This window comes from Elaeis guineensis, chromosome 11, assembly GCF_000442705.2.
Source record: "Elaeis guineensis isolate ETL-2024a chromosome 11, EG11, whole genome shotgun sequence".
Lineage (NCBI taxonomy): Eukaryota > Viridiplantae > Streptophyta > Magnoliopsida > Arecales > Arecaceae > Elaeis > Elaeis guineensis.
This window is the reverse complement of record NC_026003.2, coordinates 119,473,859-119,545,509: the sequence shown is the minus strand read 5'-3', so window position 1 is coordinate 119,545,509 and position 71,651 is coordinate 119,473,859. Positions and strand designations below refer to the sequence as shown.

The following is a 71,651-nucleotide window of genomic DNA, read 5'->3' as shown; positions in this document are numbered from 1 at the left end:
CCGACGGTAAGTCAGCATACAGGGGTCAATCGATATATCCCAACAAAATTCAAATACCTCCTAATATTACAAAAATTAGAAAACAACTTATATAATACATTTCGAACTTGCCTATACACGTGTTCAAGATTTTGAAGTGATACCAAAGATTAAATAGTGCATTGAAAATTTGTTTCTGCATTATTTTCAAATCCGAAACTCCACCGTATATAGCAAGTGAACCGTTTGTTAGAAAAATATAATTTTATATTTTCTAAAGTTTTTTTTTAAGAATAAGAGTTTAAGAATATTTGTTAACGAAATATTTTCGCAAGAAGAAGAAAAAATATTGGTACGAGAGGCTAGAAATTGGTTTTGACTTCTTAAATTATTTTTAAAAAAAATTAATATACACATATTTCCCAGGGCTACTTATGAAACGATTGTCCAGCTTCGGCCGGGATCACGGCCATCCATCAAGGCATCAAATACCCGCCGTCGTATCTCTGTCACGCGGTTCACAAACGATCTTTAAGCCGAACCAACTTACCGCCACGGGAGCGGAGCCGAAAACCCGAAACTGGCGATTTATATCGACGCGAGAAAAGGAGATTTCTTCACTCTCTCTCGGAGAAGAGTGGAGACGAATGGCTTCGGTGATCGGAGGCGTCTTCAAGACGGTCCGGGAGAAAGGCATCGGAAATTTCGTCAGACACCTTCGAGAAGAGGGCTATACGTAAGTCTCCTCCCCCTCTAACCACATCAATCCGGAGTCCGGGATCTTATAAATGCGATTAAAAGTAAGTTAGAAAATCCTTTTTTTCTAAAGTTTCGGTTACAAAAATTTCAACTTGATCATTTTATTCTGCTCAAAATGGCAGAATTGGAAACACGTAGGTTCTCTAAGGGGTTTGCATCGCCCCAGCTATTCCAGAGGATTTTATATGTTCAGCAAGCTGGAGGTCAAAGTTTGCTTAATGATTTCTTGTGCTTCAAAGACCATGATCATCTTTATCAATTCTATTTTTTAATAAAAAATTGTTCTTTTTGTACCATTTATGTTCTTTGCTCGGAATTTTTGTAAAGGCAGGAGTTTGGGACATTGCATTGGACTCGTATGACATATAAAGCCGTTTTCTGAATTTATGTCATGATTAGGGCGTAACTCATGATACAACAATTGATGTTTTAATTGATGTTCTAGACTTTATCATATCCAAAATCTAAGCCTATTTTTCCTGAATTGGGTTGGGTTTCTTAGTGAATTGTAATTTTTCCTCTCACTACTTTACAGGATCTCTAGACCACCAAACAATTCACTCTTGGCGAACCAGCAAGATAATGCCATGTGATGAATAAGGAAATTATTTATGACAAACGTTCTAAAATCATTTGTCTTGGACCTAATAGGTAGATCAGGTTTATTTTTGACACTTGTCAAGGAAAAGAGGCCCAACTGTGCCAGAGATCATAAATATTTTGTTCATTTACTTTATGTATGTGCATTATTTTAGTTGCATTACATTGCAGTTTATTGAAATTTATGTATAAACATATTGCAATCAACCTTGTCTTATTGATTTTTATTTTTTTTATATTACAAGTCTCTGATATTCTACGTTTGTTGCCTTTTACAGGAAATGCCTTTTGGATGGGAATCTATTGTAAGTGCCTTTATTATTATCATGGTGTTGCTATTATTAGGTTTATGCAACATATATCCAATTTCATGCTAAACTAGTTGAATTTTATCATAATCAATATGCACTACTTTAGACTTATTTTGTAAAAATTCATGTGAAAGAATGTTACTTTTTCGTAAACTTGCTATTGTCAGTTTGTTGCTCTTCTATATCATAGGAAGGCCATGATTCAATGAAACAATGTTATTTAATTATTTAAGTTAAATGGTTGTTTATAGATATTCTTTGCAAATGCTTCTCAGAATATCTGCTTGTTGAAGGTTGTGTAGATTTTTCTTAAATGAGGTATGACTATAACTTCTATATGCTAGAAATATTGTCAGTTCTATGCTTTACTAACCTGATAAGGCCTGATAAAATGAGGTTGATGTTGCATAGTGGAAAATGTGCACATATGCTTATGACTTCTTTCTCATAGTATTCTTGATTGTACTTGTGACAAATATCGTTCACGATGAGAAATTTTCTTCCATTGAGTTTATTTTTTTCACATGTATCTAATGTGTGTGTGTGTGTGTGTGTATACATAAGTACTTGCATATAAACTGAGCGGATTTCGTTCTTACAGTCACACTTTATCCATTTTTATCTTTGGATAGTCATGCAACAGATAGGCTTCTCTAAATGACCTTTCTCCCTCTCAAGTCTACCACTATGACCGGTTAGTAGATAATATTGACAGTGAGTTGCTCAAGTTATGTTATTCATTGGGTCATGATGAAGATAACTGAATTTATTTAATTTGATTCCTTCTTAATAAGATATTGTTTTGCAGTTTGCAAATTAATTTATTCTTCAAAGGATCTCGGATTGCTCCTTTATAAAAAGCATACAATGAAAAATCATGCGGTCTTTTATCTGACCTTACTTCTGCTTGACTACCAGCCATAACACAAGGACGGGTCATGAGTCTAGTTTGGAGGATCCCAGGAGGTATCAAAGTAATGAGATAAGAATCTGGAATGAGGAAATAGGTTGCAAACTATATCTCTGTCTTCCTTGCAAACAACCAAGTAATTAGCAAAATGCCAAACGGGGATTTTAAAATTTAAGGTGATCATTTGAGATCTGCATTACTTATAAGAAGCCAACCAAATTCTTAGAGGGAAGGAGCTTTACATTCCAAAGCTTATGTTTTAACAATGGATCTTGCAAGACACCAGGTTACCATAGGCAGGCATTTATCTTGATGTGTTTGACTAATTAGACCAAATGTATACAGCACTTTTAATCAATTGCATATTTTTCATATAAGATACAGATTGATGACTCTACTTTGATGCACAGAAAAATATGATGGTTCCCTGGCCCTTTCTGAGGCATGTCACTATATTATATCTACATCTTCATCTGTAATAACCCATATCTTCGAGTTACAAAAAGCAATAAAACCTTGTCAGGTCTGTTGAGCAAATCATCATGATTAGATCATGAGAGCATTGTAATATGTTATATAAACTGCATCTGATGAAAAATATAAACCAAGCAAGTGCTGATTTTTGAGTTTGTAGAGCTATCGCATCTTTGATTAATTTGTTGAAGTAGAGGCATGTTTTGAACATCTGTTAGGTTTCCATTAACATCAAAACTGAGCCTTCGCTCTATATTTCTAGAAAGCAGTCTTACATGGTAGATGAGCGTGAGCTTCCCAGTAAAATTGTTTTTGTTCATCAGAAACCTTATGCAGTTAAGCAAGTTTTGTTTGCAAATCTCTTCGAGTACAATGAAAACTGCAGACAATATCTTTAGTCGACGTGCATTTTCGGCTATTGCTTGGTGCCAACGGAAGTATGGCTCAAAGAAAAAGAAATGTAGGCTGATTTTATTACTCATCATTAAGACAACGGAATGCATGACATTACCATGACATTTAGTAGGTTAGGATCTTTATCTGCAATGTAACTGAAAAATGATTTCATGATCAATTTCATGTATGGATGAGGGAATGTCATCAAAGTCATTGAAGCCTTGAACTAGACTTAGAACTAGAATGAATCAGACTGCAGAAGATGAATTTGAACACCCAGGACAGTGGGTAGTTCCCTCTTAAAAGGTACATGCTGACTTTTAAAAAAAAAAAGAATATGATTCAGAGCAGCGGCATACTTTTGCTTGATTTCAATATAGAATCATGCCTAGATTTACATTTTTGGGCAACTTTTCGCATTTCAATTAAGAAGCAGAAAAAAATATATGGAGTCAAAAGTTGATCGCTATCAGGATCATTTTGATAAAAGCACACAGAAGAGAAAATAGTAGTGATATTTGGTGAAGGATGCTAAATGCCATGGAAGTGTGATATTCAAGGCCCTAAGAGAAAAAGGCAGGTGATAGCCAATGCTTTGTTACATTATGGCTTTAGTAACTATATAATTATTTTCAATTTCAGATGCAAAAATTGGATAGTTTAATTATTTCATAATTCAGATGGTAGTTGTGACATAAATGTTGGCATCTTAGATGGTTGGACTAAGCGGTATAAAGGGGAAAAAAAAAGTCTAGTGGGAATTTTTATCGACATTTTGTGGGGATCTGTATCCTATTGATCAAGTCAAGAAGTCAATGATTCTAAACTTTATCTTGTTCATGTTCACATTGTATATTCTAGAGTATTTGTTATCTTGTGCCATTGCTGGCCATGTGGTGGGGCTAGTATGGGGAATGCAGTCATGGAAATGAAATCAAATATAGGTTCCAATTTGTTAGATTGGATTGTGTATGCCCTGCATGTCAGTATCAGGAATATGCACAATGTAAATTTGGCTACGCCAATAGCTTGGTGATTTGGAAACTGCAAAATACTTGGTACTAAATTTTGGATTTAAAATGCAAAAGTGGTAATAGCATGGTTCATAGTTTTTCCGAAAAAAAAAAGTTCAAAACATTTTGGTTTGACCTACTGCAACAATGGATTGATATGAATCTATTGCATACCAATTTTGGTGTTTTGTCCTATTTCAAAATTTTTAGGTTTTTAGCTCCTTTGTTGTTTTTAATTGGCAATTATTTTTACATTTGTGTGTATCTATCTTTATTCATTTGCAGAATTTTTTTTTTTACTGATTTAGATATAAAATGGTTGTGTTATATTCAATTAATGCTATCTTGTCTCTATAAACTCTTGATATATTTCCATTATTTTCAATATTTCAATATTCTTTAAATTCACATGACAGAGTTTTCTCATTTAATTTGAAAACTATTTCTATTTTGGTGCGGATGATTCCTGACTAGTTGAAATGTTTCATAAAGCTAGGTTGTAGTGTATTCTAAAACTCTGTTGTTTGATGTTGGGCAATGGGTGGGATTTCGGCAAATGGAATGCTAATTTCTGTTTGGGTATTTTGAAACTTAGATATGTGAATACCTTTGCAACTTGAAATATTCATATTGAACAAGTTTGGCTTAATTATGATTATTGGGTATTGTTAGACGCCACATAAATAATTGTAAACATATCACTTTTTATTATTTTTATTTCCTCATGGAGAGTTAATGCATTTGCAGTTTTCACCAACATGGATACATAACCAATTTTAAGAAGGCCATACTTGACGAATATCCAATTTGGTCATCTACAAATGAATGATACATTAGCTGTGTCATGTCTTCTACATATTTTGAATGAAAGCATGTTTATGCAATTAATTCAAAACTTCTGTACATAAAGTGGGTGCTCATATCTAGTCTATGGAATCTGGAAATTGCTGAATTGCATATTTAATCCTGTTTTTGCTTCCTTATCCATGTAAGGTGATATACATTTTGAGAAAATGAACGATGATTCAGTAGAAAAAAGAAATAATTGAAATGTGTAAAAATGTGATCCTTTATCTGGTTCGGTTGAATTGTCAAATTTATTATAATTACCTAATTTAGACCAAAAAAAAAAAAACCAATGCAACAAAGACCATGGGGGAGTAAGCCTGATCCACTTGCTTGTTGTTCTTCTCTCTCTAAATCACCACCTAAAAGGAAGGATATGTTTAGGCCTCTTAGAGTGAAATTTAATTCTTAAAATCATGTAACTGTTCTTGATAAATTTTCTTTTCATGACCAAAATCTGGAAATAAAAAAGCTTCACCAACTTTCTCCTTTCTCACTTTTCAACAACTAAATGGAGCCTTATTACCCATGCTAACACTAAAGCTGGATGTAATGACCAAATTGAAATTTTGAAGAGATTCATCATATTGGTAGATGGCTTGGTATTCCATTTTTTTTTTCCTTCAGTACTAGCATTGTTATTCGATATGTTGAATATCAATGCTGTGGAAATAGTAGCCATGCATGCTTAAAATGTATAACCTATTCAGATTCACATTGATGGACGGAGAAAGAAAAGATGATATAACATGATTCACCTACGTCTGAAATTAAATATTTTTTCCCTCTCATTTTTTTATTTGAATTTTTAAACAACTTGTAAGTATTTGTTCCATTACCTATGTCTATATTCTTAGTGCAACTATGTAGAGCTCTGATGAGCCAATTTTCTGACTAATTAGTTTTTTTTTCTTTTTTTTATTTATTTATTAAGATCCTCATGTTCCTCTATTCAGCTTATTCAAGTTATCCTTGTTCTTAACCTCCTTTCTCCTATGTTAAGCCATTCAACTAGTATATGCCTATGACTATTAACTTTTATCTTTGTTTGGAGAGTTCAATATATAATACTTTTAACTTTTTTTTTGCAGGCAAACAAAAATTCACAGCATAGGTGCAACCCTTGTTGGAGTTGATAAATTTGGAAACAAGTATTATGAAAAATTGCAGGACACCCAGCATGGTTAGTAGACTTATCCCTAGCTGCATGCTTACTCTACATGTTGCCTCTTTTTAACACTATTTATTTCTGTCATATGGAGATCAACTGAACAACAATTGTCTTGTCCTTTCACCAAAATCATCTGCTGTTTGTGACTCAAATTGTTTGGTTTGGATGATACTGCAGTTTGAGAACTCAATGGAAATGGCAACATAGTTTAAGTTTAATTTGGATGGTACTGCAGTGATAAGAATCAATGGAAATCGTTAGTTAAATATATGGGAGGTGATTGCTTAAGTGGTTGAAAATGGACTACCAGTTTCAGACACAGTTGTCTCAGACTCCCAGTTCACAACTGACCAAGCTTATCTCTGCTATCTTAGGTTGCTTTGTGTATCCTTGTTTGCTATCATTCCTTTTAAGGGCTACCTTTTGGGTCATGGCAAACTTCCCAAATACTTTTTCACAAAACCTCTGCTCGTCTTCCGGGACTTTTTGCCATGCAGTCGTACCTTGGTACTCCCATCTTCGTTGCATGTGCTCATAGAATTATCTCATCTTATAAGGCAACGTGGAGAAACAAAAGGAAGGGGCCAAAAAAATCCTTTTCCATGATTTCCTTCCATGCAGTCTTGGGTCTCCTCACCTCTCTGGACCCTTCCAAGTCATATTGAAGTCCCTTTTTTTACTAGAAACCTACACATCTTCATTGTATCTACCTGTAGATTTCTCATCTTGAAAGGCGAAAAGGGAGACAAAAAGTTGGAGAGAAAAATAACTGTTCTTCCTTTGCTTCAACTAGCATGTGTTACCATCCTGAGTTGGCTGATCATATACTAAAAGTAAGACATTATTCATAGTAGAATATTTTTCCATTCAACGGGATAAAAAGCACAGTCTAAGCAGAAGCTGTCAATCACCAGAAATTTCTTATCTTTTTCTAGTCATAGGAAGTATTGGGGTATCTTTATGCTGAGAACTTTCTGCATAAGCAGTCGAACTTGGTTTTTTCTGTGAAGCTATTATTCATTGCATTCAACACTAAAAATCTTGTCTCAAAAGTGATGAGAGTTCGAAATCAATGAATGTGCAGGACGGCACAGATGGGTGGAGTATGCACAGAAGGACCGTTATAATGCATCCCAAGTGCCACCTGAGTGGCATGGTTGGCGGCACCACATCACGGACCATACGGGGGATGAAGTAAGTCATCTGAGACATGTCCACTGATTCTTTCTACTGAAATCCTAACTATGTTTATCATCCTAAAATTCACGAGCTTTTAGTATTTTTTTGCGTTGTTTATATGATTCAACTCTAAGCTATTTAGGTTGTCAACTGGATATTATAACACAATATCATCTCTATCAGAAGGCTAGCACAAATGGACAGATATGTGCAGACTTTGAAAATGTTGGTAGATAGGCTTTAATCTTTTAGAATATGCTTAAAAAATCAGAATCATGTCTGTTGTGGATCTGAAAATATGTAAGAAAATTAGAAAAGGATCTTTTATGCTGAAAATACACTGTAATTATTGTGATACAAAAAGAATGCTGAGCAGTTTATGTTATATTTCTTGGCAGCTTTTGATGCTCAAACCTGAAAGATATGGAGTGGAGCACAAAGAGAACTTCTCAGGAGAGGGAGATGAGTACATCTACCATTCCAAGGGTCATGCTCTCAACCCTGGACAGAGAGACTGGACCTGGTACCAGCCATGGCAACCCACCAAAATCTGAAAAAATATCCTTTCCCTCGTAGCCAGAAGGATTGGAAAAAAAAAAATTCAGTGCATTGCTTTTCTTGCTGTGCGATCATCCTCTAGCCATGTCCACCAGACATTTGGACTGAAATTTTAGTGCAGGCTGGATGACTTTTGTGCTAATAAATGTAATGGACCTTTTTACCTTTTGAAACAGCACCTTGTGATTATTGAACTTCATCTTTGGATTATGATTTTCTGCAACATTAAAGAAGCTTTTCAGAATGAGGTGGTTGCATTGCTCCTCCGTGGCCATTGGTCTTGTGGGGTGGTCAAATGGAGCCTTCAGGACAGGGCCTTTTTTTTTATTGGGTAAGGCAAACTTTCATACAAAATAAGCATGGATACACTTCAAGAAATTAGAAAAAAAGAATGTCATGGAAGAACATCAGACCAAATGTCACCATCAAAGTGATTGGCTACATAGCTCATCATTCAATCAGCTACGCAATTCGTCTCTCGATGGATGTGTCCGACTTCGATGGACATGCACCCTGCCAAGGCTATTTATTTTAACCATGTTGTAGAATTTTTCAGGCTGGCATTGTCCTCCATTTGATATCTGTGGCTGCATGTAATTAAAGAAATTGAGTTTTAGGATTGCCTCAGGCTATCCATCTCCTTTGTACATGACATCATCAAATCATAAACCAAAGCGCAGGTTGCATGGGAAAAAACTCATGCAGGATCTGCATGGATATTTAGTGTTGCCTGCTATATTTTTCTAATTCACTTGCCATTAATCATTGGGACGTTAAGGATGTGATGTGATCTGTGGCATATGTTGGAACCTTGAGTGAAGAAGAAATTTTCACATCAGATATTAGGAGCCATTTAGAGTTGCAAATGGGAAGACAAAAAGTTGTGCATTCTTGCGGGTGTATATTTAATCTTATATTAGTTATTCGCTGAGAAGTCTTGGATATTTATATAGAATTAAAGAATTTAAATAATATTTTTCGACTAATTTTTTTGAAAAAAATTTGGATTGTTATAAATGGTATCAGAGTCAATCCAGTTGATAATCTCTATGAATTAGAGAATATTACAATATTGATTCATTGGGGTTGATCATGGATCGATTATGATGTTGATAAATTAATATATGAATTTGGATTCTAAATCTGGTAAGGATATCAAGATTTAAATAAGAGAAGTATGTAAAGATTCGTGCGGACATGTATTTATTCTTATATCGGTTATTTTTTATTCACTAAAAAGCTCTTAAGTGCTTATTGTAGCAGCCCGGTTATTTGGGCCTGTAGCCCAGACGGCCCAACATCACAAAAAAAAAAAAAAAAAAAAAAAACAGAGAAGGAGGAAGACTCCTAGCCGGAGTCTTCTTCCTTCACGATTCCGGCAAAATCGGACTCAAAGAGTCCGGCTAGGGTAGGAAACCTCCTGTATAAAGATTCTCCGTTCTCTCTTAGGAAATTACAACCAAAAATTTTGAGGAAAATCGAGGGTTTTGAGAAACTTTCTCAAAGGTTACCGTGGGGGGGTTGATCGGAAGAAAGGGGAGTCGTCGGAGCTTTCTTTGGACGGCGGAACAAGGTATTTCCTCTTCTCCTTGTTATTCTCCAGTCACCGGTGTTTTTGGAAGCCGGCGAGGTGCCAGTTCGGGCTCAACAGGGATACCCTATTTTTGTGATTTTCTTCCTTCTCTGCCGCCGGCAACAAGGAGGGTGACACTGCCGCCGACATGGTAGCATTGCCGGCGTCGGGACGTTGCCGGGGAAGGTGGCTGGGGGTGCTCTCTGGGTCGGGATGTGGGGAGAGGTTCGGATGGGGGCTCGGGTCCCTGTTTTCGAACGTGAGGAGATGTTGCCCAGCTATGCAACCCAAGAGGGGGGGTGAATTGGGTTTTAAAAATTTTAGGCTTAACTAATTACTTGTAAAAATTATATATCAAAAGCTTGATGAATGAAGAGAGAGACTTTGATTTGAGATTAATTACTTAAAACAAGAATGCAAGGATATAATGGAGAATTAAAGAGAAACAATAAGGCATGCCACAAACACAATGATTTATAGTGGTTCGGTGCCAATCTTGCACCTACGTCCACTCCCCAAGCTCCTTCTTGGGAATTCCAATCCACTAAACTTTGTATTCAACCCGAATACAACCGTCGGAAACTCCGACACTAGCTATCCCAAGCTAGTCCACTTGTTTTCCGGGTACAAGCTGACTCACACACTCCGATTTCAGGTTCGGATCAACCTTTCCTTGTTTTGGAAACCCTCCAAAACAAAAACAATTGCTCACAAGATAAAATCAGTTTAGAGCACAATTAAGTACAAGAATAGCTCCTTAAGTGAGCGAATATAACAATAAATACGCTTTACTCAAATGAAGAAGCCCTTCTTTGATTTCCTCAAAATGGATGAGAAAAGGAATAAAAGCTTGAGGAGTTGGTGAGCTTTGATTGAAGGCTTCTTGAAGGCTTTAAATGAACTCTTGAATGAGATTGAGAAGTTGGCTTGAGAAACTCTCTCTTGAATGCACTTGAATGCCCTCTTGAATGCTCTTGATTTTCTCTTTTCAAATCACTTGAATGCCTCTTGGATATTTGGATCTCTCTTGTTTTTGTTTTCCACCTTTTGAAACCTTTATAGCCTTAAGAGACAAGGGAAAACAAACTAGGCAGAAAAAGAGCCGTTAGAGCACAAAAAGTGAGCATTAAAAGCAACCAAATCTGGCCAAAAACTAGCCGTTACAGGCAAATCCCGTCATATGAGTCGACTCATGAGTCGACTCATGCCTCAGGGGTCGACTCATGAGTCGACCTCTGTTGCAAAGTCCAGAGATTGGGTTTGTGGATTTTCTTGGCCCAAAACAGTAGAGGTCGACTCATGAGTCGACTCATGCCTTGTGGGTCGACTCATGAGTCGACTCACAGGTCGTGCCAAGCCAGAAAACCAGCGTGCCATGGCTAATCTTTGCGTGCCAATCAGCTCATAGTTTCATGAGTTGACTCATGAGTCGACTCAAGAACTTCAAACCTTCATAACTCCAAAAATATAAGTCCAAAGACCATGAAACTTTCACCAATAGATTACATATCATTTGTTCTACACGATGATGCTATCAAATCAGAGTTTTGATGAAATTACGATTTTGCCCCTGTAGAGCATAAGGTCTTTTTCACATAAAAATTATTTGTATCCCTTCCAACTGTTTTGTAGTCATCAAAATCAATCTAGGAGCAACAGGAGAGAAGAAGAAGAAGCATCTTCTCTCTTCTTTAATTAAAAAAAATATATAAATAAATAATATATATATATATATATATATATATATATATATATATATATATATATATATATATATATATATATATATATAAAAGGTGGGGGAACATGGGTATGAGTCAGATGACCTCAAAATATATAGAAAATTTATTTGATTAAATCAATTTATTTTTGTTTGATAGGAGAACCGTCTAACGATCAGGGAGACAACGAGTAGGGCTTGATTTTCGGACTATAAGGTTGTGAATTTGAATTTTCAATTATCGAGGTAAGAATCCTGTACATGATCATCACTAAATTTATGTTATTTATTTGTTAGTTTTATATGTTGAATTTGCAATATCGAAATTATAATCAATGAATTTTCTATGCTTGAGACATTGAGATATGGCTTATATGAATGTTTTTTTTTAAATATGAGTATATTATGAAAGAATTTTTTTTATGATTGATGGTATGAATCTTATGGACATGATTTATCAACTTATTTATTCTGTAATTTGAAATAATTCGATAAAATCAAGAATTAAAGAAAAAACGGTTTGTTTTGGACTAATCTCGACATGTGAATCAGCCGGTCAGGAGCTAATGCCTGGGACAGCCCGCCAGGAGCTTATGCCTGGGACAGCCCCCACTGGCTTACAGGTGGATCAGCCGGCCAGGAGCTAATGCTTGGGACAGCCCGCCAGGAGCTTATGCCTGGGACAGCCTCTCACGGGCTTTCGTACGTGGGACAGCCGGTCAGGAGCTCATCCTGGGACAGCCTTGAAAGGCTTTTATGAAAGAATAATTGGATTGGAAAGAGATTGAGGTATGGTCTGGGTTAGTCCAAAGCCAAAAAGGGATGAAACATTGACAGATCAAAAATATGAGAAGATACAATATTTAATATGAAATTCAACAATGAATGAAGATTCCATCTGATGATGTATGGTGATACATATGCATATTTATGACATTATTCTAGTTATTGTATACCTAGAAGATTTCTCAATTGCATTGGTTTTAGAAATATTAATTCTATTTACTGGCTTGATGTACATGTGCAGTGATTCTTACTGAGTTGGAGAAGCTCATATTTTTTCTTCTTATTTTTTTTCAGACTCACAGGAAACTTAGATTGGATGGTTTGGGCGAGAGCAAATGAGGACTGAAGTCTTTAGTAATTTAGTTAGTTTAAATTCTCTGATGCCAAAGAACATTTGAATAATTGTATTGAACAAGTTTGCATTCGATTTGAAATTGTGACATCGGTTGATTGATTTGGTACTTAATTGGTTATTTAAAATTTTGAAGTGTTAAATTTTTAGGCCTTACATGATCCTAGGGTGCTGCTCTAGGGTTTGTGTGGCCGTGTCATGTGCCCAACTCAGGTATTGAGTTTGGGACGTGACACTTATACAAGATAAAGAATCTCTGATAATATATTTTAATTAGTTTTTTTGGATGAGGTCTTGAATTATTATATGTTGGAACATAGAATGCTGTGCCAACTGAAAATGTATAATATTTAAGGGAGAAATAAGGAATAATTTGGTTTAGTACATGCAGCTTAACTATAGATAAATATTAACATAATTATGATAGTAGTTGAACTATATGTGCTAAAGTTTTTAATTTAATCTATGCCACGTGCATTACATGTGCCGTGGACTATTTATTTTTTTAATTTTTAAAGAAGACTGTGGTATGGTTTAGAATCAGTTTTATGAGAAAACTCTCAAACTGTTTTCCATCATATTTTAGTAGACTGGTAGATAGATAGGTGCTGTAACTTGGATGTTACTCCGGGAAATTATTTCATGGACCAAGTGGTCCAGTGAATCAATCCAAATCCAGGACCATCTGTACGGTGGATGAGAGGCCCTCATCATCTAATCTTACATTGTTTAAATATAAAGGGCAATGTGGCGAGTGATCATTGTACTGGTTTATTGGATCTGATTCATCAAATAATTAAACTCTTATTATTATTATTATTATTACTTTCATCTTTTGCTTGAAATTAATCAATCCGGTCTCTGCCGCTTACCCGTCGAGCCACTACGCACGCAATCTCAGCCATCCATATGCTCTATCGACGCCTACGATCCGTGGTCGAACTCCAGCTGAACCTTGCCCCCTAAGGCCCCCGCGACCTGATCCCTGTTAGGCTGCACGTGAACGCAATTCTTTTGGAAGTTCGGTTGGCCGTCACCATCCCCCTTGTCCCAAGTTTTTCGATACATAACGAGACCCGGCAAAAACAGATCATCCGACGTTAACCCATCCGACGTGCCCCCTCTATCTTCCACACGCTGGTCCTCTTTCTTGCGGGTCCCATCTCACTATCTTTCACACCCCTTAATTGTCGAGCCTTCGAGAAAGGCTGTCGTACTGCGGCCCAGAATGCTTACACGCAACATGAACGCTACGCGGCCCCCTTTCCTCCCAGAGGACACAGATAAAGCCAATTTCTGACTCATGGGGCAACGGGCGCCGCATATGCTTACTTCTTGCAAAGCGAGCATTTTAAAACTGAGGGGTCTGATCGACGAAGTCCGCGCGCACGTTGGGTGCCCTTTCCAATCCTCCGCTCTCCATCGTCCCTCCCTGACCAATTCAAACCCCGATCAAAGTCATAATCCTAACCCTTGCTCCATTCAGAAGAAGTCGGAGTTCTTCTGTGTTGCTGTGAGTCGAATCCTTCACCTTCTCCTCTTCCGTTCTTGATCAATCTATCCATGCTAACATTCTCTCTCTCTCTCTCTCCCTCTCCCTCTCTCCAACCCTTCTGTTTCAGCTTGGAAATGGCATCGGCGACCTACGATCCAGAGCTGCCCATGGTTCATCGAAAAGACGTAAGGGTACTCTTTTGTGTGCTTGATTTTCCTGAATTCTTTCTGATTGGATTAGATTGTAGGATCTTTTTTATTTTCTTAGGGTTTCAATTGTAGGTAATATTTAGTTTGGGTTTCCTAAAGTTGTTTCTTTTACTTCTTTCCTTTTCCCTCTTTTGTCTTCCTCATTGCATGGATTAGGTAACGGAGAGGGAAATAGACAGCGCAGGGGAGCCTTTAATTAATGGTGATAGATCTTGTGAGAGCTATTCTGTACGTGCAGCAATCCTTCCGTGAGTATATCAAACTTTGTTGGTGATTATGGTTTGGCTTGATATAGTATTTCTTTTTATTGGCTCTTGGTTGGGGTTTTAATTAGTTTAGCACATCGTATGTGATTAGTACTTTGATTTAATTGATAAAGAATCAATCCTTGCACTAGGACGTTTATTCTTGCAAATGGTTGCACATTTTTTTTTTCTGAATTCTTTGAAGTGCTTAGTTTCCGTTAGATAAGTTCTTGAGTGCTTCTTTGACCAGTAATTTTTTCTTAGTCTAAAGAAGTAACGCTGTATCACCGAAGTGGAAGTGGAAAATTTGATGATTTGGGGCATTCTTGATAATAGTGGATGATTGAATGTGATGCTTTTGTTAGTGTTGCACTAATGTGCCTTCCGGCCTGTGATTTATTCATTCATCTAGCTTTTTTTTTCCTTGAGTGAAGAATTTAGTCATTATTCACTCATTATCCATTTTTGCATCAAAGTTACCAGCTTGATTATACTAGCAGATAATTTCTTTTGGATCCGTGCATCAGGTGGTCTTTTGAAGCTCCAAAAGAACAATAATTAATGCATTTTTTTCTTTTTTCGTTCTATTATTGCCATCTTAATGATACTAAGCTTTGTACAGTCAATCTTGGGACCTCAATGGATCCCAATATAAAGAATGCTCCAGGAGGATTGAGAAGACTTTATGACACAGTCAACTTGATGTTAGTTCCATTATGAAGGACACCCTAAATTCTTGGTTTGGTAGGGTTTGGGTGGGAGGTTCCTCGACACAATATCATAACCATAAGAAAAGCAGTGATCTTTGTAAATATTTACTTACGTCAGCTTTATGCATTATTTTCATATTCATCTAAACAAGGCCCGTATCCTCCTTTACTGTGAGATCCTGTCAATCTCTAGGTTATTTTATAGGTCATCCTCTCTATTTTTCTTAACCCTTCCAGTTGCCAATAAAAAAATTGCCTCTGTCACTGTGTTGGGCATTTTAAACTTTGTGGCTCATGACTTTGACATATTCTATAGTTCCAAAGTTTCTGTCTATGTACATAGTGCCAACTTCATGTTTGTGCCATCTCACCACTCAACTCCATTAATATTCTCCTTGCTGTTATGCTTATCTTATGTTTTCATGATTTGCCCCTTTCTATTAACCATCATATGCTCTCGACATTTAAATGAGGTGATCATTCATATCATGATTGAAACTTTATATTTTATTTCCAACTGAAACATCATCATCTGCCTTTCGATTATATGATGAAACCTTTTCATCATTGATGTTAAGTATAAATTTTTTTCCATGTACTTGCTCAAATTAGTGTTCCTGTTACCAGTTATGAAGTATATAATGTTGTCCACAGCAGCCTCTTGTAGCAAAAGTTGAAGCCTTGGCAGGTCTGTCTAAACATGTTAGCATCTTTTCTTTTCTTTTCTTTCTTTCTTTCTTTTTATTTTTTTGGGCAGCCTATGACTGTTTCCAGCTTTATGTGTTTTTGGGTTGTGTTTTACATTAATGCTACTATGCACATTAAACACCTCCTCTACAGTGGAAAAATAGTCTGCCACTCTTTAACTCCATCGAGCACAAAAGAGAGAAGAGCTTATGGTCATCATTCTTCATCAAATATTAGTTCAACCAAATATAGTATCGACCATGCATGGAGATCTTTGTTGAATTAAATATGAGGGAAAGGGTTGTGCTAATAAGTAAATTGATTATGGACACCCTTAGCTGGAGAGATGTTTTTAACTTATATTTTCCACTTCACCTTCTCCTCTGACAATTCATGTATAACAATAGTTATAACTACCTTGTATCAACTGTTTGGGGTTGCTCTTGAATTGCAGTAACTTGATTGTATTAGCACTTTCTAAAATAATCCCTGGATCAAATGAAGAGTTTCCTTTAAAACAACAAGCAAAGTTCTATCCAAATTATTCTGCATTCTCATTTTTCCTCGAACATGATCTGTTTTTTGGTATACCAACATAGTTCAGACTTCAGTCACAGTGTTATATAATACAATAGAGGGGACACACAAGCCCATATCTTATGACAAATCATATCACATGTTACAGCCCTGTGTCGCCACATATAGGCATGCATCAGCTAAACTCTAATAGGTCCTGTATATTTTATAGTTTTTACTAGAACTGTATCTTTAATGGTTCTAAACTATTTTAGTGTCAGAGTTCGTATTTCTTATTATTTTCGTCAATAAAGAACTCATGTCCATTCTGATAAAAGCTTTTTGTAGTTTGATTCAGTTGCAAGATTATATGTCTCTATTCTCATAGAAAATTTGTTTCTTTTTATCTTATCTTTCATGAAGGGATAATGCTTACTGATTGTAGGTGAGAATATTTATCTTTTCTCCTGTTCCTCAGTCTTGCTAAGTTTGAGCTGCACCAAAGTTGTATCTTTATCAAGAGAGTGTGACATATGCTGGTCAATAACTTTAGAATTAGAAATCCTTAAGCAATAGCATACAACAAAGGGGTGGATTTTCATTTTCAAAATATCAATAAATGGCATTTTCATTTCTTTCCAGGGGTATTAAACTTCGGACCAAATGATCAGTTTATTGATTCACTTAAAAAAGTAGCATGTCATTCTTAAAATATCTCTTTCTTAATGATTTTATAAGTGACTTCTTGAATTTTAGGTTTTTATTCCCAGCTTTAGGAGGAGCACTTTATGGTTATGACATTGGTGCCACATCTGGTGCTACAATCTCTGTGGAGGTATTGCTATGTCCTTGACATTTAAGTTTAAATTTATTAGAATGTAATAGAAAGTCAAATAGTGTGTTCTCTGGGCTTATTTAGGTAGTATTAGAATGAGAAGCTTTCCACCAGGTATGTCATGCATCTTGTATACTGTAAAAAATTTGCTTTCTATGCTGACTATTCCATATTACAGAACATATGAAGTTTACTAGAATTTTGTAATCAATATCTCTAACTTTTTATATCTAGTTAACTAGCAGTTCATATCTCACTTTTCAGCTGTACTTACTTGCACTGCAGTCCTTGTTCAAAGTGCATTTGTCCTAGTTCTTATCTTCAAATACTTTTTCCTTTCCTTTCCTTTTCTTTTCTTTTCCCCCTTTTTTTTTGTTTTTTGATGATGCTGGTGAGAGCTACACAAATTGTTTTTAAAGAAACAATAGAAAATAACCAATGCCAGACAGTTGGGTAAAACCTCCCAAGCTTCTAACTTGGAACTTCCTTTCGATGGAAAAGGGATGCTAGATCTAGTCTACGACTCTATTTGCCAAATCTCAAGTCATATTGCTTGTTGTGGTTTTCAAAATCCTGGAATTCTAAGAAACTTTTTCTGCAGTCATCCACATTAAGCGGGACAACATGGTACAACTTATCCTCATTGGAAATCGGGCTTGTGGTGAGTTGCTATCATATTATATTACATTATCATAAGACTAGTTGCAGTTTCAGTTAATTTTTTTAAAATTTTGTTATGTAATAGCCCTTTTGTTGTGAACGTTGCAGGTCAGTGGTTCACTCTATGGTGCCTTGATCGGTTCTGTTTTGGCATTTGCTATAGCTGATTTTTTAGGTTTGCCATCTCTGCTTCATTTGCTTTTGATACTTTATTACCAACATTACTATATAGTGGAATCTAATAAACTGTTAAATTTAATTGAAGGACGACGAAGGGAGTTAATTCTCTCTTCTGTTCTATATTTTGTCGGAGCTCTACTAACAGCATTGGCTCCTGACTTCCCTGTTATGATGGTTGGACGCTTTGTCTATGGTATAGGAATTGGATTGGTAATTGAGCCCATCATCCTTTAGCTTAGCTATTTATATATGCATTTTTATTTTTTGTGCAGTAAATGTTTAGGGATAATTCGAAGATGCTGATTAATTGTTGGACTTGCCTATCTTGGCTATTTGATTTCCTCCTAATTCATGCGATGGTCTGATCTGATGCTGTTAAAGATGTCTGTTATATGCTATCAAATTGTACCAGCAAGTCTCCAAAATGGCATAACTTGACACATGGTCGTTAGTTTATATGATTTTATTAGAAAGATCTAGTTAAGATTCTGGGGCTAAATTATAAAATACAGGTTAGCAAGTGACCTGAGGCTTTAGGTATCTTTTTTGGAAAAACTTAGATTCAGTTTTTATGTAATTTTGTCTGAGCCAGTATTCGATAGTTTTATGTATGTACAGTGTCGTTTCAGTATATCTAGGGTCTGCATTAGACGCCTTTATAGCTTGGTTTATTGCAAATTTTAAGCTGTCATTAAAAGACTTGCGGCGACAGGCTTGTTTTCCTGAGATTAATGTAATATTGGTTTATTATATGGTACTCCATGTATACCATTTCCTCATTCTTCTTTTCTTCTTCTTTTATTTAGAATAACTCATTGTTTTTCTTGTGCTGTTCGCTGTTCATGTTGCATCAGTTTGCTTTTTTTTGTTGTGCATGTTTTTTTCTGCGATGGCTTTTTTGTTATGCCTCTTGAGCAATCATCTGCTCTTAAGATTTGTGTTTGCCATGTGGTGGCATTTCTTGTGTTTTGGGCCCATCACGGTGTCCCATGGGACGTCCTACGAGGACTTAAATCCTTGATGTTTTTATCACCTGTGCTACTTGTGGAGCATCAATTTTTTTTTTCTTAATGCTAATTAGCACCATAATTGCAACCACTGCTCATTTGGAACATTTTCAACATCAGTTGTAGATTAAGAAACACAGACCCCATCACTAAATTCAAGATCCAGCTTAGTGTTGTCAGTTGATGTCTGGCCCTTCTTTTCATGTGAATGTAGCAGGCTAAACATTGTATGCAATTGTGCATGTTTCTCACTGGTTCACTATGTTCATTATGAAGCCTCGTGTGCATGCTCTAAATTTTCATGGAATTGGTACTTGCTCATGATTCCTTCCCTTCCTTCCTACTGGAACTCTCTGTATTTACTTGTGTTGGTTGAATGGGGACATTGATAAGTTATTTCTGTGAACGAAAAAAATTGATATCACACGCTTTAGCTTGGGCATCATCCTCATTGTCCTCATGCCCTTTAGTTGTTATCATTCTCGTGCCCTCCGTTTTACTTGTTGTGGTTTTTCTTAAAATAAAAGTGAGATTGATATCACTTATAATGTCAAAGCACTTCCTGTTCCCATCCAACTGATTAGACTTTGTTGCAGATACTGATAAAATGCTACACTTTCAGTCAATGCTTGGCAAACTCTAAATTTATTGGCTTTCATGAATTTGAGAAGGGTTGTTAGAGATATTGGATATAGACAAAATGCTGATATGTCATGCTTTGTTTGAGCTGCTGCTCCCATCAATTGATTCTTAATGCATCACTCCATTGCTTTGTTCCTCAAGTCAAAATGCTCATGTTTGATGCATGGAACTTGAAGAGCTTGAAGTTGCTTTCTGGCATAAGGTTAGTCAGAGAATTGTATTGTCTAAGTACCATAACATATTGATTTTTTAAATGATGAACAAATGGCAATATCTAAACTTGGTACTTCTATGCATTATTGTCTTGATTTGTTTCTTCAGATGATGATATCAGGTCTTCTTAAATGCAAAAAGCAAATTAGCAATATCTATTCCTGAAGCAGATATTGTCTTTAGTTCTTTTCTGGAACACCGTTTATGCATCCATTATGTTGTGAATATACCAATAACATTGTTTATTATTTGCAAATGCAAGTTAGCAATATCAACAACTAAAGCGGATATTATTCTTGCTTCTTTTTTGGAATGCTGTTCACACATCCATTATTTTGTGAATATACCAATAGCATTGGCCATTCTATAGGCTATGCATGCTGCTCCAATGTATATTGCGGAGACTGCTCCAAGTCATATTCGAGGTGTGCTTATCTCCTTGAAGGAGTTCTTTATAGTTGTTGGAATGCTTGTAAGTATAAATATACCAGAGTCATATTTTAGTTAAATTTTCCAATTTTTTTGAACTAATGAGTACTTTCCATTATGGCCTTTCATGCAGTTTGGTTACATAGCTGGCAGTCTATTTGTTGATTTGGTAGCTGGATGGCGCTATATGTATGCTACTAGTGCCCCAGTATCTTTGATAATGGGAATTGGAATCTGGTGGCTGCCACCATCACCTCGATGGCTGCTTTTGTGCGCTATACAGGGCAAAAGAAACATGTTAGATGCTAAAGAATTTGCTGTTTGCTGCTTGTGTCGTTTGAGGGGTCAAGCTATTGATAGTTCAGCTTCAGAACAAGTTGATTCAATTCTGGATGAACTTTCTTATGCTGATCAAGAGAAGCAAGTAACAATAAGTGAGATTTTTAAGGGAAAATGCCTGAAAGCCTTAATAATTGGTGCTGGATTGGTCTTCTTTCAGCAGGTCTTTACAGTTCTTACATTTCTTAATTTGATATCAACTGTTCAAGATGATCTGTCAATTCTATGCCTCCAATATTAAAACTCATTTTGTGGATTAAAGATTAGGTTCTAGGGATGGCAATCAGGTTGGATTGGATAGTATGCGGTAGATTAAAAATTCGTCAACTTGAACCTAGCCTGTTCATAAGTCAAAAATTCATATCTAAACCTCACTTGTTTATTAAACAGGTGACCCGACTTGACCCGCATGACCTGTTTATTAAACAGATCAAGTCAAGTTAAACAGGTTAACTGGGTTTTTAATGGATTAAATGGATATAAATGAGTTAAATAGATTTTAAATGGGTTAAATGGGTCTGGTTATGACTCGACCAAATTATTAAACGGATCAAAATGGGTTAACTAGATTGAAGGTCTAAATCTGAACCCGGTCCATTTAATGAATGGGTCTAGATGGGTTGAACCTTATGATCCAAACCTATTTATGTCAGACCTGAACCTGCTTAAAGTGTGTCATTTGTGGGTCAACTTAACTAGTCAGGCCAGAAATTGGCACCCCTATCAAGTTCTGATTGCCCATTATTTTCTTGCATATCAGGTCACAGGGCAACCAAGTGTCTTGTACTATGCTGCAACAATCCTTCAGGTATTCCAACCCTGTGCTAATTTATGACTTGGGAATATTGTCATTCTGTAAACTTAGAAGTTTTTCAAACTAATGCATTTTGTGTTGGCAGACTGCAGGGTTTTCTGCAGCATCTGATGCTACTCGTGTCTCAGTTTTACTTGGTTTACTGAAGGTACATACCTCTGCAATAAGAAAAATTGAATAACTGCACACTGATCCCTTCACAAAACGTGACAGTGGCAACCTAGAATGCCCAGCTTTCTTCTTCTTTGGGTTTTTTATTTTATTTTATAGCTTAAAGCACCTTTCTTGTGCATTGAATGTGTTGAGCAGTTGCTTGAATAATTATTAGATATGGTTTTGCTCTGTTTAAAAATTAACTAGCAAGTCATAAAGCAATGATTGCAATGCTGGAACTTTTTTGCTTATCTTGGCTTACTTCTCCTTATACATAGCAATATTTTCTTGTTAAAACTTGTAATATCTGTGAATTAACTTGCTGGTTTAAATTGTGACATGGATAAACATGATCTCTGAAAAAGTTAATTGAGCATTTGTGTTGTTGGTTAGTCACTAAATATGGTTATAGCATGCAATCAATTGTTTTGATGGCCTTGCATTTGGCATGAACTTAAAATATACTAGTTGTTGTCAGCATTTGCAGATTTTTTTTCAATGGGAACATGATCATGAAGTAAATGTTTTTTTGGGATATGTTGTGGGCTTCAAAGGAGTCCAACATATGCTGGACTTCCAGTTTTTTAGACATTGGACATGAAAGTAAAAATGAGGAGGTCGCTTGGACTCCCTTCCATGAGATAAGTGCAGGGATTTGGAGGCTTCCTTTCGTGAGCCTGACTTCACATGTCCAACTTTTTATATGTAGTTGATGGCTTCATATTATCTGGGGCACTACTTGCATTAAAATTTCTTGGTTTACATTTAGTCAAAAACCAGTGATATTGGTTCATTGGCCTTTTAACTGTTTTTGTCAAACTGGAGGCCATTATCTTCGTCTGTGTGTGGCTTTATTTTGTGAAAATTAAAATTCTCTTTTAGGATATTATATGTGAAATTATCTCTGCAAGTTTTGAATTTTTCCAAACACAGTTAATTTGTGCATGGTCTATTTTATTGCCAGGGACTAATAGTTCTTTTCCTTTTTGTAGCTAGTTATGACGGGGATTGCTGTTCTTGTGGTAGACAGAGTTGGCAGAAGGCCGTTACTGATTGGAGGTGTTAGTGGGATAGTAAGTTGCCTGGACTAACAGCTATATTGTAGTTGTAAAGAGTTTGTTGAGAAAGCCTCCTGAAAGTTCATTCATGTTTGAGGAATAAGGAAGAGATTCATATTGAAGCGAAATAAGAATTGATTTTGATCAAATCAAACAGCATAGTTTCGAGTTTGTTTATTGTGGGCATGTCTTGTTTAAAGATTCATTTAACGGAATTCCACTTACTTTTTTTTTTCTTTTTGTTTCGGTTCTATTTCGATATGGTGTAGACATAGGGTTCTCTTACACAAACTAAATTCTATCACTTTGTCTCGGTTTCTCGATACTTTATGTCTATACTCTATAAAATAGAGTATAAAAATACTCTATAAAAAATAAAAATAAAAAAGTACTATAATATAACAAAAGTAAAAGGTAAAAAGTCAAGTAAAAAGAAAAAGAAAATACCTGAATGTGTATAACTAGCTATTGTCATAATGTGCAGATTAATGTAAATTCATCGTATCAATGGAAAGTTGATTTTGAAATGTGCAACAAAGGCCATGGTCATTTCATCCAAGCAATTTTTATGCAAACCATTTGACTGCTAAGATGTTCAAATCATCTTACGATCTGTGTAAATTGTGGATGGAATTATGTAATCATAGTTAAGTATAAAGGACTGCTCTTCAGTTGAGTGAACATTGTTTTCTATAAGTTCAAATTTTCAAGTGAAGCAATATATCAGTGATATTTGCACCTTTTTTATATTCAGAGACAATCAATGCTTATTGGTTTGTAAGCTATATTAATACTACCTTGTTTAGAGTTGATTACCTATATGCACAAGTACATACGTGTACATGAATATTCACAATTTCAGTGTTTGTGAAAGTTCAGCTGATTAGGTAAAGCTTTGGAATTTGGGAAAGATGTGAAAAAAATATTAAAATCTAAGAAATGTTTTGGATAATGAAAGACGAAAGCAAATATGAGAGATGTGAGAACAATAAATCAAGATTTTAAATCCCGTGGGATGGGGCTGTCTCGATTTTCTCATGGAACAGGACGCACCACTATCCTGCCCAATCCTGACACTGGGGACAGAGATTGTCCTAAGATGTCCTGATCGGGACACTAGGATACTAGCGGGATGGTTCTGTCCTGACACATAGGGTGATACCCTATCCCGGTGTTCCATGGTACGTCCTGTTGGGATCTGAATTCTTACATTAAATAATTGCAAAAATAATACCCCTAGAAACAAAAGATAGCACTTATAATTGATAAAATTTTCTTCAATTAATTGTGATTAGTTTGTAAATGAGTTGTAAAATCCATGAATATACGGAGAATAAGTAAATATGAAAAAAAAATTGATCAGTTCCTTTACTGAGAATAATTTGAAGATATTTTCACTATGTGCATGCATGCACATATATACGAAGCTTTCATGTTTCATTGTATTTGAAGGAGTTGTTACACAACAGTACAAGTGGTCTGCATAAGGCTGAGACAAATCACCTGAAGCATATATTACTTTTGTGTTAGAGAACCTGGCATTTTTAATTGTTGACACATAGTGTCGCACATGCGAACGAGGATCCGGAACTATAGTAATGCTGTCTTGGTATCCTGTTCTGAGGTACTAAAACTTGTAATCTATCCAAATGACAGTAAGTATGCTATGTCCTGTATTTGCTTGGATAAATCTCTAGAGGAAAGCCTGTTATACTTTATGAGTGTCATTGGCTACACTATTTTTATCTGTTGTTAAAGATATAACTTTGTGATGTTGCAGGTAATCTCTTTGTTCTTACTATCTTCATATTACACCTTATTAAAGGATTCACCATTCGTAGCCGTAATTGCATTGCTGCTATATGTTGGTTGCTATCAGGTATTTATTTTTGCCAATTTTATTGCTTGAAAAAAATGAAAAGTTTTCTCATGGTTTACTTCATAAATGGGCTCATTGGCTCTAGCTATCTGTCTGGATATTCTTTTCCTCTATATTAAATACTGTAGGATACTTTACAAAATTACTAGCATGCCTCCCTCTGAAATTGAGGTGGATCATGCATGTAGAAATTTCCACAAGAAAGAGTGATAGTCTTAGTGAATGTAACAGATTCATAACCAAGGGATGAGGGATGGCATTTGAGAGATGTAAACTATGTAGAATGACTTGGTAGATGATGGCTTGGTGCTATAATTACAGAATGGGAGTAGATGAGGTTTAGAGGACATGACCATTGGGGAGAGGTTATGGCACTTCAAGTAGCACCAAGGTGGCAAAGCTGAAGAGGAGGCATGAAACTATCGTGCTGGTGATATCAAAAGAGTAAATAGAGCATAATAGCAGCCATAATAAAGCCACAGCGGACAGTGAATCTAATGCTCAGAATAGGTTTACTTTTAGTTGAATAATGAAGTTAACAAGTAATAAAGTAGAATAGTTAATCAGTTGGTAAAGATAAAAATTAGCAGATGGGCATGGAATGGCAATGCAAAGTTGTAATTATGCAAAGTCATGCGTATATAGTGCTAAGAATCTGAAGCAAGGCAATGCATATGTGGAACGGTCTACGTTTGTCTTTAAGACATTAAGAATTTTCTAATCTTGAAGAGTCTTGAGATGATTGTATGGCAAGTTTATGTTTATAAAAATTGTCTAATCCTGAAACAATGTGGATTTTAGGGCAGCAGATTCAGAAAAATTGCATTATTAAATACCTGGTGAATGTATGATAAATAATCATATTGCGATGAAGGGCAAAATATCTAATGTAAAATCTATTTCTCCACTTCTATTTATTTTCTCTCATATATTGTTGGGGATTAGGAAAAACTAGATTGATATGCTTTTGAAAATTATGTTCTCCACACTATTACTCCCAATTAGTGTGTGCAGGCTGCAATTTTAGTGGAGATGCTTCTGACTATGACCTTAATAAATCTGTTGGTTAAGTGCTCATCAAAAGCAATTACTTTCTACATTCTAGCACCAAAAGGAAAGGATGGTGGCATTAATGATGATAGCTTCTTTAGTAAAAATAAGATTAGACTGAATAATTAGGAAATGCTTATAGAATCTTCTTAGGTTGTGTACAAAATTGTCATATGACTAGAAATTTTTATGCAAGATGAGAAGGCTACTTTTTTAAGATGAATTTAGCAAGGACATGAAGGATGGTCTGTGAAATGTAAGAAATAGGAGAGTTTTAAATGACAGTCAGGAAAGCTTAGCCAGAGCTCTAGAAGGGGATCAAGTAACCAAACATTCAATTTAGATGTTATCTTATGTGCTACTGAAGTACACTTAACGGAATATTTTTCTGTGATAATATATGCAATATTGCATGATTTTTTTTTTGATTCCAATCTTTATGTTCTCCAATCAATTTGTTTATTTTTCTGTCCCTAAATATATGACCGGTTATCTGTTTACTTAATCTATCAAAAAGTTCCAACTCTTCACATGGCTCAAATTCAAATGTTCAGTACATTTAAGTTTTGCTGTGGTCTTTTTTTCCCTTGTCTAACTTACAATGCATTGTTCAGAGTAAAAATAATAATATAATAATCAAAGAAATAAGCAGTTGACCTGTGAAAATCATTGGTGAACCTTATAGTATCAAATTTTATTACAATAATTATGTAACTTCTATAAAGTTCTATAGAGGAAAACAGACCTCTACAATACAAAAAGTAGCTTTCGTTAAACTATCTAGAGTGGTAGATGCACATACGCGTGCACAAAGCACTGCACTTGCAACCTCATATTGCGGCATCCCAAATTTAATGTAAAAGAATATATATTATTTCATTTTAATACATTAATTATAGGATGCATAGAAGCATGAGGCTGCGAGTGTGCTGTTTCATGGACACTTGCATGTGCATTTAGTATTTTTAAAAATATGTATCAGCAAACAATAATAGCTCTGTGCAGTTCTATTTAATCAAACAAAATTAATATCTTGTATCAATAATATACCACTTTATGGATCATGATCTGTACATCTTAAGATGGTTAGATTTAAATTCAGTAGGTTTTGATGATCAAATCATAGTAAAATATATTATCATTCTATTAAATCCATCCATTTAGGGACCAAAAAAATACATGAATTTTGGTTTATACGCATTGTTGATAATTTATATCATGTGCAATGGTTTGGATCATGAATTTGGATAAACTATTGTTGACTTTGATTTGTTAACTCCTTTTTTCAAGGAGTTAATGTAAAGTATATAGTCCAACCATGCAGACGTATATATATAATCTCACGTATTATGCACCTTTTTGCCACTTTGTTCTCAACTATTCCAGTTTCAGCAACATGGAGGTAGAAAAGCCATAGCACGTGCCCTGTGGTTTTGAAGCAGGGCGAAACAACTTTAGCGAAAAGCCTTTTTAAGGTAGAGCAATAGGATTTGGTTGTGGACCTACCGCAACCAGCGACCTACCTGCAAGAAGCATCTTTGAAACAACAATAGTTCCACATGAAGGAGCACATGCACACCTGTATATATAGTGAAACTTGCTCTTCTGCAAAACCTTTAATAATGTTGATGATGTTTGTCATATGTCTGAGCATCATCAATATGCAAAATGCTTGTTTAAATTGGAGGATGTGTGCATGCAAGCTAGTGTCTTTCTATCAATGCTTGTCAGGAATTTTTAGCAGTGCAAATTTCTTATGAAACTTCATTTCTGCAGTTGTCATTTGGTCCAATCGGTTGGCTGATGATTTCAGAGGTTTTCCCTTTACGGCTAAGAGGGCGTGGATTAAGTATAGCAGTGCTTGTAAACTTTGCTTCAAATGCACTGGTGACTTTTGCTTTCTCACCATTGGAGGTACTTATGCTGTTAAACTGATTTTCCTTAACCTCACCACTTAAGAAATATTCCAGGATTACTGATCTGTGTTTAGGTTTGCATATTTAGAAAAATGTTGATGCATGTGCACATGTATAATGTCATCTGGCTGGTAGAAATTAGTTGAACATACATTGTATTCTCATCCTTCTATTGGATGGAGAACTAATGATTGTGCCTGCTAGCACTTGGTCTTATTCTAATGCATTGACCAAGTTAGACTTGGACCAGCACTTCACATGATCATGCCAAGCAAATTGTCAAGCATCAGTGAATTATTGACAATGTTAACTATTTAGAAAGGCCTTTTCTTTTTGAGGGGATTTAGGAAGGCCTTTTCATATGTAGGAAAAGTAGTTTTTGCATTGGTCAAGAAAAATGAAAGCAGCTCAAAAACAGATAAATAGAAAGGCATGCCTAAGTATAAAATTCCTTTTCATTATTTTAAGTGCCTTATCAGAAACTTTTTGTGTGTATACCATAGCTGAGATAAGACTTCATGGGGGAGCATCATTGAATATACTGCATGTAGATAATGTTTTGTATATATGGACATTACTTTTGTGCATTTCTCACTTGTGTGGTGTAAGTTCAGTATGTTCAGAGTGGTTAGCATGAAAAGGTCACTCCTCAGAATAATACATCTGCACTAGTATAATTATTTACTCATGCAAATTATTGTTTCTTCCCCTCTAATTAGCACATGTTTGTCCTTGTGGCATGAAAAAACCTAGTTACATTGTTGAGCTAGCAGTCATCCAGTATGGAGTTTGGGGAATGCTGGGATGGTACTGGCACTTGTGAACAAAGACTTACAGTAACAGTGAGCAACCAACCAAAGTTTTTGAAATCATCTGTTACGATTGACTGCCTAATTGGACCAACTTTAGCAGCCATCTTGATTTAATGGTGGTGATTTACATGCCCTACTTCTCAATATGGCTGCCTGCCACTTTTCTGACATTGCACTTGCTACAGAGCAATTGTTATATTCAAAATGTTTGCTTTGATTTGGCAATAATCATGCTGTTACTGATTGACTAGTCTGACTAATTTTAGCAGCCATCTTGACTGAAGCTAGTTATCTAGATTCCACACTATTTAATCGTGGTGTCACTCTTTGTGATGTCATATTTACCGCATGGTGATCATGTAGACTATCTGCAGAGGACTACTTGCAGGCAACTGATATCTGCTGTCCACCTTTGCTTAAAGGCGGATACTGCTCTGCAGATGTGTTGCCTTTCTCCCACTTTTAGTGTGGGAGGTAGTGTGCGATACAGGTAGCTGTTATTTACTCGAGAAAAAAAAATTGGACTCTATTGACTGCATAGATTGCCGTGCAGGAATTTTGAAATGTCATAGTTAGCTGCCACTGCCAGATCTCCGTTTGCTTTTCCCTATTTTTTTCTATCTGCAAGTCCTCGTGTATCTGGTGTCACTTGCTTCACCTTTTATTGTGACAGGCTTTGGTAGGAACTGGTATCCTCTTTGCTGGTTTTGGGGTTATTGCAGTAGCCTCTCTTCTGTTCATATTCTTTGTCGTACCAGAAACAAAAGGGCTCACTCTGGAGGAAATTGAGGCCAAGATCTTATAGAGATCTCTCATTCATGCCATCTTAATAATCTTCAACTGAGGGCTTTGGACGGACAGAATCCTATCCTCTAAAGAGTTAAATGTCTCTTTTGCAGGGTATCACATCCCTTTGCCGAGAACTTGTATGTAAAATGACTATATGTATGTATTCGGGCTACTTCTGTGTATTAATCAACAATATCTTAAGTATCATCAACTACAGCTTGGATACATCTAATCAGTACAGTCACAACTTGCATTTATATGTTCATGGTATTGTCACAAACTACAACATCTAGATGTTTTGAGTTCTTGCCTGAGTTGTCAACCAAGTATTTCTTGTGAGCAACAACAAATCTAATAATATTTGGATAATGCAAATATAGTTTTTAGCAGGGAGTATAGTATCATTTTTCATATTTGGAAGTATAATATGTTGGCTATTCAGCGGTGGTTATTGTTGGTTCTGCACACATGATTCTATTTTTCTGGCTATTAATTGCCCAATACCATTTGGATGAGAAATGGTTTAGATGATGATGATGCATGTAGGTTTTTTGTTTTTTTTTTTTTTCTGATTATTTCCAGACTGTATTGCATATTTTGATTGGCTAGTGAAACAATAAAGCAGGCGGTTGAAATGTTGACAACGAGGGCATTGGTGATGGTAGAAATGCCAAATTGATGCAGCTTTATGAATAACCAAAGAAAAAACTTATTACTTACCAGGAGATTACGGTCTTAAATTTGCATAACACAGTCCTCAAAAAACGCCATTAACCATATCTTCACAATTTCTAGAAACGTATCATGTACTAAAAACATAAATGAAGGGCGCATTTAGGCAGGGATATATTTAAACAAAATCATTCGACCCTTGCTAAGGAATATTTATTAGTATTGGCAATTGAAGAACGACCAGCAAGTAGCCCGCCACACCGCAGCATCAACGGTGATGGGTTTCCACATGACTCAAAGTTACAGAAAGTACATCGGGCACCCAAACCGAGTTGCCAAGGCACACCTACTCACACTTTGATTGAACGATATATATGCCGCACAAACAGCAAGGAAGCGCGGAAGCCAACAGTCCCCAACATGAGGAAGAACCCATAGCAGATGCAAGCCATGTAACCAAAAAAGAACGATGTCTGCATAAAACCTGACATATCCGATCTTGCATGATAGTAGTACAAGCAGTAGAAGAAGATGAATATCCCAGTGGAACCCCCACAAAGAAGAGACCTGCATACAATATTAAATGAACCATAAAAACAAAAATAGCTGCCTTGTAAGCAATTTCTTCTTAACATCTGTGTTGCAGTTCTACAATCTTCTCAGTTTGCTATTGACTCAAAAAGCTTTGAGGGCTCATTAGTCATCAAGTAATGATGTTTTGAATATAATCTTAATGATAGTGCTGCTTGACACAATGAAAATTGCTCCTGCTGCAGCATATAAACGTGATGTGTAAATGATGAAGATGACGCTCTAGAAGATATGGAAATTGACCAGTGACTGGGAAACAGAGATCTAGAACCTTGATTTTATCCTTGATTGTTCCAGACTATGCCAGGCTCTAAACTAACATGCTACTGTTACTGTTTCAGCCTAAGAATAGAATGTGGAAATAAACGATATAGGAACAGCTTGAGGAAAGCAACTTGCGAATGTTCCAAAAGCAACCTGTACAGCACACAGGGTTCCTGCTTCCCTAAAGGCAAATTTGAGGGTCAGGGATTCGTAAGCTTGAGGAAACGCTGACCGGGAGGAAATGAAGAATAATTCAGAGGAAGATCATCTCTAGGAATTCATCTCAATCTTTCAGTCATCTCTCTCATATTTTCACAATCCAAGCTGGAGTGGTTAAGAAAATGGATTGCAATATCAAGTAAATTCATGCATGAAGAATGTCAAAATGATTGCAAAGCAACCTATTCCAATTATTTGGGCTTGAGTCAGGAAAGGAATCATAGACAAATGGAGGGACTATAATGACTTTTCCTGGCAAAATGATTGTAAGACAAACTTCAGTGTTTTCACCTGAATATTTACAAAAGCCAAGTTTTATAAGGCATTCCCACTGAGAATACATAATAATAAAAAGAACTCGAGTGCTGGTCTGCTTACAATTATCTTTCATGACAGATACATGAGGCACTATTTGCACTCTCTAATACACCACTTGACACAGTCCAGTCAATCTCCCGCTGCTTCAAGTAAACCACTCGATGCTCTCTCACAATTGATTGGTCTTGCTTCATTGATTGTGACAAAGCTTTTTAGATACTTTTGCCTTTATGCACATGGGATTTTTTTCTTTTACTCAGTTGTTATGTAGTGCCAGATTTAGAGACAATGGTACAAAAGATTGACTCACTGCAGACACTAAAAAGAGGAGACAATCAGCTCTTGGACTAAAAAAATGCATGTACTTGATCTAGTAATCTTGGACAATTTTTGAGGAACTGTCACTAAGTTCAAAAAGAGAGAAGAGAAAAAACTGGGAGTTGTCATTAATCTTGGTGACGAACCCCCCTTTCTGTTCACTCTAGCCACATAGTGGATAAACCAAGAAAGGTAAGGTAGCCTAATGCCTTCCCACCAAACTTATGCATATCTTCATATTTTGCACCCACTGAAATAGTTACTACGTCTATATTCATCACATAAATGCGACTGCTTGTTCTTGAGCCTGTTACTTCAGTTTCAGTCTTACTACTATATATGCTGCTAGTCCGCCTCATACTGCTCCATTGGCTCCTCATCCAAATGCTCAATATCAGATACCAGGAACACTTAACCTGATCCTCCCAATGCAATCTTCATTGTCTGAATTTTCCTTAATCATTCTTGACAACCAGAAGAGCATACAGGGCTTAGAAAATCTTTTCAAAAATTATATTGATATACTGGGATAAAAGATTTACAGACAAGTGAATCTCCACAGCTGTTTAACAAGTGACAGTGCTTATTTGTAGTTTCCAATTGTGGATCTCAAACCTTAAAAAATGATATATGCCCAAGCTAAGCATCATATTTTTTTAATGAAGTTTTACAGCAAACGACAACACTTTTTACCCAATTTGTTTGGCTTCACCATTTCTCTCCATTAGCTCTATCTAAGGTCATGCCTTTCATCATGACATTGTTGTCTGCTTCCCACTTGCATCTGACCATTCTGGGCCTGGTGACCTACCAGACATATTTTACTACAGTAGCATCTCAAATGTTTAGAGAATCTGGAAGCACCATCTCTTGTGCACATTCTTTTCGACATTGCCTATGTTTGAGTAAGTTCATGTGTATTCTCCCTCCATATTTCTAGATATGTTTCTTATTTTCTTTAGTATTTTGAGTAGGTTTAACGACAAAAAGAATCTTGTCCTATCCTACTTTAATGAGTTTATTTTCTTTGTGTGTTTGTATCGTTTCTCTTCTACTCTTGTGTTCACAGGGGTGCAGCATGGTTAGATGTGGCACAAAGGGAAACTTTAGACCAGTATTACTTGGCCACTTCATCCAGCTACAAAAGAACTCCAACATGTACCCAAGTCGGATATATATCAGATACTTGGATACTTATCGAGTTCTTTGGTAACAATTTTTAAAGATTGGAAGAGAGTTGAACTCTTCCAACAATAAATTTAATCATCTATTTTGACATTAGAAAAGAGTAGCTGTTCCTTTTCAAGATTTGTTCAAGATTTAGGTATTGAAACAACTTTGCAAAATATTATTTTGCTAATATCCTTAAGGTAGCTTGAACAAGAAAAGTGTATATTGAAATATCTTAACAAACAAAATCTTTTTTTAACATTTTCTTTTTAATGTTTAAGATGATAATGTTGACAGGTAGAAATATATAATTTAGTTAAATTTATAATGTTATCCTACATATTGTCATATCTCTCTTGTTCCCTCTTGCTGAGTCTGATACTTGGATATGTTTCCAAATCTGATTCTCTCATAGTTGTGTCAATGCAACACTGCTTTGGACTACAGATTAGAGAGGTAGGCTCTTCCATGATACTCCTACCTTCTGCTTCCCTGAAACAAAGATGGGATTTGATCCCAAGTCTCTGAAACATAGAATTTATTCTCCTCGTTTAAGATGATAAACAGTTATTCCCAAGTGGACTAAATTCTATTTAAAGATCATGAGCTAAAATCCTAGTTAAGGTATCATACAAGCACATATAGCACATAAACTTAATTGTTTTCAGTTATTAATATGGACATGGACCTCTACAATAGTCATGAAAGAGTATACATTGATAAGCAACGACAATAGAGGGTCCTATGTGGGCACAACGATCTATATAGGGCACTGTTTTTACACTGGAAAGCATAACTACTTGAAAAAAAACAGTCACTAAAAAATGTCTGAAGAAATAAGCTAGAAAAGGTGGGAAAGAAAAAAAGGTAAGATAATCAGCAACTTTAGTTGTACAAGAATTCTACTGAATTAGGAAAGCATGCATAAATATGCAATGAATGACATGCAATGCTATATGTATGTAAGTATTCAAAAGATGAAATTGTTTAAGTTCATGGGTCTACCTCCACCACCATTCATGGTCCTCAACAGCAAGCTGGAAATAAGTTAATGCCACCGTGATAAATGCTGTAACAATGATGAGAATAATGAAAACAATGAAGAGGATGCTGTATATGGTGTAAATTTTGTGACCCCACACACTAGCAAATATGTAGTACAGCTCAATGTAGATAGCACTGAAAGGAAGAAATCCTGCCATTGCCATCTGAGGGATAGTTGCTCTGTACCATGGTTACTGAGGGATTTCTCTAGGATACTTTGTGGTGTGGCATGGAGCTTGAAATTCTGTCTTGCTGTTCTTACCAGCAATACCACCCAACAAAAGCAAAGGAGATGTTACAAGTGTCCATATGAGAAGAATCACAAGGATAGTACCAAAGGGTAAGGCTGCAGTTGCAGTGTATACAATGGCAACAGTATTAAGAAAGCAAAATGTTAAGAACAGTGGCCCACAGAACAAGCAGACTGTCAATAATAAATTCCTCACCTGCAATGTTAAAACAGATAACAATAATAAGTTATCCACAATGCCTAGCATAATTAAAGAATAAAGAAGCAACCTATTACCCAGTTGGATCCCTCTAGTTGCAAATAGAAGGAGGTAGATGTGTAACCAGCAATACCAGAGGTTAGAGCATACATGACCACTAGAGCTGTGAAAAGAGCTCCTCCATTGTATGGATAGAACACTCCAACTAGTGCAAGAAGGAAGATGAACATTGCACTAGTGACAAGAAGGAAAGTATTAGAGTATGAACAAATAGAGGATACATAACAAGCAAAGTACAGATTCTTACAGAGTTAAGAGCTGAGTTCCAGATCCAATAACAGCTGAAAACAAAGACTTGTAATTTGGGAATCGAAAGACATCCCCATGAATATACTTCCATCCTCTTTCTTCTTGGTCTTCAAGAGATTCTTCATCATGTGAATATCTTTGCACCATATAGGAGCATAATACAAAAGGATAAAAATAAGCATCTACATTTCTTACTTGATGAAGTCATTCTTGAGCACGATCATGAGAATTGTAGCCAGAAACCCTGTTAGAAGAAGGACTGTTACGCATGAATTAATTATAGAAAACCAATGGATCTCTAGGTGTTGGGGCATGGAGGAAGATTTCGAATATTTCTCCATTCTTTTCTCAAAAGGAATTTCAGTATTTTTCCATGTCATGGAGTCTGCAAATTCGACATCAACTGCCTTATCCTCCGTAATATCCACAGCCAAATTTGGGTCAGTTTGGACATTTATTTCTATAACACGATCATCATTGTAGAAAATATTGAAGTGGATATGTTTAAAGAGCAAGTACTTGTAGTCGCTTGGGTCAAGATTGTCCTTGTCAACCTTCCCCATGAATCCCCAAAAGGGCAAGTCATCATAGTACATCTGAAAATAGTAGTCTTTTGCAACTGCATTTTTAAGCTTCACAACATCTTCTTTTGACAAGGATTTTTTACAAATAGTTGTTTCCCTTTTGTCCTCCCGAAAGTTCAACTCATATGGCGCATCAACCAAATGATCACCATTTAGAACCTCCCCAAGTGCTTCCTTCTTCTCACTCACACGATCTGTGATCAGTTCAGAGGTATAAGTCCAGACACCAAACAACTAACAAAGAAAGTATTTCTTAGAAACAGAAAATTCAGCTCCACTAGCAATTTTGCAGCATCAAATCCAAGAATTTAAAATACCTGGTGAACAAACTGGCAAATCATAGTACCGATATGTCTCACTGCATATGCAAAAAGAAATTTCTTGTCATTGTCTAGGAGACGGAGAGAAAATGGGTGAAAGAAAATGATGATATTAATCTCAAGTAAACATTTATAGAACAAAAACCCTTAAGCTTTTGACACAAAAAATATAATGAAATGGTATTTGAGGTTACTAAAAGAAAAAAAAAAAAGAAATGGTATTTAAGGTTCTTTCATTCACTTTCAGTGGCACGTCTAAATGGATGATTACAGATCAATGGGATGATGATGACAACATAGTCTAGAACCAAGCGGGTACCACAAACATTAGAAGGCCTAGAATTTGCAAGCATGCAATGTCCGAATAAAACTAAAATGGCAGAGAAGTAACACATCTGAATAAAACTAAAATGGCATGAGAGAACGCATATCGGCAGCATATATGTACTTGAATCAGTTCAGATAACAACCAGTTCATAGATAAATCAAGCATTAACAATGGACAATTCCTAACCAACCAACAAGAAAGCAAAAGATTTGTTCCATGTAAACAACAAGCAAAAAACTGATAGATAAAAGTACCGATTTCAGTTCAATAACATGTTGGGAAAACCCCTAACAAAAGTCAAGAATCAAATTAAGAATAATAAAAAAAAAACTAAAAGATCCCAAAGAGGAACAAGGAATTCAAACATAAACAAACAATCTGATTAAAAAAAACTTAAATTCCGAGAAATTAAAGGAAGCCATAACATCTAAGTCATCCAAATCCTCGCATTACCTTGGGTTGTGAAGAGGTCCCACTTTGTTGGCATACAGAGGTACACGATCTCCTTCCTTATACCTGTGATCCGACCCATCTGCTCCAACCCTCAAACCACAAGCCAACACCAGGACCAGCAGAACCGCCCACTCTATCCTCATCCGCTCAAAGATCTTATCTTTCAAAAAGAAACCAAATTCCTAGTGCTCTTCTACGAATTCTGCAAGAATAGCAGACCAAAAAGCTCCCAGCTCTCGTCAAGCTGCAGTTTTTTTGCACGAAGAGCCCAAACAGCTCCAAAAAATCTCACCTTTAAGCAGGCCTCGGTTTCTGAAGGGCAATGGCTTCAAGATCTAATAGGATCTTTCCCAGAAAAAGGTTTGATTTTGAATGAAGAAATGTGTCATGTGGGGAGAATAGTGAGACGAGCCTATGAGATCTTGGCAGTGGGAAGGGAGGCAACCTGTGACACTGCAAGGAGGAGGCGAGGGGAGGGGGCTGGGGGAAAGAGAGATGGGATCTTGGGAGATGAGTCGTGGGCTCCTCTACTTTGGTTGTTGGGAGGGGAAATGTATATAGCTCGACGACCAGAGCAAAAAGCCATACAGCGATAAACGAGCCAAAAGCCATGCAGAAAACTCGAGATTTGAGTAACGGAGAACGAAAGAATTAAGGATTTTGCTACTGTGTTCTTTTATAATATTTTCTTATAAAAAATATTTTAAAAATTTTATCATCTTTTTTCTTCCGTCCATCTCATCCTCCTTCTGTGTTCATGCTGCCCCCACAAACCTCCCCTCCCGTGCTTACGCCGCGCCCCTCCTCCCGACGGTCTCCCCCGCAACCACCCCTGTGCCCCCCACTCCACACCCCCCCCCCCTCCACACCGGTCTTCCCTCCCCTCTCCCCCTCACCGGCACAGCACCACCCCCCCCCCTCTTTCTTTTTCTCCACCGCCGCCTCCGCCTGCCGATGCTGCCCTGCCCGCACGGCTCCGCCACCGCATCCCCCTCCCTCGCCCACGACGCCCCCGCCACCTCCCGGTGGGTCCTTCGCCCTTCGCCCATGGTGCCCCCGGTGCACCTCCATCCTCCGAATCCTCTACCTCCGCCTCCGCTGCCCCCCCTCCCAGCTCCTCCGGCGGCGCCACGCCCCCCCACCGCCATCCTCTCCCGCTCTTCCATCCGATGGCATAGAGAGGGCGTTTTGGAAAAAATAAAAAATAAAAAACGAAAGTATGAGATAGTCGTAATGTTTGTAATTTTTATTGCATCTAGTTGAAATCTAAATGATTCATCTTTAATCCGATGATCCGAAATATATTAAAAATAAAAAAATTAAAATATTTTTTGAGACATCATAATAAAATTTAAAATATATATATATTTTTTTGATAAGAGAAAATGAAAGTTAGAGGGGGCGAACCCAAGAATTAATTATTACTTCGATGTTTACGTACCGATGGTTTTGTAAATGTCTCCCCCTTGGTCTCCTGTTTCCAGTCAGAGAATGCTTAGTTAAGATTTGCCGTCGCATATGCTACATTGTCTGAAGCCGTTCATAGTCAGGGAGAAGTTTCTACCCAAGCCTCCAATTTTCAAATGGATTTGAATCAAGGAGGTTAAAGAAAATATATTTTTTATCACTAAATTTAAAAGGATAAAAATAAACAAATGTAATAATTAGGTTCTCTTGAATAAAATAAGACCAAATCTAATCAAATAACCATGGCATAGTATAATCTTAATCTCTGGATTTTTAGAACTTCAAATCTAGGCTACATTCTTTCTCCATTGCTTGCCACATTCAGACAAAAGCCAATTAGAGCAGATTAGCTGGCTAGTAAGGGAGTTAACCACGATTTCTTACATCCTAATACCTTGCAATATATATATATATATATATATATATATATATATATATATATATATATATATATATATATATATATATATATATATATATATATATATATATATATATATATATATATATATATCATGAAGTCAATTTTAAAAAGATAATACAATGGGCAACAATAAATTATTGGTCTCATTATCATTCTAGATGCATTTAACAGAAGTAACAACAATTAGCCATCCTAGATTGCTTTTTGTAAAGATAATCATGTGTGCTTAGAATCACTAGACAGGAAAAAATGTAATAACTACAAAAATATCATTAACTCGAGAAATTGTTGCTATTCCAATTGAGACTTAATTCAACACGGTCAACATCTTTACTATTTTCAAATTGAGTTGTATATTTAAATGGTATTATGATCTATAATTTGAACTATCATAAATCAATGTGTTATGAACATTTAATTATGCAGTATTCATGTTGCACGGCTTGGAGGATTTGAAAACCATCATACTTTTAATGTTGTTTTTTAAGCTTCACCATGTAATGGGCTCTGTATATAATCAAAAGCTCCAGATTAAAGAGAAAAAGAAATTACCTTGAAATCAAATTTAATTTTGGTATTGCATAATGTAAACTTTTTGTGATTTCATGATAAAATCAGATTAAATAAAAGTTAAATGGGTCCCCTTCCATATAGAAAAGAGAAAAAAAATTAAAAAAAGAAAAAAGTTATTTGGTTAAGAAGAGTGATCAAAAGTGTCCCTTGTATCTTTTAAGTTTTCACCTATCTCTTTCCAAAAATGTTTTAAAAAATTACATACATAGAAAATGTTTCAGTACTCCATGAGGAAGCCATTATCCTCGCTTAAAACAACAGCCAAAGAAAACAGTCAAAGAAATTCCAGCTAATATGGCAACAATGGTAGGTTTATCCAAACAATAACCAGAGAAGTCCTCCCTAAAGCGTGTTCCTGTTATAAATACAGAATGGAATAAAAAAATCGTATATACAATATATTTTTAGTAATATCCACAAAATATAATTGATCAATCAATTTCTATATATTTATTTTGATTTGTGCTCGAATCAATATAGATTCAGTTTGGTCTGAAGAATTTGAGGGATTAATGAAATTAATTATCCCAACGAAGTCAATCTTAAAGTAGATTTGGAATTAATTTTCTAATCAATTAATCTGATCCGTGGCTCTCCTTGTATTTTGCCGGGAGAAAAATAACCGAAAAACTGGTGGAATCCTAATCCCGCGTGCGAAAGTGAGAATCCAATCCTCAATTCTGTCCACATGCCGCACAATTTAAAACCCAATCTCTCCCAAAACATCCGCATTTCCGAGCCCAGCACTTCCAACGGTTCTCTTTCCATGGCCGCCGCCTCCTTAGCACTTGCCCACACACCATTCTCTCGCTCCCCCAACTCCAAATTATTCCCCAAAACCCCCTCAATTTTGTTGCAAAGCTCCCCAAAAACCTCTTCACGCAAACCCTTCTCCTCCTGTCTCCGACCTCCTCCATCTCGGCCGCCGTCGGGAAGCCGAGGAATCCCGGCGGCGCGCTTCCGATTTCTTGTCGCGTATGATGACGACGGCGCAAAATCCAAGAGCCTAATTCGCCCGAGATCCGCCGGCGCCGATGGCGGGCGCACTGCCGTCGGATTTCCCAATGTTAGTTCCTTCCGTTCTATGCTGGTTGGATACTGGATATCAAATTCTTGGTTCTCATCGATATTTGGGATATGGATATTGTTCACCAGGTTGTTGGGATCTTGCATTTGGTGGCATCGCTCGGGATAATTCTTGCGGCCGATAAGCTTCTCAAGCAGGCTTTTGTTGCTGCTGCTATAAAATTCCCGAGCGCTCTTTTCGGGATGTTTTGCGTGTTCTCGGTGCTGATGGTCTTGGATTATGTCGCTCCGTCTGCCGCGATGGGCTTGATGGGTTTCTTCGAGCCGGCGGCTTTGTTCATCCAGAGGTGGCTTCCGCTGTTTTACGTCCCGTCGCTCGTGGTCTTGCCTCTTGCCGTAAGGGATATCCCGGCGGCTTCGGGGCTTAAGATTTGTTTGATTCTAGGTTCGTGATTATATTCGTCAGTTATACTCGTGGTACAACTAGTTTGTTTTACATCGAATGATGCTGGATATCTTTATCGTCAATAATTGTAGAGATTGTTGGGTAATTATTCTAGTTATTTTCGCTTCAGTTACAATATGGCCCCATATAAGAGCACTGCATCCTTTGCCATATCTTATTAGAACTTGTTCTTCAAATGTTTTTGTGATATCAAACTTGCTTTCATGCATTAACACGACATCGGAATCATTGCCTTTATTTTATTAGGATTCCTACTTGTAATGCCTGTTTAGGATGCTCTATTTCTTGTTTATAACTTGTCACTGCAGTTACGCAAGTTGCATATTGTAACAAATCAATACCATAACCCTGTAGAATGAAATCCAATAATAAACTTGGATGGCAATATTTTGCAAAATGCAAAGAGTGCCTTATCTAGGTAGTTGAGAAGAATTGTTGAAACAAAAGCTTAACATCGTACCAGGGAATGCAAGCACTATATATTCTTTTATTATTCACACCCAAATGAGCATGTCACCAAACAGGGTTAGTGTTTATATGAGCTCTTTTCATATGGTATATGAGAAGTATGAAAAAAAATTGAAGGATGCATCAATAAACAACATAGTTAACATGGTATGCTGTGCTGTGTTTGTGTGTGTGTGTGTGTGTTCGGGGGCTATTATACTAGTTATCTCTAACACTCTTCTCCCAAAGGCAAGGTGAATAATCATCCACTAAAAGCTTGCCACAAGAATGATGCGTTATCATAAATAGTAAATAGAGGAGCATATGTCACATGAATGATATCCAGAGCATCATGATGGTCCCTGGTTGCAAGCATCTGAGTTCTGGTACGGTATAACTGGAGGAGCAAGTATGGGTGTTAATGTTGATTTAACTTGAGGGCATGTAGACAATCTGCATGCAAGACTTGCACATAAGGTAATTGTTGCACAATGTCTAGATTCATCTGTAATCTCTGCATGCAGAAGATATGTACGGAATTATATGCAGAATGTAGATATGCATGGACAACAGCAGGTTGGAGAGAGAAAAAGGCAAAAGAAATATGTATATACTTATGATATTTACGCACGGTAAGGGCTAATACTACGTATTTTCAAGCCTTTTGCACCAGTATGAGGATAGAGTAGCATGAAACGGTAAAATCAAGTGTAAAGTCTACAACACATGACACAAGAGTCTACACAACTTTTCCAGCCTTTTTCTTCCTGTATCTTTACTTTCTCATTTACTGTAAATGTCATTAATTCTAATAATATCAGTGAACTATAGATATGCTATTGTCTCATGGGAGCTTATAACAGAAAATTTCAGCAGGCAAATATAATCTGTAGTGGGTTGTTCATTGTTGGGATTTCTTTCTGAATAACAGACCACTTTCCTTTTTCTTCTCCAGTTGGTGGCTGGTTGGCTTCGCTTTCTGTTGCAGGGTACACAGCCATAACCATAAGAAGAATTGTGAAGACAGTAATGATCCCAGCAGAACCCATGACAAGACCTTCTCCATTTACATCTGTTGAACTTTGGGCTTGGACCGCAATTTTTATTTCAACATTTATTCTTGCACTTGTAAGCCCAATAGCACTTGGTACAAGTGCAAGAACATGCCTTCCATTCCTTCTTGCTGCTACAGTTTTGGGATACATGGTTGGTTCTGGGTAATATGCTTCATATACTTGTTAGATCATAAAGTATATGCTGCAGTAATAATATTTTGGGCATTCACTTAGTTGTTGTTGTTTGTTTGTTCAGATTGCCATCTAATGTCAAGAAGCTATTCCATCCAATTATCTGCTGTGCATTTGCTGCAGACTTGGCAGCACTGGCATATGGGTATTTCTCACGGTCTGGAACGGATGCTGTTCTAGGTTTATAACTTACTTCTATTTGAGATTGCTTTGCTTTACCTCATTGTATTGAAATTCATGGGAAGTTTTACTGACACATGTGGCTACGCATCTAATGACTTATGTCTTCTACTTTAGCCATCTTCCATTTCAACACTTACACTCAGGTCCTTTAAATGATCTTGCACCCATTGCCACAGTGAATTAGAGAGTATGCTAATGTACACAAAATTTACATCATACGAGGGATGTCATTGGCAGTCGGCTGGCAAAACATCAGGGAGTTGATGATCTAATACTTGCATGCAAACAACCATATATGCCTACATTCATATGTACATATGAAAGGACAAGCATATGTACGGATGCACATGCATGAATATTAGGATTTCAAGTACAAATTCCAGTTTTTCTTGTTGAAGAATCTTTCAACTTGGTCTAATTTCTCGTGTTTCTTAAATATGAGATTTTCTAATTATTATGATGGCAATGGATTGCTTATGATATTTATAGAATGAATTGGCTTCTGAATAGTCAACAATTGTATCTGGAGCTATTACAAGTTCAAAAGGAACATGGTATGACAGTTTGATAAATGTTAACATACCTGAGAGTATTATATTGTATATAACTGTCAATTGACATGCCAATCAAAATATCAAATACAGCATTCAGAACTACTGTTGACATCTCTGATGATACGCCTATCAGTATATATGCCCTTTTAAAGGTCCTAATAAGTTATCCAGATACCGACAAGGAACCTGCCTAGCCAAATATAATACATGCTGAATTATTTATTGGCTGTGCACTTTGTCATATAGCTGTTAAACAAGGTCATCTTCTGCTTCAACATTAAGATTTTTCCCCTATCTTACAAGTTGGATTCCAAGCCCAATTGTGTGTTTAACAACCTCCCACCCCTCCCCCCTTCCTTCTTTCTGTCCTTTTTTCATGAAACATGGTGGAAATGCTGCCATACTGTTTTGAACCCAGGTCTTCTGCCCATTAGGAGAGGAGTGATTTCCAAGCCCTGTTGGCATAGACATTTTACATCATGTGAGAAGAATAGGTCTTTTTTTCCTTTTGCAGATGAATGAAGACTTATTCATCTGCTATAATGTTGTTGTCTTATGATTGAGTTCATAAGCATTGTATCACATTTGGATAAAAGGCACAAGGAAGTATAGTGAACAAGTTTTAGCTTCTCCATATTCTGGCATAAGATATAAAAGAAACACCAAAGGATTCTTAAAGAGAGGACATCTATCCAAAACATACCAAGGGTTCCAAATACAATCTGACTTGAAATTCAAATAAGAGAAGTGGGCCATGACTTTAGTTGCACACACTTTTCCTAAATTTTGGCTGGCTAGCTTATCTGCATGATAGGATACATGCATAGCAACTACACACAATCAAATTTGTATCTCCTTTACAACTGGCACAAAAGATGTGTTGATTTTATGACTTGCTCACTATATGCATGCTGATTAATTATGTATTTGTACAGCTGACTACCTTACCAAAGTGTCATCAAATCCTGGGGCTGGTGATATTCTCATGGGTTTTCTGGGATCTGTCATTATTTCATTTGCTTTTTCAATGTTCCAACAGAGAAAGGTAACCTCTTCAATTCCCAGATTATAATTTTGCAAGTCATGTAGTGCTGTAAATTTTCATTATATACTGTGTTACAAACATAACTCAAGAATGTTCTCTTCTGCTATATTTTCCCATATTACATGCTAATATATGTTAGAATGAATCATGACTAAACAGTTTATGTTATTTCTTTTGCCTTCTAGCTTATGAAGAGGCACGCAGCTGAGATTTTCTCATCAGTGATTATAGCAACTACCTTCTCTTTGTATTCAACTGCCATCATAGGACGTGCTGTTGGATTAGAATCAACTTTAACGGTATCAATATTACCAAGATGTATTACTGTGGCTTTAGCTCTCAGCATAGTATCCTTGTTTGAAGGTAATGTCCGATACTTATTGCATAAAGCCTGAATTTTTGATAAACATGGAGGAAAATGCTTTCTTCAATGGTGAATGGAATAATCTTGTTATTGTATTCTACTTGGTTGCAGGTCTTGGTATTTGTTTTTCTATTTCTCTAACTTCCTTCCTTTTGTGTGGTTATAGGTGCAAATTCATCACTTACTGCTGCTGCGGTGGTTGTCACTGGTCTTGTTGGAGCAAATTTTGTACAAGCTGTGATGGATAAACTTCAGCTGCATGATCCTATAGCTAGAGGAATAGCAACAGCTTCTAGGTATTTCCAGTCTCTTCTTCTGAGATTGCATGATCTACAACTCTTTCATAGTTTTGCCGATTTTTATTTTTTACTCTACAAAAGGGACTCAAATATCTTACTGAAATCTTCACATTTGCTATCAACAATTCTTTAACAAGTTAGAGCAAAAGACTAGTGTATGAAATTGCAATTGCTAAAATCTTTTCAAATGAATTTTAGTTTCAACTGAATCATTTTTGGTTGATAAATCTTTTCATGATTTAAGAGCCAGATGTCATCATACAAGTTTCTGTTACATAATGGGATTTCAGATATTTGACTGGTCAACTACCGTTCTCTAGTTATTCAAATGAATATAATCACATGAAAGCCATTAAACTAAATATGCTATCTGCAAAGTCTTGGAGTTGTGTAGATGGTTATTTAGTTACTTAGACCTGTCTAAACTTATGCTGTTTTTCTTGAATAGAATGGAGGAATAAAAAAAGTTTAGTCACTTATCTTCCAAAGGATTTCTCTATTTATTTCCTCATGAATTTATTGGGTTTTAGTTGTTTGTAATCCATGTCACTGAGAAAGGATTTTATGGTGCTCAGTGCAGTGTGAAGTTCCCTCACTGCATCTCAAATTTAGGGTAATTCTTTTCTCAAGGACTTCCTGCTAGATGGATTAATTTGTTTCTTAAGGAAGATTGAGTCCTATGTTATCGTCTGCAGGTTTCCTTTTATGGATTTTGCATGTTTCAGGATAATTCCTTTATGAGGATTTCCTCTGAAAGGTTTGATGTTTTTCTAGAAGAAAATAAGGGTTAATAATGCATGTTATCTTTGTGCAGGAAAAGAAAATAAGGGTTAATAATGCATGTTATCTTTGTGCCGGAAAATCAAAGACATGGTTTTTTAGAGGGTTTATGAAAAATGTATTTAGTTACCTTGCAGCAGTCATCATGAGCATTTGTGGAGAAGCCACTTGTTCTAGATCCATATCATAGTACATTGTTTGTGGAACAGAAGCCCTAAAGATTGAGGATCCAGCATTTGCAGACGAATGAATTATGGGCTAATGCTATTAAGGAGATGACTTGACCATTTATAAATGGTTTCTGGTTGTTATATATCCGATAATAAAAATAAAAAGCAAATATGCTGCATTTGGAGGTTTTTAATATCAAAATCATAATTTTCATCATTTTTTGAAAGTTGAGCAGGTTCGAAAGATGGATAACCTAAGATGATTAGCGGTGAAAATGTGAATTTGGAAAATTCCTCTCAAGTATAAATTTTGAGTCTTGTGATTTAAGGATTTTTGTAAGTTTACAATGCACAGTGAAACACATGATATTAAAAAAACCATAGCTTGTGATTTGAAAAGAAAAGAAAAAAGTAAAATCATGAAACGTCATGATTGTGCAGAACATCAAAATGCACACTTAAAAAATAAAAAGTAGGTTATTTTAATATTACTAATATTGTTACATTAAGAGTATTATTATGAAATAATGCTATTGATGAATAGTAATAATTATATATTAATAAATACATATTATGTTATATACTATCAGGTCTATTTCATTTCCTAGTGATTTATCTTGACTTATCCAAACATATGAATCATTGAACTAATCTTGGAACGGATTTCTGAGGGATGGCCTTCGCATTCCTAATTTCCATTGCTGACAACCAAACTTTGGCTTCATGGGGCATCAGAATTGGATATGGTGGACTTGAACAATAGGATAATAAGACATTGTTTTTCATTTTAGTAACAATTACAGTCAAGTTTAATGGTGTCTTATTCTTGCAAGATTTCCTGGATATATGTTTAATTTGCTCTTCTGAGGTTAAGGTTCTCCAACCTTAGCATCACTCTTTTGATGTCTACCATCTTACACTTTCAGTTAAGTTTTTAACAGAATGCCTACCATTTTCTAAAAAGAGGGTAATGAAATTTTATAAACAATGTGCAACCTGGGAGACTGGTCCTTTGAAATAAACCAAATACTTTTATCAACCTTGCATAGTGACAATTATGTAGACAGCTTGAACATTTGATGCGATAACCTTCAATGAGAAATTCTATAATTTTTTTTGTTTCTCTTGTTCACGGGAGGAAATGATTGTTGCGTATGTTCTTTCCTGTCAGTGCTCATGGATTGGGAACAGCAGCATTGTCAGCCAAGGAACCTGAGGCTCTTCCATTCTGCGCCATTGCTTATGCACTGACTGGAATATTTGGCTCCTTGCTCTGCTCCATCCCTGTTGTGAGGCAAAGCTTACTTTTTATAGTTAAGTAATCTCTTTATGTTGCTTATAGGTGGTTTGGCTGTAAATTCCCCAAACTATTTGTTTGGGGTGTACAGACTCTAATGGAGGAATCATTGAATGCACAAAAGCTATTTGACATATGCAAGTCAAAATTTTTTTGTATGTGACTGAAAGCATAAAGCTTGGAAGGGGGAGGTGCTATATACCTATGGACACTACCTGGCAAATCCATTGGCTGCTTTAGCAATGTTTCTTTGCTTACAAGAGCAGTATGGGACTTCATGAAACTGTGCATGTAATTTCTGTTTTTAGTGGGGTCCTGTAGCAGACTCTTATTGAAAATCAAAGCAAATTAATTTGCCCTTAGCATCATACATGAAGAGAAGTTAATGATATTAGCAAACAGCATGCTTAGGAGAAAAGGTACCTGAAGGAAAATAAGAACCCTCATAAACTTTTAACCGAAGCAGTATATATGCAGAAAAGTTTATGATTTAATGAAATAATGAAGAAACAAAGCCCTGCATTCGTTTTTAGGATCCGTGATAAAAAGAGGCAAAATAGCTTATTTAAATATGAGAAACATGCATGGATTTTTTGGATGATCAACTTGTGGAGGGCCAGACATCGTCTTTTGCAGAAAGCTTTCATCCATCAATTATATAGTTAAAAGGACACACATTTTCACTATCTCTATTATCAAAACGTCATCTTGTTTCACATTTTTGTAACAAGTTTGCCCAGTCACTTTGGGCACTCAAACCAAACCAAACCAAACCATTGCAAGAAAACAAAAAGAAAATAGAACAATGAAATATGTAGTAATAAGAAAGGCCTGGGGAACTTAAATTGATGTCAATTCTCTCTAAGATTGGGGATGCTACTATGCTGCAGGCTGTAGTCAGTGCTATGTTGATAGAATTTGCCACCAATAAGGTGATAAAAAGCAATGGTTTCTTGTGTATCAATCATATATTCATAATTACAAATAAGAGCAGATGCCAGAAAAGGATGCTGAGTTGAGAGAACTCAAAGAAGAAGCTTTTCCTCATTTTTGTTTGGTTAGCTAATTGCAGGATGAATAATCACATAAAGGAAAGGTTCTGCTTCTCAGCCATGGAGTAGTATATATAATTGCCTTTAATGTGGACAGTGCTGGAGGGCAGGCAGAAAGGAAATTTGTGGGAGAAAGAACTGAATACAAGTGAACAAGGGTAGCAGATGGAACAAAAAGAGACGAGAAAGAGGGAGAGGAGAAAAATCGTTATCTCGAAGGTAAAGTTCCATCCTTAAGAATTATTTTTTTACCTCCTGTTTTCTGTGACTTGCTGGGGACATTAGATCTACAACATTGTATGGACAAGATGGAAGTATTTCTGATTTTCTTCAGACCAGTCTGCTTGACATGGTTTTTTTTTTTTTTTTTGTTGGAGAGGCAATATATGGAACAAATCTTAACTCTATATAAATAACTGATTTTTTCAACCTTCCATCCTTAGTTCTGTAGGAGCAAGTCAGAAAGATTGAGAAATAGACCCATCATTACTGTTGAAAAATAAAATTTTTGTAAACTGTGGCTTTGGCTCTTATTAAAGGATTTATCACTTAATATTTCTGGGAGCCGTGCAACATGGTTAAAAGAAAGGACAACCATTACCATCAAGCCTTCTTCTTAGTAGGATTCTTGTACAGCAGCCACTCTCATTAAAGGCTATCTTCTTTTCACTGCAAGCTTTTCTAAATCCTTTCAGATAAGCATTTGGAAAGAAAAGACACTGTTTTAATCATACAACCATGCACAAATATTTTATAAAATAACCATCACCATGGCCTAGTGGAAAATAACACAGTTCTACTGAAAAATGCATTTGATTTCTAAGGAAATCATGATTGAGAATGAAATAATTCACTCAGGGAGTGGGGATTCAGATAAACCCCAATGCTTACAATCAGATGGGGATTTGCCACATTACTTTCCCCCTGCTTTTTTGTCACAGATAGTATATAAATTACATGAGATGCACATACTAGTTATGTCATTTTAGGAGGCCAAATATGAAAAGAAAATTTGAATTTGACTATGCAAATATGAACTACTAAACTTTTGCTGCTTCTGCAGGAGCAGCTGCCCTCTCTGCGATAATCTGTTCATATAGATCTCTTATTTTCAAACCAATGATAGTTTGGAATAGACCAGTCCCATTGTTGCTGCCTGGGAAGTCGGCATGCTTCAACATCTGTTGCGTCACCTCCCCATAGAACTTGGTTGAGATGTTGCTAAGATGGCTTTCCACATATATGAGCTCATCTAATTTGTCAAACTGCCCATCCATCTCCAACACTGAAACCTATGGAAACCAAATCCAAAAAGAGGTTGATAAAATATAGAAACTGTGAATCCCACCATCCAACCAACTCCATGTTGATTCATGTGAGTTGGTTGTGTATTAGAGTTCTATACTCTAGTTATTAGATGGCCCAGCTTACAGATTAGTTCTTGATGTCTCTGAGAATTTCTATAAGAGAAACAATTTCACCACTTGTACCTTTATTTGTCCCAATTTTGGAAGCAATTAATCATATTAACAAAAATGTTGCAATAAATGGAAATGAAGCTCTGTCATGAAGTTATGGAGGCCTGCCTCCAATATTATTTAAATTTACTGAAGGGCTTAACACTACCTCCTCAGCACTCCAACTTCAAATGCAAATAAGCAGAACTTAAACTTGAAAGTTTCCTTTTATCTATTTGAATCAGCTTTATGGATTTTTTTTTTTTGCCATGTATTTCTATTAAGAGTTATATATGCTATCACAGCTGGCTTTCCACTTCTAACCATATTAAAATGGATCCTTTTCTCCTCTTTCTGAACCCTTTGGCACTTCAAGATGCTAAAAATAATGTATAGAGAATCAATCATTGCAGAAAGAGTAAGAAATGGTTCAAAATCTATCTAGGAATTTCATTTCGTTTTCCAATCATCATTTTTGTGACTTTCTGATGGGTTCGCAAGTTAATTGAAACAAGTCAGATATTTATATGGTGATTTGTGTGTGTGTGTTGTTGGGGTGGGGGTTGGGTGGTGGGGGGGGGGGGGTGTTGGATTTTAGCTCTCAGGACTCCAGATTTACCTCATGGGAGAAGTAGGTGTCTGGGCCATAGAAGAATTTGATTCCAGGGTATGAGCAAGTTAGTTTCCTCCCACAGGGTATCCAAGAGATGGTGGAGCCTTCATCAAAGAGGTAAACTGGGCTGAAATGCTTCAACCCTTCTTTCATAATTAAGCGAACCCGCAACACTTTTCCTTCATTGTCATCAGGAATCAATTGGGTTGGCAAAACCTCAATCACAGCATCAGCATATTGCTTCTGTGGGTCTGCAAAGGGTGACAATTTGGTGATGAAAGGACCATGCTAGAAAGTAAATTGCTCATAAACAAGATCACGTATATATATATTATCTTATGATCAAACCTGAAATATATTATCATCTTTAACCTTTTCTGTTGATATTCAAAATTCTATCACAAAGAAAATGACAGCATGCCATCTACTTTTACAGTCTTGACTATGCCTCTTTAGTTTCCAGGTGATCGAAATGACCATTTTGTGAGGTTCTATTTGCCGCATATATCACAAATCACTAATGATGAGGGCTCAGGCATTGACTTGATGGTGACGCATTAACATTAAATTGCTCAAAATATATCAATAATGACAACTAGTTCAGTTTATCTGAAGCAAGCAAGAAAGCACTTGGAGTCCAGGAATCAGAGAAAGAGATTGAGCTGTCTATGAGAAGTACCAATGTAGGCATCAAAGTCAGGTTTTCGAGCCTCAATGCTTGCTTTAATGCTTTCAAGACTATGCCCGCGTTCAGCCATGTCTCTCTGCAATTCACAAAATTAAATCTGGTTCAAGGACATGCCAGCTATATTATCATATGTAATGAAATCAGTTAGGGCTCCAGTCACTGACCTGGATCTTCCATGCAAACTTGACCTCATTGCTGATATCCAGGTAGATGCTGAAGTCCAAGAGATCTCTCACACGTGGATCATACCTGAAGATAAAGAAAGAAATCAAGAATTGTAGTCAACTTTCATACTACGTGAAACAGCTTGCCTGGATCAGATCGCTTTGCCCCAAGATTCAGAAACAACTGTGTATCTCATTACCAGGACTATGGATCGCCTAAATACTTCTGGTTGGTCTGACTGAAATGTTTCAATCAAGCATCCCAAATTGGATATCATAAAACATATAAGGGATCCTCTAGAAATTCAGTCAAAGACTTGATCTTTGTAATGCAAAGGGTATGCAATAGCTAGCTCCGATATGTGTGCATGAACAATCATCTTGTCTGTGGCAACTCACAAGGTTTGTTGCCAAACATGAGGAGTTGGTTGATTATGGAGTTGCCAAACCAACAATTATTGGCCCAAATTTTTTGTATGCGCACATTGGGTATCCCATTTTTGTAGGTTCTAAAAAAATTGGTGACGTTGCTGCAGTGTTAGACATTGTCTCTGAACATTTACTTAACATATTCATTATTGAGATAATTCCATAAATGTTTGCAAAAATGTCTAGCACTTCAATGAAGAGTGCACAAGTGTCGCATTCCTGTGCACCTTTCATTTGAACATCAGTATCAAATCGTTTTTAGGAGGCATCTATATGGAGACACTATGCCCAATAGGTTACTCATCATAAACAGCTTGCTTGTTTACTAGTTTGTCGATGATTGTCTCGAGCTCAAAAAATAACAGAATTATATATCTAGATATCAGAAGAACATACAATATAATTATAAACATTCTCATCAAGTCAAGAATCAAATATGTTTCAAGAAATATTTTATCGAATATCAGTCTGAATCATTTACGGTGGAATTAAGACAAATAAAAACTAAAATGTTCATCATGTTAAAGCATAAAAATAACGCAAAAACAGCTTCACATCATGACATAGCATGACTCATCTATCTAATGGTCTTCATATAAAAGATAAGAAATGTTAATCAAGAACAAGAAAAAAAAAAAAATCTCCGCATGAAAAATGGAACACGAATCATGAATGGACACCCAAATAATACATGATCATAGAAGCAGAGGAAATATGCAACGCCTTAAAGCAAGGGATGAACATTAACTACCATAACTTGGAAGAATAATATATAGATCAGAATTTGAACACTCCTGCAGTTAGTTACATCAATTAAAATAAACACTATTGACGTAACAGACTCGTATAGTCTCATCAATTAGGAGTCAGAGACTAGTGCACATGCATGCATGAAGGAAAAGAAAATATAAACAATAAATTAGGAAATATCACAAGTTCTAAACTGTATGGAATTTACTACAAACAATCGCCGGCCAATAGTCTCCTGGACAATTTTCACCCACCAAAACGATGAAAATAAACAGAATGGGATGATTAAGTGCAGAAAACTTAGAAGAACCTAAGAAATCGCATTTACAAAGGGAAAGAAAGAAAAGGAGTCATATAAACGAAGGGAAACTCACATTGGATGCAGTCCTTCGATGACCAGGATCTTGGGAGGCTGGATGAGCTCAGGGGGGTCAAGCAGACCAGTTACATGGTTGTAGATAGGCTTCTCCACAGCCACCCCTTCCTTGATGGCCTTCACCTGCTCATACATGAGGTCAAAGTTGTTGGCTCTGGGGTCCAGAGCTGTCACTCCCTTCTCCTTCCTCCCAGTCCTGTCCAAGGAGTGGTAGTCATCCAAACATATCACTGTGGTGGTGTCACTGATCAAAGTGTTGGAGTCTGGGTTCCCTCCTTTGGGTGGTTCCGCTGCCCCTCCAAACACACTAGTCAGCCTCCTCATGAAGGTGCTCTTCCCACACCCCGAGTCTGCTGCCAGTCCAATCACCACAGTCTTAGCCTCGGCACAGCAATAGAAGACCTCCGAATTATTCTTTCCTCCCCTCCTGCTGCTTCTCCTGCCACTGGTGTAGAAGATGACCTGCTGCCTCTGGCTGAATCCAAAGCAAGTCTTTGTTGGGTTGGATACGCAGAATGGGGAGTGAAGGGAAGGAGTGGTGCTGACTGTGCAAAGTGCCATCTTTGATGGGCCTATTTGGTGTCTTCTTTTAAGGGCGGCAGCTGAGGTCTGCTGTTCTGCTTTCCTCCAAGAGAAGGGAAGAAGCGGTGGAGAGAGAACACCAGCAGGAAGAAGAGGACTTGAAGATGAGGGAAGAGGGCTGTGGTGCGCCTTCCCTTATTTTTGATGATTTCAAGGGGCGTTCTCTTTTGAGTAACTGAAAGTTTGTTTCCTACTGAATTATCTGCTCCGTGCTCTCTTCTCAAGAAGCTGTTATTATGGCCTCAGATTTTTCTCTGCCATGCTGTAAATGTTTTTAGTGATACTCATCGATTTGGATTTTTTTTTGTTTTTTTTTTTTTGATGCAATCGTAGCATGATTGTTCTTGTTAATTGGGTGAAGTGTGTGATGGGCTGGGACGCATGGAGAAAGCTTAGTGGTTATTTCACCAGTTTAGATTTGGTCATGCCACGTGGCAATAGAAGGATGGTTGGTTGGAGATGAGGAAATGAAGGGTGTGGGAGTGAAGGAACAGGGTCCATGAACCTAGGCGATAGATATCGAGATCGAGAGCTGCCGAGGAAGAATTGACCATCTCAGGATACTTTGCTGCAATCCTTCCTCTGTAGGCATCTCCCAAAGTCACCATCTTTTCGTTGCTGTGTGGTCACGGATTCTGGTTTATGGGAATATGGCGGCACGACAGTTTTAGCCTCCTTCCAGTTCTTCTAGTAGCTCAAATGTTGAGACGACACATTATCCGTTCACCTCTTGAATGCCATGCAAAAGATTAGACCGGCCAAAGCCCTGTCTCCATATCTTGCACGCAAGGCCTGACCACCAGAAACGAGAAGGTGACGCATCTTTTGTCTCTCGTAAGAGACAAAAACCTCGGAGTTGATGATTGAAACATGCCATGGCTTAAGAGACCTACAAATCTGCAGGTGATAGCCAGTGTGTTAAGAGACCTGCTATACTACACAACTCATTGTTACAGCTCCAAGTCATGATCCCACAGTTGATGATGCAAAAAGAATCAATTATTCTTTCAAGCAAAAGACACAACCTGACACCATTAGAGATAATATGGATGCAATAAGTGAACTGTGGTATAGTTAATTTGAAAAGAATTCAGACAGTTAATTTCTTAAATTTTAAGTAAAGCAAACATTTTAGGAAGTGCAAGCGAGCAGCATCCCGTTCAAATTCTAGTTGATATATAGAAACGTCTGCAGACACACTTCAAGTGCACGCAACAAATAATAGATGGAAAAGATTCATTACGTTACTCCTGCAAACATATGGCTGCAGGTTTCTTACCTCTCTTCAGATTTAAGGAGGGTGCATTATGGTTTAGCAGCGTTTTTAAACATCCTATCTCTTCTTTTCGTCAGGATTACTTCTCAAATGCTTAAACTGTTTTCTTAGTCCTGTTTGCCACATGTTGCGGGTTCTATTACTTTGTTCGGCGAAGCTTTGTACATGTATCTAATCTCCTTTTGGGTTTGGATTCTGTTTTGATGTTCAGGTTCTACTTTTTGTTTTCTATAAATCCTTTTGGATTGTATTTGTGAGTGTTACAGTTTTCTTTTGGTTATGGAATAAGCTTTTCACAAAAAAAAGGAAACTCGAACCCCATAGTGTCGTGTGATACCTAGGAACGACATTTCAAGAAGGCTCCAAGGAAACGAGCACATCCTCCGCAATGGGGCCGTCCAACCCCTACATTCCATAAACATTTCAAGGCATCTTTCTGCCTCAGATGTCTTCCTTAGCTTCAAGATCATTCTATATTTTTCACTAAAACGGAAGGAACCAACTCCCCCCCACCTTTAACCTTTTCATCAGAATTGTTAATTTAAACGTAACTATGATCGCAATGTATTATTGATGATTATAATTTTCCTTCAACGATAATGACAATAGTAATATTGGTAATAGATTTTGCTTTTACCGGCGTTAGTTAAAGAATCGTGAAAGCCACTAACGTGTATCAGACTAATAAGATGATCCTAATAAAGCCATAAAAGGAGACCCAAAGAGCCAGTAATGAGACAATGATTGATCCTGATACAATCCACATGCCTTTCATACGTATGCCCCAAATCGCACTTCATAAGCCTCCAACTGAAGCAACTAAAACCAGAGCAAACCGCTGCAATCCAAAAAACCAAAAAATAAAAACACCCAATCCCAAAGAAAGGGAGGGAAATTGATGACATTAAGTTCAACCCGCGACTTCTGGAAAACTTTGGCAAAAAGCAAAGCAGAACTTATTGACACAGAAAAATAACAGGAGAATTGGAATTGTTTTCTACTTTCCCAAGCATCGGCACCCTCTTCATCAAGCAACAATTTTTTTTCTGAAAAATGGCAAAACGAAAATGGAGAACGAGAGAGAGAGAGAGAGAGTATAAGCAAGCATGAAGTGTAGACAGCTCCAGCATCAGGACAATGAATCAAAGGTTTTCATGTTTGCTCCCAGCACCATCTTCATTTTTGCCTTCTGAAATAAATGTAAACTTTCTGCATACAGCAAAACAGCCAACTGCTGTCAGGGAACCAAGTAAACATATAGCAACAGTCAAAAATGATCCAGTATATATCTAAATGCTTATAAGAATGCAGTCCAGATTGTTCCCAATTAAATACACTCTCATGTAATGGTCTATGTGTGTAATTATATACAAGCATGATTTCGTTAATAGTTTCACTTAGAATTCACAGTGCAAAGATGCGCAAGCGCTGGCATGCTGATGCCCGACAGTTAAACATTGGTTTTCAACAAAATTAGTGTTGACCATAGAGCATTATCAATCTACCTAACATACCAATCAAATACCCTAACTTGAAAATCAAATTTATAGCAAGAGGTTTCAAGATCCTGTTTGCCATGCATATAATTGGCATAATTCAGTTAATTCAAAAAAAGAAAAAATGATGGATAAAAAGATCACAACATTAGTTGATATATATACGATACACAGGATTAATCAGCACAAATCATCCATTTATAATCAGTAATATGAAAAAATGTTGTCAAGAAAACAAAAAAACTATGGACACTGATGTTGGCCTGACCTCAAAAGAAGCAAAAAAATCAAATATGACAACAGCAAAGGGTAGAAATTCAGGGCAAGATTGCACTGCTGCCAACACATATGTGCAAAGAGTCACAAGATTGCCAATGAAAAAGAAACATTTATGCACCCAACCTGCTCCAAACCTAACCATCCACGGCCAGTTACAGCATCTTTGAGTTCAAAAAGTAGAATTTTATAAATGCATCCAAGGCAACAAGAAGTTCAGCAAAATCCGTGTTGCTAGAAATTCCTGGTTCTTATGCAATCAGGCATTATCAAAACTAAGAACCTTAACCAAGAAGTCTAATCCCATATATCTTAACCTAATGTCAACCCCCCAAGACAGTGTTGAGATCCAAGCCAAAGAAATTTTTTGACCAGAGAGAAGCTGGTAAAACCTAAAGGCCAACTGGTTTGTAAAAAGACCTACCTTTTTGGTTATATATAGCCGATGCAACTAGAGCAGTGCCCTAAGATTCCCTTAGGTTTGGAAATCTCTGTATGAAAACTGAAAAAGAATATTTAATATAAAGGATAGCATTCATCTACAAAGTACAAACTATCAGCCAAAAAGTTGAATCAAATGCAAACACAAGAAATCCCTAAAGAGAAACAAATTAGATCAACTTCCCAACATTTGGAAGCATATGAGGAAAAGTCAATAATAAATACCAATAAGAAATGTGGCTGACGACATAACCATAATCACACCATAAGGAGGGAACCTGGAGATTCCAAATGATTTTCCAAATATCTAAAATCTATTTTCTGTATGATTATTAATCGTTTTCTGTCATGTTTTGATACACTTGAAACCAACTGCTCCATCTTCATGTTTCTACCACATTTACTTGAGTGGGAGATTATACATTTTGCAATTTCTATTTGACCATTTCACCAAATAAAGGGATATTATAGAAACCTATTTGACCATCAAACAGGCAATGGTCTAAAATTTCTAGAATGGGAGATGATAAACTGAGAAATATAAGACATAAGAACAATATAGTCACATTGTTCATTTGTCCTAAATATCAATACACTGCACTGAAAAGATCGTTGCAACTTGGTTGAAATTGTACACAAAGCCCATCAAATAAGTAATGAAGAAAATCAAAGTAAATCATCATCCTGATCCTATTGTGACAATTGGTTAAATATATTGCAATCATGAGCCTATTTATTTAAGCATTTATTAGCCAGTAAGAACTAAAGAACCTGCTTGGACAACAAACACCTAACTAGAGCAAAACCAGCTTCGATCTAGAATACTGATGCACATTACAAAAAGAGAGGAAAAAACATAAAAATGAAATTACTATAATAGCTCAGGTGTATGCCAAGGAATCCATCATCTTAACAACACTGTCCAAACTTTCCTTAATTGTTGACTGAATGAAATAAGATGCTCTATCTTGTAGACTTGTGCATTTAGTAATTGTGCACAGCATCATATTGATTACAACCTGAATATCTGACATGTCAAAACGATAAGCAAAAGAATGAATACACCAAGAACTCTTTACAGTGAGCAGTAACACCGTGCAGTAGAAACAAAAGATAGTTTTTTTTTGCTGAATAAACGAAAGACAGTTCAAAGCTTATATCTGTAAGAAACAGAAGCAAAAGCAACTCTGCAAAAAAGTTTCATTGGAGTTGTCAATGGACCCAGGTCCAGCTCACGTCCGATAAGCCCATGCCAGAGAAAGTGGCATTTGGAGTGTTTATAGAATCCAAAGGGCCAGACTTGGACTCACTAACCCAGATTCAAATAAGTCTGCATTTAGTCTAATACTAATGGTTCCATTTACTTTTTTGCAAATTACAGGTATACATTAACCCCTGAACTAAAAAATAAAACCTATACTACCAACCCACTTTTATCCTTTCTCGATAGTTGAACCACCCCTTCTCTACATATCTTTTCCCCTTCTCTTCTCCGTTATCCACTGCCAACCCTATCTTATTGTTTCTCCAACTGCCCCCTCCCTCTTCTCTTCTTTGATCTCCAACTTGATCTACTACAAAACCAAACAATTTTAAATTCTTCATTGAAATTCTCAAGGCAAGAGGTCTTCTTCATCCTCTACTTGTCTCCCTTCTTGACCCTTCTCCACACCCTCCACTAAAAACACTGGATTCATTTGTTGCTGCTTTCTTTATCGGTTGCTGCTTCTTCATCACCACCGACATTTGTAGTTCTCTCTCACCCACTGCTAGGAGATGGCCAAATGATGGTTGCTTCCGTTTGATGTGAATCCTCAGTAATGGCAAGGCTTAGAATTAGGCCAATGTTGGCTGGGACAAGGCCAGGCTTGGTTCAGATACAGACCCAAAAGTGACCATCAAACCTTTCCATGGACCCTACAGTAAGCCAAGTCTTATAGTCCAACCTGGAGACAGACCCGACATGAGTTTGGCCAGGTTTGGCCTATTTTTAGTTCTGCATGTTTGGTGGAAACTGAACTGTAACGACAGGCATACAGAACACTTCTTAATGCACTGAAACAATACTACTATTTTGAACCATGCTCTTACAATACTTAGAACAGGTATAAAAAAGCAAAAACCTCTCCTACTAATTTCATCTTTTAACTTCAAAGAAATCAGTCTTTCTCTAAACTCATCCATCATTAAGCTTGTACAAAGCAAAAGCTCATCATTGTACTATTAGTAGAGGGACATGGAAAGAACAAGATTAATGAGGCAGATATCTTGGTCTCCATTTCATGCAAGTACATTTGGTCACTTCTCCTACATGCATTTCCTTAGGAAGCAAGCCCTGTGCTTCCTTGCTAAATGTTGTTAGGACACAGGGAAAAAGCGCTCAACTAGGAAATCATTTCTCCTTATCGTCATTCTTTATGCCTTGTTGAGCAGAAAACTTATGATCTGCATGGAGATTCCAATTCCCTTTCTTCCTTCCAAAAGACATTTTAGACAGTTAAAGAGACAGAGATTCGGTTTCCCTCCCTTCCCTATTCCATGCTAGGTGCATGTTAGGTTCTGCTTCCTTCCTGAACTCTTGCTCTCTCCTTGTGCATGTGATAGATAGCTTAAGTTGAGATTGTAGCTCAATTGGATGGTATGTTGTGTCTCAACTTCCATATGCAATTTAAGCATTTATAATAGAACACTCCAAGATACATACATATATACATGTACATGAACATGTACATATAAACATACATATATGTACACATATATGCATGTGGATATGTTCACATATGTGCATGGGTGTGGCTTGATACATTAACAAAACTAATGGAGGTTTTGGCACTAACCTGAAGTACCCACAGGCTTACAAGTGTTTCCAAGCAAAATAAGCCAAATCCAACCAAGTAAAAGATCTGCAATCACAGCAAGGAAGATAAAACTTTATTTGATGTAAACATGAATTGATTAGAAAGAGGATAATTTATTTAACAGTTACACATATAAGATGAAAATTTGTTGCTCTTTATATTGTACAAAGACCAACGAGATTATGATAGACACAAATAATCAACATCACAAATATATGAGACTTTACTTTAGGCTACAGGTATAAGGCCCATAGGCATGCTCAGAGGAAAAAAATTGCATGGCTTATGTTTTTCAATAACATCATACCTTCTACAGCTGGAATAACATTCATAAGAAAACAATAACAGCTATGCACTCAGTCATGTACCATGACTTACCCCCACCAACACTTGATCTGACAAAGCATCAATCACAGCCAAGATACCCCTGATAGCAGAAAAAGAACTTCCCATTAATAACACAAAGACTAACATATCTTCACCAGATAAGATAGCATTAAACCGTCGACAAATAAACTGAAGAATGGCACATAAGCACATTTAGTGTCAAAAGACTATACAAGCTAATGTTTGCATAACAAAACAGAAAACCACTCTCTTTGTAAGGCTATCTTCTCTCTGTTTTCATCTTCCTACTTTCTTCCTTTTACACTTTGAACAGAAAATGACCAGTCAAAATAAGATTAAGAAGATTCCATAAAGCTAATCATCTTTGTAAGTCTATCTTCTCTATGTTTTCATTTCCTTTCTTCTTTTGACACTTTAAACAGAAAATGACCAGTGAAAAAAAGATTAAGAAGGTTCCATAAAATTAATCATCTTTCAATAGTATAATGTGCTCGAGCAAGTGCATGCTTTAGAAAAAAATGTTCATCTGGTGACTGTTGTATCACATGCCAACTGTCCACAAATCTAATACACAATACTATCTTCTATATACCAGACACATACAAGTTGTGGCTCAAAAAATTTACTCAGTTGTGGGCCAAACTTACACTGAACAGGTGCTTCTCATGAACCAGAATTCAAATTTGCGAATGGCACTCTGTGGCTGATCGATGGACGTGCTATTGCCCGCACTCATAAGGGATCTCATCAGTTATCACTAAGGATATAAGAGATCAAGTCTACCTCACTAGGATTCACTGAACGATCCCGAACCAGCCAGTTCGGAGCATACCAAACAGAGGTGGAACCAGGATGGTTTGCCCTTCCAATTTGGGCAAAGGCTGAACAGCCCCAAATCAGGCTGAACCGACACACTTTCGCCCAGTTCTGAGCAGTTTCAACTACTTCAAATGGTCCAAGGGTTTTCCCTTTATATGTTCCCCAACCTCAAACTTCACTGGGCCCTTTGTTGCCATTCCACATCCCCTCCTACAACCACAACTTCCTCCGCCTCCACCACATCTTTGGCCTATTCAACCAACGATGATGATTATGGGCAAGCCCTCGAAGGCCCCCAAGTATCTTGGCCTTGGCACCATTGCCATCAGGTACCCCTCTCTCTTGCCCCCTCCCCGTTAGTTCTCAATTGAGAGAATAACAAGAAGACATATAGAAGGATTTTTTGCATGGAGCAAAGCCCAACTAGCATGGTCAAGCATACCATGCTGGTATGGTAATTACTTGTATCGTATTGACCTAGTACCTGGCCAGCACAAGTCTTGGCACTAGTTTGGTTAATCTTGACCGAAACCTCTATATTATGTATCAAATCACAAAGTCAAAAACTCAGTGACGGTTGTTCTTGATCCAAGTTATTCTAGTTCATTTGTACCAAGTCATGTCTCATTGAGTTCTTTACTAATGAGCAACCATTCAGCAAATAAATAGGAGGATAAATTTATACCAAGGTAGGTTTGAACATTCGGTTTCAATTTCTGTCTCAACAAGACTTGTAAAGTGTTAGGGGGATTACTAAATATAGACCAATCAAATCAAGATGGATCAGGAATATTTCAGTTTTGATTTTGCCCAGGTCTGGAGTTTCAATTTTGGCAATTTTTAGTAATTTCAGAAGTTCCACTCTCAATTCTAAAATCAAATAAAAAGAGAAGTCCAAATAGCTCGACGACAAAAGGACAATACAAGAACCCAAGAAAACTAATTCTAAAATATTTTGGGGTAATATTGTGTCACATATAGGAGAAATTTTGATAATTCTAGGTTAAAGTTGATATTTCATATAAGTGGAATTCATTAATTGTATGAGTATAATATACTGAAAACATTTCATATATTGAATTTACTTCTTGAACTTCAATTCTTTGAAAGTCATTATATGTAACAATTATATTTTTAGCACCTAGCATCTTCCAATATTTTTTGTCAATTTTTAGGAGAACTCACAAATATATCTAATTCAGGCATTTCTTTCTCATAATTTTGAGGCTAAGTGATTATTTAATCTCACATATGTACCACAGAATGATATTTTATTTTATATGGAAAAAGATGTTACTTCTGTGACATGCATTGTGTTTAGTTATTCACAATATTCTATATTAAATATTATAATAAAGGCCTCTTCAAAAGCCTTAGCTCAGTTATCTTTGTTACTGATTCCTTCATTTAACTAAATAAAAGAAAGAAGCCATCAAAAAATGATACTATTTAGCCCAAAATAAATAAAGAAATGGCCCCAATCTGATTGAAACATCAAGAAAAGAAATAGAAAAAGCATGTATGGCGGGTTTCAGTTAATTTCAGCCAAAACTACTGAAACTGGACAGAAACCCATATTTTCAGCCAAACCAAAGCCCAAAACTGATGGTTCAAATTCAGTACAGTCCCTCCCGAAACTTAAAACCTTGATATAAAGAGACACATGAAAATAAGCACGTGGATCATTCTCTCTTGCATTTGAGGGAATTAGTTGTCAATTTGCACCATTGTGTATTATATGTTATATACCTACTGCCAAACATGAGCATGGTACAAGGGATAAATACCTAGCACAGACACTTGTCCATACCAATGCATGACACTCAGCACAGGCACACTCTTTTTTCACCCCCTTCCAATGAACCTGGCATGTGGCATGTGACTAGCACAGCATTGCATAGTATGGAACTGTATCATGGTTCAGGACCAATGTAAAAGAACATGCTGTAATTATAGTGCTCTCAATCTATTAGAATGTGATCTAAAAGAGGCTTTTACAAACAAATGATACCAATGTTCTTTAATACAACAACAATCATGGAATTAGTATTTTTTTAAAAAAAGCAATGGGTTTGATGAATAAGTTGTGGTCTGTTGTGAAAATATATTTGCTTCCATATTACTCTGTTAAATCAGGTGGGAAATAAAATTCAAAATCTATAAAATAACAGATTTTTTGATGAAAGTATTCAGCAAATATTCCAAACTAAAACTGCTTCACTATGAAAATCAAAAATTAGCAGGATGACTTACGTCAATGACTTTCCCTGAAATGCAATTGGAGGAGCAATTGCAGCGAAGATACAGAAACCAATGTGGAACTGCACCAATGACAACATGAGCAAAAAAGATGAGCAAGGGCCAAATGAGTTGATGGTTCACAAGATGTCATCAATAGGAGTTACCAGGTACACAAGGAAAAACCAGCCAAACTTCAATGCGCTATCAGTCCTGATTAGAAAAACAACAAATAGGCAACAACTGATTGAATAAACTCCTGTAAATTTATGCAACAGTGCAACATAAAGCCAAGCAATCAAGACCAAAATCAGATGTTCCATTACTTACTAATACCAAAACTTCATTTAGTGTGTGTGCATGCATGGATTTAAACAAACCTGTCTATTCTTTCCGTCATTTACCAAATAGATGCAATATCACTAGCAGGAATAGATCCCTTTAGCCAAGATAAATCCTCAATTTCTATAAGCTTGGCTTCACATAATATAACCATGAAAATCTAATGTAGAATTCAACATCAAAAACAAGAATTGGAAGTATAATCAATCTGACACTAGTAACTTCTAACAGCCTACCTCATTGCACGATAAAGAGGCCTGTACCAGAGCACATATGAAAGAGGGCATCCAAGTAAAGCATAAATGATTGCAAGGAAAAAAATTATAACACCTGTAGATAGGAAACGTAAAGTTAACCTATAAGGAAGAGTACAGCAGAAATGCACAAGACTGGGATTCTCAAGCTTACCTCCATCTCTAATCCAACAGACAATCACTGCAATGACATTCCATACAAGACAAAGAACTATCCCTGAAAGTACCAGGATGTAAATGTACTCATGAATTATAATGGGTAGAAGAATGGCATAATATTAATGCAGTGCATTGATAGCATATGTGAACCATGATTGTGCAATAGACCTTTAAACACCCATATGTTCACAAGTTTGACCATAAGGCTTTATATACTTATAGAAGACCTATTCCCGAAAAACAATGAAGATCAACAACTTACTAGCACCACAATGGTCTGGAAAGGCATTTTTCAAAGAGCAACTCAAACTACACAATGACACCAAAAACAGGTGGAAGTGTCACAAGAGATTAGCCCAATGAAATGAAAATACTATTCCGTGAAGTAAATAAAGTGTATGCAAGATACGTAACTAAATTACTAATAAGACAAAACTGAAGCATTTTAAAATCAAAGTCCTTCAGATTTCCATCAACTGAACCTACCCAGAAGAATGGCAATTAATGGATACTAAATAACAAGTTCACATGGAACTAACAAATGGGCATGAAAAATAAGGAGGAGCCACAGACAAGAAGCAATGTAATTGCCTATAGTAGCACAATTTTGAACTAAAAACAAATGCCAAGTAGGACATGTGGTTACTAGATGTGTAGATACATGATTGTCCAAATATTTTGAAGCTTTTCCTAAAAATAAAAAGCACATACCCCATGTTCAGTATACTGCCACAAGGCAGCATCAATAGCACATCCTTGTAATATGAAAGAGACAGAACTACAGAATATGTGGCAGTATTCATCAGCATCAGCCATCAAATCATATGGAGTTCTGCCAACCACAAGGAAAAACTACCTAATGTGTCCTCTAGAGGGTGGATAACATCATTATTCCCTATTCCTTTGAGTGTCAAAATGAAGCTCCTACCACCGAATTAATAGAGAAAAGTTACTTTCGGACCCAAAATACATGCATCCCATAATACTAAAGCAAGATAAAGGCCTTTCCATCATGGTTTGGTATGAAGGTACAATCAAGTATGCTCCCATAGTTAAGATGCATAGAATGAAGTGGTTTAATAGCTAGAAAATCAGATGAAGTCAGGCAAACCCAATTAATCATCAATGCAAATAAACCTCCATATTTTTCCTTCTTGAAAATTCTGCTTACATTTGTATAAGCACAAGAACACTAGTTAATCTCTATGATACTTGCGAAGCACTATACTTGTTAGGCAAAAAACTATACTCTCTTTAATGAAAAATCTACAGGACTTTTTGACCAAAAACCCTTGAATCCCATGAGGGAGCATGGTTGCTCATGACAAGAAAAAGAACATTAGATCGTTTAGGAAACCGGCTATGAATCCACTGTTTCCGATGAGGCTTTGCGTGATCCAACTGATCATAATACCTACCATCTGTAACCTGACTGCATCACTTGCTGTATTTGAGAAGCATTGGCAACCTTCTTCCATGTGCCTCATCAATCAATTCACACATATAGGACCAAGGTGAGTAGTGGACTTTCTTAAACCATGAAGAAATTATGAACACAAATGATTTATCATCATCAAGTAATTATTTACCAAAAAAAATAAACTATAGAAAGGAAAAAACAATGTTCACCGAACCAATACCAAGGCTCATACCAGTTTACGACCGATACGGTATATTACACTCCATACCGTATGTCATTCCAAGACATACCAATTACTAAATATTTTTTGGTGATTTGAACTAAAAATCAGAAAAAAAATTAGGATTCCCCTATTTTGAGATAAAAAATGAGGACAACACCTGTCGACAAGCCGAGTGGGCTTTCGAGCCCGTCTCTCTCGACTGCTCTCCCCCCTCTCCCTCTCTCTCCTTCCCTTCCTCCCTCCCCCCCCTCTCTCTCTCTCCTCCTCTATCCTCCCTCTCCCTCTGATACCTCAAACCATGCAGATAATCGATCAATCCAGTTTAGTATGCTCCAAACAGGCAAGTTCGACACGATTCAACAAGGAAAAAAAATCTTCCACCGGTTGCTAAAGATTAGAATCAAGTGATAAATGGTAAAGATCCTTGCATAAAAACCATTGGTTAAATCCCAACTTTAGCAATGCAAACTATCGCTAGAAGGATACCACTCACCACCATCAAAAGCTAAGCTAAGCGTGGAAAATCACCAAAGTGAATCAACTGTTAAAACGAGAGGGTTATGGAACCCTTCTGATCCAAGGTTATAGTTTAATCATCTTCCACATAGCAAGTCCATCCACTAATGCAAAAAGCTTGATCTTGTTGAAAATTTTGTTTCCATTGCAACCAAAGTACACTGGTTTACTAAGCCAAGTAGCATCGCAAATATCTCTCTTAATATACCAAGGATCTACATACAGAGTTTGCATCGAGATAAATGTCCAAAATCGAGAAGGCTACAGTGCTTTTGTTGATTCAGGTGTAACAAATCTAGAAGAGAGATTAGTCACATTCTTCCTATCATCATTTAAAAAAAATATATAAATAGGAACTTAAAGAAGTCCTATCCAACACTATCATCTTGACAAATTTGACCATCCTGACAAACGCATCTTCAAATATGCATCATCTGTTTTTTTATCCAAATCTCCCAATAAATTGCTCTAACAACAGGATTTCAAACTTATTTGCTTACCCATGCCTATATTAAAATGCCGCCCGATAGTAATATCCAAGAATATTAAAGGAATGCTAGAGTGGCATCTATCAATCAGGGTATCAAAGAATGATAAGAATATTATTAAAACAATCATAAGAAAATCCTGGTTAATTGAGCAATTAATAAATCAAAATAGTTCAGTATATATAGACATAATAATAGGAAAGCTGGATGTAAAATGTAAGAATTGATTTAAGTTATAAAAAAACAAAGTCTATAATTATCATGCTGTGCAGCTCTATAAGCAAAATACCCATATATAGTAGCTTTTTTCCTTAATGAAGAAGAAAGCAAGAATACCTTGAAAACACTTCTTCAGGAAAGAGTCAAAAAGAACTAAAGAGTAACTGAATATACAAAAGTGTCATATACTTCAGTCAAAAATATGGAGTGAAGACCTGTTTGGCAAAGCATAAAGTAAATCCCATACCCAGCCAGCTTGCAAAAGCCAGATATTGCAACCTCTGAGCATGTGTTGGTATTTCCTTAGCTATGTCATGATGAATGATTGGGAAAAATGGAGGCCAGTTCTTCTCCTCCATAGAAACACCACCTGTGTTGACAAAATACAGGTACATATTACCACTGATAAACCATGATCAAATGAAGTGCCTACTCTAGACCAGTCCTATGAATGCATAAATTTTTTAGAAACTTCAGAACCTACCACGTGATAAAGCATCCTCCCTGCGTTTAATGTCCTGAAATAGCACACAGAATGTCTTTTTAACTTTTAACCAAGATAATGTAATGCAAATTATATCAAAAAGAAATGGAGCAAAGAAAGCAAAAGCTCGATAACAATCTGATATTTTCAACTACGTATAACACTGATTTTTTATGGATTTATTTTAATAATAAAAATGAAGCAAAACGAAATGGATGAAGACTGATGGAAATGAAAATGGAATTAATGATTTAGAATGGAATTGGTAAAGAATTAGTCATAGGCTAACCGTTTCTCTCCTTCTTAGATCCTCTTCCAATGTTGCAAGTTCTTTTGCCTTCTTCTTTTTATCCTACACAGACCAACACTCAGCTCAACCAATAAGTTAACACCAAAAACCTATGAAACAGCATCTCATACATTCATTGTCTCCAGTGGCATGTCAACAGTAGCATCATGTTTATTGCCAAAACCCAGAGGCAGAGATGACAGTGAAGGGAAATGCAATTTTGATCCAGGACCTGCACGCTTCTGCAATGCAAAAAGGAAGCTTCCCCGTTACAAGAATCGAAATTAACAAAAAAAAAAAAATCTCAGACAATGAAAAAGAAGATTTTGAAATTAAATAGTAAAGGTGCACTAGTTTATACATTCCTGCAGAAATTCCCCGAATAATGGGGCAACTAGGACGGGTTTCTTGCGGGGGAATACCCACAATAACAGGTCAAACAACCACATAGTTTAGTATTAATCAAGAACTCTTCGATCAAGAATATCTAGAATCCCAGCCCCACCAACATATTCCACCGATCAAAACTGCATGGCAACCGTACTATCACCCTAAGTATGGTGAGGATTAGTGTTCTATGTTCCGTTTTACGCTCGGGTTTCCTTCAGGATTTTTCAATGAGTACATCCAACCGCCCGAGTCGAAAACAGAGGTCAAGATCAAATTTAGACCAATAAAAAAAAAAAAGGAAATTCTATACTGCTCCAGATTATTCTGTCTTTATCTCATTCATAAAGAGCAGACGTAATCCTGAGTTTTCTTTTTTTTTTTTTTTTTTTGGGTCCACAATCTGATCGTAATATCATAATAATAGGTAGAAACTGGATCGATATTTATATTCTATACAAGACTCCATAAGTGGGAGTGATAGCATCTTTTTTCCAGGAATATTTTATCAATTTATTCCCATTTGTATCGATTCGCCGAATATATGCAAGAAAATCGGTAATTGTAGATAAAAAATTTAAAGAAAGATCATATATAAAACAGGGGAAGAATTCAAAAGAGAGAGAGGGAAATGGATATTTATTTAGATAGAGAGAAAAGGGGCTGGTGGCGTTACGGAGAAGGGATTGACTTCTTCTTCGTCGAAGGGGTTGGGATCGTCGCGGTGCGCCATAGTCTACTTGACTTTTGGAGGGAAGAGCGGATGGGAAGTGGACTTCAAACCTTTCTCTGTCTTCCCCTTTTTCTTTTCACCGCAACGAGAAGACGAAGTGAATGAAGACGACGGGAGTCCAAGAAACGAGGAAAGACGAAGACGACAATTTACGTGCCACTTAACACTCGCCACGGTACATAAATGCCGACGGGATCGGAATTCGGAGGGATATTTCGAATCATTCCCTGACGCGAAACTTTTATGCGGGCTCCTTAACAAGCAAGCGGATTTCTCGGGCTTTTCCATTTTTATTCATTCCTTTCTTTAAATCTTGAAGCGAAAAAGGCGCTTCTACGTAAGGAAACCTGGCTTTCGATCGAGGAGCAAAAAAAGAAAAAATTTTAATTTTTTTTTCCTTCTTTAGACCCTCAATAGTAAACTTTAATGCTACCCTCAAAAACCTTGATTCGTTAGGACGTCTGGATTTGGTGGGCCTGTCTAAGTTGATAACTCTTTGGCTGGTACTGATATAAGTTGGGTTTCAGGACGTTTGGTTAAAGTCCTAAACGCTAAATCTTGATTCATTAGGGCTTAAGGTCTAGATTTGGGGATCCTATCTACATCTAGTAACTCTTTGAATAAACAGAAGTGAGACCAATGAAAAGGTCTTATTTGAATAAACAGAGGTTTCCTGGTATCGTTTTGTACATATTAAAAAATACCGATGTTTTAATACAAAATATAATAATTCAGACTGCTGTATCAAAAAAAAAAAAAAAAAACTTGCAAATATTTACATAGTTAATTCCATGATTAATCTAACTAAGAAGTAGCAAGTTTGGTTGCTATTAGAAAATATCAGAGAATATTATAAAAAATCTTCAGCAGATATTAGAGAATATCATAAAATATCAAAAAATATAGAAGAGATTTTTAGTTGATATACCATATTAGAGAATATTATAATATATTAAAAAAATATCAAGAAAGATTTTTAGCTAATATACCATATTAAGAAGTATCAAGAAGATTCTGCAATATATACTACAATCATGGTGTGTCCTGATTCTCTTTATTTTTTGCATTGAAATCATAGGATTCTAATTTTCTAGATCTTTGTACACTTATATATATATATATATATCATTCTGGTGAATAAAATAAAACAACAAAATTTTTCTAATCAATTCCAACTATTGCCCACCTGTTGAACAGGGAAAGATGGGATTGAACCCTGCCAACTATGTCCGTATGATGGCAAATAGGAGATCAATTCCAACTATTGCCCACGGAAGTGGACATTTTCAACCTTTTTTTTTTATATAGATGGGGAACAATTGACTATATTTAAAGTTGAAATCATGAAATGGGAGAAATCAAAAAACTAGATATCGGAGAAAAGTGCGCACTTGCCAAAAATTTTGCATTAGTGCCTAGAAGACAAGCATGATAAGGCAATTAGAACAATAATCATCAAAACAACATGTAACAATCAAGAATCTCACCCAAAAAAATTAGCTAGAAAATGTTAGTTAGGTTTTTCGACTTTATGTAAGTATCCAAGATCTTTTCAATAAATAATCAATATGAGATTAAGTACACATCCACACAGATCTACATATACTCCCTTTAGTCTCACATACTCTCTCTGTTTAAGTCCTCGGTCCATAAAAGCCATGGATTGGATCGGCTCTGATTTCATTTATAGTAATCCAGAATTTTATCCAAAAAGACCAGTCGAAAGGTGTTAGTTGGATTTTTTGATCCCATATAAGTATCCAAGATCTTCATAACAAATAATGGATATGGAACTAAATAAATTCATGCCCATATGAATCCTCAGATAACAACTAAGATAGATTATTTAATTTACGTATAGTGTTTGGGTTGTGAATAGTTTCATTACAGTTCATAAATTTGATAGATTGCTGAATATTTTGTTAATGATTCAATTATTCAAAGATGTTTCATTGATAATTCAGCAACGACTACTCCGTGAATAATTAGAGAAATTCTTGATAATTTGAGTGGTGATTTAACCATGATTTTGTGAATTTTGTAAAGTTTGTGCATGATTTTGTGAATATGTTGTATTATATTTATATTTTGCAATTGTTTTGTAGGGGTTTCAATATTTCGATTTTCTTTTTGAGAACCTAAATAACTAGAACTAGATTGCTTTTCTGGATATTGGATATAGTATTTTAGGCATTGACTTTCTTAAATGGGTATTTCATGTTGTACAGTACCACATGTCCATGACGTACCTGAGAAAGTTAATATGGATACAAGCTATTAAATTTCAAGCATATGCATCTAGGTCTAGTATCTCCAAGAAAAATTTGATTTGTCATTCTTTTCTGAGTAACTTACTATGTGGATGTGTGCGGTTTCATGATAGCATTGTGGGGCTGCAAACTGAGGCTAGATTTCGGAGCTTGAGGTACTCAGAGATTAGGTATCATTTTTGTGGATGCAGAGGAGTCATTATTAAATCAAAATTAAAGTTTTTGAGTTTAATTATATATATATATATATATGTATGTGTATGTATATGTATGCGTGCATACGCACATATGGTGTATTTAATTGTTTTGAAAAATCAATATTATGCATCAAAACTTAAGACAAAGTATGCTACATAGTGGCCCCATTGTAAAAAGCATCATCGAAGGTCTGCATGGCCAGTCATACATCTACGTAATTGCATAGATCAATGCTCACGGATTTTCAAATCACATGCTCATAATGAAAATTCACAAATTAATTGATGTCGAAAAAGCTTAGCGATTGTGCGAACTGGTGCTTCATCAAGAAGTGATACAACAATAGAAATATTTCTAGTAAAGATTCATGTTATAAAAGGAGTGCAATAAGTCCACTAAAACCAATCATTGGTTAAAAAATAAAAGAGGAACAGATATTGTGGAGACAAACCAACTAAAGGAGATTAAAAAAGGAAAAAAAAAAAGAGATACTATTCACAATCCTGCTATTCAAGTAGCGACCATATGTTTCATCAATTTAATCAATATGGATCACCGTGCCAAATAACTTAACCGCCCTCCTTACATCGATCATGTAGTAGGAGTTTTGGAGAATTCCGTGGTCCACGGATATACTAAAAACCAAAGTATCGCCCATCTTAAGAGCCTTCTCCTCGACAAACGAAGACCACCCCGAGACGAGCTGGAAACATTGCCGATCCCTGGACCGAAAATGTTCAAAATTCCACCACCGCCGGCTTTCCTGATCCCAAAACATGAGAGAAGGCACGTCTGGAAAGAACCGTTCCGCTGATTCAGTTGGTAAAATCAGGAAATTGGACATGTTAGTATGCGTCAGGTTTAAGCAGAATAACTCCGAGCACTCTATATTGGCTCTCCTGTCGTTGAAGCTGGGAGGGCCTATTGGTATGGCTGATTGTGGATGCAATGTGCTGCTTCGGTGCCGGTGGATACGTGCTGTATTTTGCTGGAAGACGGCGTTGCAATACGGTGTCGGCAATCCTGATGTCCATGCATTGACCCTGCTCGAACTTGGCCTCATGAAACTGTTCGGAACTGTGGAAGCCACCATCATTGCATGCGTGCCCTCCTGCCTTGTTGTTGGAAATTGGCGCAGCGAACTTGACATATGGAAGCCC

At 36.5% G+C, this 71,651-nt stretch overlaps 5 protein-coding genes and 1 pseudogene across 6 annotated transcripts; 3 read left to right on the top strand and 3 right to left on the bottom strand.

Annotated features, from left to right (window-relative positions):
- Window positions 1–523: 523 nt before the first annotated feature.
- LOC105053800 (probable NADH dehydrogenase [ubiquinone] 1 alpha subcomplex subunit 12) lies at window positions 524–8,419 on the top strand. The gene is made up of 5 exons (XM_010935092.4): window positions 524–715; window positions 1,617–1,643; window positions 6,380–6,471; window positions 7,544–7,653; window positions 8,037–8,419. The coding sequence occupies exons 1-5, from the start codon at window positions 627–629 to the stop codon at window positions 8,190–8,192; spliced, it is 474 nt and encodes a 157-aa protein (XP_010933394.1). The 5' UTR covers window positions 524–626; the 3' UTR covers window positions 8,193–8,419.
- A 5,520-nt stretch (window positions 8,420–13,939) lies between these two features.
- On the top strand, window positions 13,940–29,522 carry LOC105053801 (D-xylose-proton symporter-like 2). Of its 2 annotated transcripts, none has more exons than XM_019853802.3 (15): window positions 13,940–14,140; window positions 14,250–14,313; window positions 14,488–14,579; window positions 17,246–17,324; window positions 17,926–17,985; window positions 18,093–18,159; window positions 18,250–18,374; window positions 20,397–20,498; window positions 20,589–20,957; window positions 21,555–21,602; window positions 21,694–21,756; window positions 22,754–22,834; window positions 24,600–24,698; window positions 27,525–27,662; window positions 29,150–29,522. In XM_019853802.3, the coding sequence occupies exons 2-15, from the start codon at window positions 14,257–14,259 to the stop codon at window positions 29,279–29,281; spliced, it is 1,512 nt and encodes a 503-aa protein (XP_019709361.1). In that variant the 5' UTR covers window positions 13,940–14,140; window positions 14,250–14,256; the 3' UTR covers window positions 29,282–29,522. The 2 variants fall into 2 exon arrangements, with proteins under 2 accessions (XP_019709361.1, XP_010933396.1); XM_010935094.4 differs by having other exon boundaries at window positions 13,941–14,140; window positions 14,250–14,307.
- Window positions 29,523–29,992: 470 nt separating this feature from the next.
- On the bottom strand, window positions 29,993–37,129 carry LOC105053803 (transmembrane 9 superfamily member 2-like; annotated as a pseudogene).
- Window positions 37,130–39,441: 2,312 nt separating this feature from the next.
- LOC105053804 (plastidal glycolate/glycerate translocator 1, chloroplastic) lies at window positions 39,442–46,780 on the top strand. Its single transcript, XM_010935096.3, has 8 exons — window positions 39,442–39,834; window positions 39,924–40,239; window positions 41,663–41,924; window positions 42,019–42,134; window positions 43,627–43,736; window positions 43,922–44,099; window positions 44,267–44,396; window positions 46,521–46,780. The coding sequence occupies exons 1-8, from the start codon at window positions 39,457–39,459 to the stop codon at window positions 46,669–46,671; spliced, it is 1,641 nt and encodes a 546-aa protein (XP_010933398.2). The 5' UTR covers window positions 39,442–39,456; the 3' UTR covers window positions 46,672–46,780.
- Window positions 46,781–48,492: 1,712 nt separating this feature from the next.
- On the bottom strand, window positions 48,493–53,046 carry LOC105053805 (phosphoribulokinase, chloroplastic). The gene is made up of 5 exons (XM_010935098.4): window positions 52,174–53,046; window positions 50,621–50,705; window positions 50,448–50,532; window positions 49,775–50,019; window positions 48,493–48,990 (listed from the first exon to the last, which is right to left on the bottom strand). The coding sequence occupies exons 1-5, from the start codon at window positions 52,734–52,736 to the stop codon at window positions 48,739–48,741; spliced, it is 1,230 nt and encodes a 409-aa protein (XP_010933400.1). The 5' UTR covers window positions 52,737–53,046; the 3' UTR covers window positions 48,493–48,738.
- A 1,813-nt stretch (window positions 53,047–54,859) lies between these two features.
- On the bottom strand, window positions 54,860–68,118 carry LOC105053806 (secretory carrier-associated membrane protein 4-like). The gene is made up of 12 exons (XM_010935099.4): window positions 67,967–68,118; window positions 67,035–67,145; window positions 66,904–66,966; window positions 66,615–66,648; window positions 66,378–66,500; window positions 63,260–63,322; window positions 63,088–63,181; window positions 62,677–62,722; window positions 62,525–62,592; window positions 59,483–59,531; window positions 59,084–59,149; window positions 54,860–55,242 (listed from the first exon to the last, which is right to left on the bottom strand). The coding sequence occupies exons 1-12, from the start codon at window positions 68,021–68,023 to the stop codon at window positions 55,210–55,212; spliced, it is 807 nt and encodes a 268-aa protein (XP_010933401.1). The 5' UTR covers window positions 68,024–68,118; the 3' UTR covers window positions 54,860–55,209.
- Between the last annotated feature and the right edge of the window lie 3,533 nt (window positions 68,119–71,651).

Bases quoted from the DNA above. Each gene is read 5' to 3' on its own strand.
- LOC105053801 (XM_019853802.3), top strand. From the start codon at position 14,257: ATGGCATCGGCGACCTACGATCCAGAGCTGCCCATGGTTCATCGAAAA. The intron at 18,375-20,396 runs GTAATTGAGCCC...GCCATTCTATAG, and splicing joins ATGGTATAGGAATTGGATTG to GCTATGCATGCTGCTCCAAT. The intron at 27,663-29,149 runs GTACTTATGCTG...TTATTGTGACAG, and splicing joins TTGCTTTCTCACCATTGGAG to GCTTTGGTAGGAACTGGTAT.
- LOC105053804 (XM_010935096.3), top strand. From the start codon at position 39,457: ATGCCGCACAATTTAAAACCCAATCTCTCCCAAAACATCCGCATTTCC. The intron at 42,135-43,626 runs GTTTATAACTTA...GTATTTGTACAG, and splicing joins TGGAACGGATGCTGTTCTAG to CTGACTACCTTACCAAAGTG. The intron at 44,397-46,520 runs GTATTTCCAGTC...CTTTCCTGTCAG, and splicing joins GGAATAGCAACAGCTTCTAG to TGCTCATGGATTGGGAACAG.
- LOC105053800 (XM_010935092.4), top strand. From the start codon at position 627: ATGGCTTCGGTGATCGGAGGCGTCTTCAAGACGGTCCGGGAGAAAGGC. The intron at 716-1,616 runs GTAAGTCTCCTC...TGCCTTTTACAG, and splicing joins CTTCGAGAAGAGGGCTATAC to GAAATGCCTTTTGGATGGGA. The intron at 7,654-8,036 runs GTAAGTCATCTG...ATTTCTTGGCAG, and splicing joins CGGACCATACGGGGGATGAA to CTTTTGATGCTCAAACCTGA.
- LOC105053806 (XM_010935099.4), bottom strand. From the start codon at position 68,023: ATGGCGCACCGCGACGATCCCAACCCCTTCGACGAAGAAGAAGTCAAT. The intron at 62,723-63,087 runs GTAGGCTGTTAG...TTTTCTAATCAG, and splicing joins CCTCTTTATCGTGCAATGAG to GACTGATAGCGCATTGAAGT. The intron at 59,532-62,524 runs GTAAGTCATCCT...TTCTGCTATCAG, and splicing joins TTTCAGGGAAAGTCATTGAC to GGGTATCTTGGCTGTGATTG.
- LOC105053805 (XM_010935098.4), bottom strand. From the start codon at position 52,736: ATGGCACTTTGCACAGTCAGCACCACTCCTTCCCTTCACTCCCCATTC. The intron at 50,706-52,173 runs GTGAGTTTCCCT...CTTTATCTTCAG, and splicing joins ATCGAAGGACTGCATCCAAT to GTATGATCCACGTGTGAGAG. The intron at 50,020-50,447 runs GTACTTCTCATA...CACCCTTTGCAG, and splicing joins TGACTTTGATGCCTACATTG to ACCCACAGAAGCAATATGCT.